This window comes from Gopherus flavomarginatus, chromosome 3, assembly GCF_025201925.1.
Source record: "Gopherus flavomarginatus isolate rGopFla2 chromosome 3, rGopFla2.mat.asm, whole genome shotgun sequence".
NCBI classification, from domain to species: domain Eukaryota; kingdom Metazoa; phylum Chordata; order Testudines; family Testudinidae; genus Gopherus; species Gopherus flavomarginatus.
The window spans coordinates 167,831,142-167,903,230 of NC_066619.1; positions in this window are offsets into that span (position 1 = coordinate 167,831,142).

The following is a 72,089-nucleotide window of genomic DNA, read 5'->3' on the forward strand; positions in this document are numbered from 1 at the left end:
CCTGGCATATGGAAAGTGACTGAAGAAGGGGAAACTTCACTGCAGCACCACTATACTCTTAAGACCTCAAGTTGCTGAAACAGCCCTTTGGGTCTTCGGGGCACAATTTAGAACACTCCTGAAGCTTAGATCCACCTTTCCATCTCTCCTTCTTTGGCCTCACTGAGCAGATCTCAACTGCAAGTGAAGATCTTGTCTAAAATATATATTTTACTGACTTAGGATCTATTAATCTGATCCTGCACCACTGAAATCAATGGGAGTTTTGCCATTGATGTCAATCATAGCAAGAGTAGGGCCTTTAAGAGCTTTGTGGTTTCTTAAGGCTGTGCAATTCATCTTTCATAAAGTTTACCAGTGGAGTTTTATTATTTGCTTATTTGACACACATTACTGCATTAAATTACATCTTAAATGTGACCACATGTAGAAACAAATCCATAGTTATAGATACACCTCAGAAGCAAACACAAAATTTCTGTTACTTTAGGTGAAGCTGTGCTATCACTTTATGCATTGGCATGCTGAATACATGCTATACATAGTATTTTAGTTCAGGATGATTGTTACAAAATATATTCCACTCTGGGCTTGATCCAACATTCATTGAAATCAGTGGGGGGATCTGTCGGGCCCTTTGTGACCCTCAAGGGAACTTTTAAAAAGTATTGTGATTAAAGACCATTTTAAGCCATGCTGGGTTTGGGGAAGATGATCAATATAAATACCTGTCCAACTAAATATGAATGTTGTTTCTTCATTGGTATGGAACCTGCAGAACCCTAAGTCTAGCACAGATTCTGCTATCAGTTACACTGTTGATTGCAGTGGAATCATTCCAGTCTATTTGAGAATCTAAAATATTTGGACTTTTTCACAAAATTTGGACTCTTAGTGTTTCATAGGTACTATACATAACATTTTGTCCCTCTCTGAATTTCTACTTTACCATATGGACTAGGCCTAAAGTCCATATTTTGTCCCATAGTTATTGGAATGCAGCAGCAATAAAAATGATCTCAAGTTTATAGTGGAAAGTCTACAATGAAGGTAAAATCAGCAATTTAAAAAACCCCACACTCACCAAAGCATTCCATAGGCTTTTTGTGTTGTAATGAAGCTTTTCTCTGTCTAAATGATATTGACTGTTGCTTTTATTGAAGAGAAAATAAAATATGTGCTTGTAGCTGCTCAGACAATCATTCATCATTCTCTCATGCAAAAGATAGAACTCCCATGCCAGAATACAAAATCTAGTGGCAGCTATAGTAGCAGAAAATCAATAGTCGGTATTAGAAAACTCTGAAGCTAATCAGAGCCCAATCTCCAGGCATGACGTACTCCTGCAGAAGCATTGCTTTAGGACATAACTCAGTTCTCTGAACACCACAGACTGCAGCTTAATTCAAGCATTTAGGGGGAAACGAGGGTCTTTAAAATATACATTTCGTTCTTTATTGCTTCCCAGTGAAGTTTCAGTGCAGTACTGTAATGAATAATGATAACATACATTCTAAAAAAACAATACTGCCTCAGTCATTATGCCAAAATAGGATGAGAAGCCCTGCTGTGTGAGGCAATGAGACACCATTAGTAAACATCATCTCTTATAAAAGAAGGATGAATATTGTTATTTGTTCAGCACACTGTTAATATCTGTAAAGGTAAATGGCTATTGCCTGGTTACTTTAATTTCTTCAAAATTGCACTGGTATGTTACAACTATCTTTAAATCTGAATGCCAATATCAACAGCATGTATAAACCTACTTTGCAGCATTGCAGATTTTTTATTGCCTTAAATGGCATCAATTGAAAAAACGACAAGATGTAATGAAAATGTATACAAATTGGAAGACCAAATTCAGGGGTGAGTCTCAAGGGAGTCTAAGTTGGTATATCTTATATGCTGGGTGGGCTCGCAGATGGCCTACCATGCCAGTTTAGACTTCTCCAGACTTACTCCCTTAGACTCATACCCTCTTAGCAGTGTTTAGCTCATACACCCTTGTCATAAACCGATAGTTAAGGGTTAATCTCCCTTTTACCTGTAAAGGGTTAAGAAGCTCAGTGTACCTGGCTGACACCTGACCAGAGGACCAATCAGGGGACAAGTTACTTTCAAATCTCGGTGGAGGGAAGTCTTTGTTTGTGCTGTTTGTTTTGTTGGTTGTTCACTTTTGGGGCTAAGAGGGGCCAGACGTGCAACCAGGTCTTTCTCCAATCTTTCTGAAACAGTCACTCATGTTCAAAATAGTAAGTACTAGCTAAAAAAGGCGGATTAGTCTTATGTTCGTTTTCTTAACTTGCAAGTGTGTATTTTGCTGGAAGGAGTTTTACCTCTGTTTGCTGTAACTTTTAATCTCAGGCTAAGGGTGAGGAAGTCCCTCTAGTCTATATGATCTGAATACCCTGTAAACATTTTCCATCTTGATTTTGCAGAGATAATTTTTACTTTTTCGTTCTTTAATTAAAAGCTTTCTTTTTTAAGAACCTGATTGATTTTTTCCCCCTTGTTTAAGACCCAAGGGGATTGGGTCTGAACTCACCAGGGATTGGTGGGGGGAAAGGAGGGAGGGGGAAAGGTTAATTCCTCTCTGTTTTAAGATCCAAGGAGTTTGGATCAGTGTAATCTCTCAGGGTAACCCAGGGAGGGGAAAGTCTGGGAGGGGGAAGGAGGGGGAATGGTTTATTTCTCCTTGTTTTGAGACCCAAGGGGTTTGGGTCCTGGGTCCCTCAGGAAAGGTTTTGGGGGGGACAGAAAGTGTGCCAAACACTATATTTTGGCTGGTGGCAGCGCTATCAGATCTAGGCTAGGAATTAAGCTTAGAAGAGTACATGCAGGTCCCCACTTTTTGGACGCTGAAGTTCAAAGTGGGAAAAATACCCTGACAACCCTCTTGCCGCACCACCTTGCCTTTAGAAACTGTCTCTGTATTTGTCCCAGAATCTCCAAAAATAGAAATTATCAAAGTGCTTTGTTTCACTTTTAGTAAGCAAAAAGAAGAATGCAGTTCTCTGATCAAAAAAGTATTTTTGGCCTTGGCCAGGAAATCCAGAGCTATTTGATTAAGATCTAGGTTTTCTGATGTGTAAAACTCACTGATTGAAGCTTCCTACAGTTAGCAATCCAATTTCCTCATACAATTAGCTTACAGTGGATCCAAAATCCCCCTTTCATTGCTCACAGAGGTTGCAATCTTTGAATTTTCCGATGAGCAATGCCATGTTTCTACAGGATTTTGCCAAAATTAAAGCAATAAATTAATGCAACACCATTAAATTATATTTCATTTTTAACCAACTTTGAATTCTCTCTAAGGAACTTGTCATTTTGTATTTTTACATATTATTAAAAACTTTGTACTCTTATTATAATGGATACACAAAATACTGAAGCCTATCTGAATTTAATAAAACCAGGGAAATGAAAGGTGTATCCAGAAAAATGAAAGCCCTACTTGGAAACAAAAGCTAATTAAGAAATATTTAAACGTTCCCTAGGGAGACACAAAAGTACAGATAGAAGTCACAGTCTGTTTAATATTGGCAAGTATATCTAATATGATGGCAAATTTCATCCAACCTACGCCTGCACAATCCAGCATCTGGCATGCTGATAATTATTAGACTTCATAACATTTCTTGGAAATCTCACAGATATTAGACTACTGACAGAAGCAGGCCTTCTAGAAGTATTAATTTTTTTCTATATAGTATGAAATATCTCATTAATATTTATATGGACTTTTAATTACTGAGATTTGTTTCATTTCAAATGGATTCAAAGTATATAAAAAAAGTTTCTCAAATTTACTTGGAAGATTAACTGTTATGGCATCTGCATGGTTTACTTCTTTAAAGAAACATAAACAAACCTCTTGGGCCTTAGACTTTCTTGAAGGCTCAATTTAGAAATGGTAACTATTTTAGTGTGGAGATAAACACTACCAACCAGAATAGTGAAATAATCGTTCAGTCCAATTTCTAGGTATTTTCTAATATGTTCTGCTCCTGATATTTCCTCAGTCACTGCTCATGATTTCAAAACCTAAGTTAAACAGCTAAATGCTCCTCTGAAACATCTCCTTCCTGGGGACATGCTAAAATGGCCCTATTGGGAGATGCCAATTACAAAAACACATTTCCATATGGGTTGCCAGGTTCATTATCTTCAGCTGGCACTATGAACTAGATGAGCTAATATATTCTTCCATCTCCAGCTTCTATGATTTGTTGAGTAACTGTGCTACCCTACCCCATCACAAGACTTCATAATGTGACTGCTATTATTCACACCACTGCAAGTTACCAAAAAAACACATTTCCCTTTGCCAAAGTGGGATGCAGCTTACAGTTCATCATACAGAACTCATTTCCTAGAGACTGCACGGTGAAGAACAGGTAGGCATGGTTCTTGCCCAGTCCCCCTCCTCAGACAAAAAAGGCTCTAAAACAACAGAGGAATCAACACAGTTTATTGTTCATGAGGGAGAGGGAGAGGATCTTGGATTCTGTGCTTGGGGGTTTGTAGCTTTTGCACTATGTGGAACATTTCTCTGTGGGGACTTCAGCAAAGACTGTGGGTTTGGCCATAGGGGTGGGGTGGGAGATCTCAGGGAGGATGGAGTGGTATTGGATGCATTAATGGAGCTCAAGAACTTGGCTTCTCTTCCTCAGATCAAGAGCTGAGATGGGCAGTGGGGGAAATGTGATGCTACAGTAGTGTCATACAGGTGTTCTGATGCCATTCCAGAGACAAGAGTAAGAAATCCACCTCTCCCGGACTGCTGTGCACCTCCCTAGTGCGTAGCCCCATTTACTCAGGCTCTGCTGACAGCATCTGATCTCTCAGGTGAAATTCTCTCCAGTCTGCGTGGTGAATTTCAATTTCAGTATTCTCCATTATTCTCTGAGAGAACAATTTAACTTTTTATGCAGCCAGGTTTATGTAAAGGATATTGTAAGGCCCCTCTCTTTTTCTGCAGAAAAACAATTTCTTTCTTTCCTTTTAGAGAGACAAGGTAGGTAAGGCAATATCTTTTATTTGGACCAACTTCTGTATGCAAGAGAGACAACACTCAAGCTAACACAGAGCTCTTCTTCAGGTCTGGCTCTTTCTTTCCTTTTGGCATTGAAAGTGATCATAGATTGGAAAAGGCAAAGCATTTTCTAAAGAATTGCACCTCACTCAGATGTTATGGTCCTTTCTCACTTTAATGACACTGGTGTGTATACCTGTAAGTATACATTTGTTTGGGATTTGTTTTTATCTAGTCAAAGGATAAACATCAAAACCTGAAGAGCTTATATCTGTAACTTGTTATATGACTGATTCACTCTTTGTCATACTATGTTTGGAATAGCATGAAAAATGTTTTATTTACATCATATGGTTAGATTTGCAGAAGGCTGAAGAAAAACACAAAAACTATCTCAGCCATTTGAAAATGATGACTTGTAACTGGAGCTGGACAAAAATTTTCGACAAAGATATTTTAGCTGAAAAATGCATATTTAGCAGCACCAGAACATTTTGTGAATTCATGTCAATTTCACCAAATGTTTGATTCAACCTGAAACAAATCCTTTTTTTTTTTTTTGCAGCTGCCATTGAACCAACAAAATCTATTTTTTACGCAGGTCTACTTATAATGCTTACTCATACTATATGACTTTTGTCTCCCTCTAGTGGATAGATCATATGCAAGATCTGAGCTTGCTATTGCTTCTGAGATAAAGGGCCTGATCCTTGTCATGGATTCCAAGGGTAGAAGGTACCATGATGAAGGTACCAGGGACGGGCAAACTTTTTGGCCTGAGGGCCACATCAGGTTTCTGAAATTGTATGGAGGGCCGGTTAGGGAAGGCTGTGCCTCCCCAAACAGCCAGCCTCCACCCCCTATCTAAACCCCCCTGCTTCGTGCCCCCTGATGGGACTCCTGCCCCATCCAACCCCCCATTCCCTGACAGTCCCCCAGGGACCTCTGCCCCATTCACCCCTTCCTGTCCCCTGGCCGCCCCCGGGAGCCCCTGACTGCCCCCCACCGTCCAATACAACCCCTCTTCTCATTACTGACTGCCCCCTTTGGACTCCTGCCCCATCCAACCCCCCTGTTCCCTGCCCTCTGACCGCCCCACCCCTTATCACACCACCAGCCCCTGACCACCACCCTGAACTCCCATGCCCTCTATCAAACCCCTCACTGCTTCCTGTCCCCTTAGCAAGCTGCCTGGAGCACCGGTGCGGTGCTACAGCGGTGCTGCCCAGAGCACCAGGACATGCCAGAGCTCTGCAAGAGCCCCGCTGCTCAGGCGGTGCAACGAGCTGAGGCTGTAGGGGAGGGGAACAGCAGGGGAGGGGCTGGGAGCCAGCCTTCTGGGATAGGAGGTCAGGGGCTGGGCAGGAGGGTCCCGTGGGCTGGATGTGGCCTGCGGGCCATAGTTTGCCCACCTCTGATCTAGTCTGACCTCCTGTACAACGGAGGCCATAGAATTTTCCCAGAATAATTCCTACAGTTTATATATTGGGAAAAAATCCAATTTTGATTTAAAATTTGCTAGTGATGGAGAATCTACAACTAACCTTGTAAATTGTTCCAATGTTATCAACCCTTAATGTTAACAATGAATAACTTAATTTCATTCTGAATTAGTCTAGCTTCAACTTCTGGCCCTTGGATTGTGATATACCTTTTTCTGCTAGAATAAAGAGCCCATTATTTGTTTCCCATGTAGGTATTTATAGATTCCAATCAAGACACCCCTTAACCTTCACTTTGTTAAGAAAAATAAATTGGGCTACTTGAGTCTATCACTATAAGGGTTTTTCTAATCCTTTGATTATTTTCATGGTTCTTCTCTGAAACGTGTCCAATTTATCAACATCCTTCTTGAATTGTGAACATCTGAAGTGGATCGTGTATTCCAGCAGCAGATACACCAGTGCCCTATACAGTAGTCAAAAAAGTCTCTGTTCCTACCAAATTTCCCCTGTTTATGCATCCAAAGATCAGCTTGGCCATGGTATCGCACTGGGACTTATGTTCGGCTGATTATCTAATCACCAGCTCCAAATCTTTTTCAGAGAACTGCTTCTCAGGATAAAGTCCCCCATTCATTCAGCATGGCCTGTATTCCTTGTTCTTAGATTCACATTTAGCTGCATTAAAACACATTGTTTATTTGTGTCCATTTTACCAAACAATCGGGATCACTTTGTATCAGTGACCTGTCCTCTTCCTTATTTACTACTCCCCCAACTTTTGTGTCATCTCCAAATGTTTTCATGAGGATTTTATGTTTTCAGCCATGTCTATAGTTTAGAGATGAGAACCAATCCTTGTGGGACCCCGCTAGAAAGACATCTGCTCAGTGCTGATTCCCCATTTCCAATTGCATTTGGAGTCCTATGAATAAGCCAGCTTTTAATCCATTTAATGTGTGGCATGTTAATTTTCTATTGATCTAGTTTTTAATCAAAATATTATATAATATAAAGTAAAACGACGTACAGAAGTGTAAGTATGTTACATCAACGCTATTACCTTTATCAACCAAATTTGTAATCTCATCAAAAAGATATCAAGATAGTTTGACAGAATCTATTTTCCATTAATCCATGTTGAATATCATTAATTATATTACTCCCTTTAATTGTTAATTAAGTCCCATCTCAACCACCCCATTATGTATCAATGTCACACTGACAGACCAATAATCATTTCGGTCATCCTCTTTACACTTTTAAAATATTGGCACAACATTAGGTTACTTCTGTCTTCTGAAACTTCCCTTATGTTCCAAGCCTTATTAAAAATCAACATTAGCAGTCTGAATTCATCAGCCAGCTCTTTTAAAACTTTTGGATGCAAGTTATCTGGACCTTCTAACTTTAAAATGCCTAACTATAATAGCGCTGTTTAACATCCTCCCAAGATATTAATGAAAATAGAGTGTTGTCATCATCATATATAATGACTATATCATCTGTTTTTCCCCATATACAGAGCAGAAATATTTATTAACACTTCTGCCTTTTCTGTAATACTATTGATAATTCTCCCATTTCCATGTAGTAATGGATCAATACAGTTTTTCCTAATATACTTTAAAAAATTCCTTCTTATTGGCCTTAACTTTGCTGACCATAGATTTCTGCTTATGCCCCTTTGCTTCCCTTACCAATTTTCTACAATTCCTAGTTTCTGATTTATGTTCATTACATCAACTTACCCTTTTATTCATTACATTTTTTTAAATATTTATAGCTGTCATCACTTCCCCTCTAAACTAGATTGCTTGCTTGTTTGTTTATTTGTTTTAACCGGTACTGCCTTCTGTCTCGATTGTGACTTTTGGGGCTTCTAGTAAAGTGTTGTTAAACAATTACCAGTTATCATTGTCATTTTTCACATCATGCGCATCATCTGATTTTCTTCTCATTCTCATTTTTCAGGGTATTTTCTAGTGCTATTTTTTTATTTTATAGAATGTACATAGGTTCCATTTCCCTGAACAAAGGTGACCACAAACTGCACGGGCAACCTGAAAAACCTCAGCTATGGTATCACTGTCCCGTTACTCACAAGCATAATGTTCTTCAGACTTCTGTCTCTTAGACTCTCACTCAAATCTAACTGCCAATACACACTGTTCCTTGTTCCTGCTTCAGCCCTTCAATGTTCTGTTCAAGTCTAAGCTGCTCACCTATGACTCTACGCTCTGGAAAGGTGTCCTGCTCATTAACCTTCTTTTTGTGTAACACCAAATAACATCAGAAAAGATGTAAATGTACATACAGACGGGGTTTGCCCCCCTCACAATACCCTTAATGACTTTCTGGGTGCAAGTCAGAGTTTCGTTCTGGGGACTTGTACATCAATGATCCATACTGTGCATGATGTTATCAGCTGTTGTCATAACAGGAGAAAGCAGTGCCATGCATGCCTCCAACCTTCTTCACACTGGTCTTTTAGTCACACCAGAGGGAGCAGGCTGGACTGTCACAGTCTATCTGCACACCAGACTGCTCAAACTCCTCCTGGAGCAATGCAGCTCTGCAGAGCTCTCTTTTGTAGGCAGTGACAATGATGGACAAACAGCATGGTGACCAGTTTCACAGGAGATGAAGCAGAGGCCCACCCAGATTAAGTGATTTACCTAAGGTCAGAAAATGTATTAACAAGAGAGGCAGAAATAGAACTGAGGTTTCTGCACAGCCCCTCTTGCACACTCTCGTGCAAATCACGGCTTACCCCCTGGTATTTTCCTGATATGTTGTTGTCCAATATCGCAAAGTGAGTGAATGATGAAGCCAGGGACAGAATCCAGTCTGCTACTCTAACTTCTAGATGCCTCTGCCCCTTATAGAGAAGATTACTTAAACCAAATTCTCTTGCTGAATATTTACCAGATTGTAACAATGTTTTGCTTTGCAGGACTGGCGCTGGTGCAAAAGAATAGTTAGAGATGTAGAGAATTAAGAGTTAACAGCAGAGCAGAAAAGCAGGGGAAGCCTATAGAAATAATTCATAGCAACAAAGGGGGAAAGGGATAGAATAGATCACACAAAATGGTAATTGTGTGTGTATGTACTTGTGTGTCTGAAAACACTTCAACTACTATGAGCATGAATCTGTTAGGGTGACTCCATTAAACATTATTAATTTTCTTTTAATTAAAAAAAACATGTTTATAAAATATCTTGTACCATTTTAGTTTTTCCACTTGTTTTGGGGAATAGTTTCCATTCTTCATTATTGTTCCATGTTATCCATCCCATGTAATGTTATTGCACTGTTTCCGATTCTTGTGATTTTTCTACTGTCTCATGTTGTTTTTGATGCTTTTATTAAAGCCCCAACTCCATGAATCATATGACTGTGTGACTTTCAGCTTTGAAGTTTAAAGTACATTTCTAGCCCTTGTGGCTATGGAAAACAGCATGGCAATGTGAATCACGATGGCTTGCAACTAAAAGGAATCCCACACAGTTAACACTTTGAATAGCTCATTATTTTTTTAAGCCAATCTTATTATTTTCAGGAGGGAGAGGGACAATACATGATTTTTTGAGTGCTTTGGCTTGACGATACTATTACTGTGCTGTTTCTATGTTTTTATTTGGTTACTTTCCGCCTCTGCTTTTGTTAATCAATTAATTAATTAATCATGGCTGAAATGGAGACCACAACACCTAGCTCAAGAAACTAGGCCTGATGTTGGCGGAGGAATCCCCCCACTACCTGTGCAGTGGCTCATGAATCATCCCATGAAGGCTGTTTCAGCTGAGTGACACACGTTACTTTACAGGTTCTCTTGATAGAGCCAAACTGCAAATTTGGGGTGAGGAACAGTGGTTTAATCCTGCTGATTGGGTGGAATTAAACTCACTTGGGTGGACTGGTATAGTGTGACTGAGAAAAATATAGTAATAACAGGTAAGAAAGAGCTGTTATTGACTTTGGTTTTACTTTGTTTATCACTCATAAGGGAGACCAAAGTCTGTTGTGAGGTAACATAACTCCCTTTTTCCTTGAGATCTATTTTGCCTTTTTATGTCTTAGGCCCATCAAGAAAAGTGAACAATTTCACCTGAGTCAAACTTAATGAAAAGTAAGATCGTGAAAAGAAAAGTTAATGGCCACAACCATTACAACGAGTTTATTTGTTGTCACGGGCCTTACAGTGCCTGTACCACCAGCAAAGCAGAAATTCAGGAGCTGAGAGGCATGCACTACATGTAACTTTTAAGCAGGAAACCTGGCTTCAAATCTCATACTCAGTCTCTCATTCCTTGAAGCAGCTAGGAACTGAGAGCTCTGGTGTGATTCAACAGTGTTGTCAGGTTCTTAGAGCTGGATGGCCCTCACAGTAATACCAACAGACTGTTGTAACAGCAAGCATGACCACATCCCAGATGGGTCAGACCCATCTAGTCATATCTCTATAGGGATAAAGACAAGAGAGATGCTGAGTGGGTCAGTAACTGCTCCCATCACCACACATACACTACCTTTTCCTGCTTAATGGAGAATCAGGTCACCATTCTGTCCCACTCCTGCAAGGTTACAGCAGAGAAGAAGGTCTCTGTACCTTCCTCCGTCCCCACTAAGCTTCAGTGAGACATGTCAGAATTTAGTCCTACATTTACAAACTTTACTGGCTGAATATTAAATGTAAAATTTCCCTTTGACTACCAAGTGACTTCAGAATTCCATTGAACAACATGGCTATACCTACTGCAATTGTCAATTGGACATCTGTGACCAGGATAACTCTACTATTAGAGTGTGTCATTCTGAGCTACAGGCAAGTGGAACTCTCTGTTCTCAAACTGTAACCTTTCATCTTTGTTTGCAGAACTGAGGTAGGTGTTAAAATGATTAAACAATAATAGAACAACAAGTCCAAAACTAATGAGGATGAACTGTGTTCTTTATTCTCAACCCAGTACATTTAAAAAAAAGAATAATAATGAATAACATTCTGGAATCCTTTGAGTTTCTTGATAAGTATTTAATCTTTCTTTTATCAAATGTGACAATACGTTTCCTTGTATCTTTAAAAAAACACATTCAGAATGATAGCTGTCATGTTTCAATTGTGCTCCAAGTATGCCATCACATTCTTAAACCTGTAACAAGAAAACAGTTTCTTTCTCTGCCTGTTTTGAAGTATTTGGAAATAGCTCCTGTAGTAATACAGTCATAGGCTTCTCTTGTTCCAGCCATCAGCTTTTGTTAATGGGCTGCATATAGATAAAACTCCATGGGGCTTGATTTTTCAGAGCTGCTGAGCACCTGCATCCGATCCTTCGAGGTGCATGTTTGAAGGGCATTTGTGTTATCTGGAGAATGAATTTTAAACAGATGCCTCTGCACGGTAACATGCCCTTAGTGGCAATGAAGATAAGCATGATTTTTGCAATGGTTGGACACCACAGATATCTTAGTCCCCAAAGCATTTAGCATCTTCTGAGAAACCTGTAGATGAATCCTGCAGGTGATGCAGAACTGTCCCGTAGGCAAAGCATAGGACTGGGACTCAGGAGCCCTGGTTTCAATAACTGGCTCTACCACTGACCTGCTAGATCACCTTGAGCAAGTCACTTAACCTTTCTGTGCTTCTGCTTCCTCTTCCACCCTTTGTATTTCAGACTGGAAGCTTTGGGGAGGGATTGTCTTTTGCTCTGCATTGTACAGTACAACGAAGGCCCCATCTTAGTTGTGGCTCTAGATGCTACTACAAATAAATAAGTATCCTGTTGGCTAATGAAGATATCAACCATAAGAATATAATAAATGTTTTGCCTTCCCTCAAACCATTACTGTCAGGATCCTGCTATTGAACCCAGGTCCTTAGGCAGCATCCTTGTATGCTGCACTACAACAGTACACTAAACTGCTACCCCTGACCAACAGCCTTATTGCTGAGGGCCTTCAGAGCCACAGCAACCAGGCCCCTGATTGGACGGATAGAAAGCATTCTCATTGGGTAGCTGGACTATATAAAGATTCCAACAGGAAGAGAAAGCTGTCTGAGCAACAGACTGTTGTTTGATGTCTGGATCATTTTGCCAGATCATGCCTTGTTGTTCTGCTCCTCACACAATCTTTGCTTCCCCAACCCACTGAACCAACCCTTACATTGGATCTTCCAACTATTGGCCTCTGTGGGAACTCCAGCCATTGCCCTGGATTACCTCTGATACTGATTAGAAGTGGGTGAGATTCTATCTTTTATTGAATCAACTTCTGTTGGCAAGAGAGATAAGCTTTAGAGCTACACGGAGCCCTTCAGAAGAAAAATGATAGGGGAAACAGATTGAAGATTTTTTTTCAGTCCTATATTTTTGTGAACAGTGGTCATCAGCAAAACGTCAGCATTTTCCCCGCAGTCAACGCACAGAAAAAGCTTCTGTGAAATAGGAAATAAACATGTGTAGATTGACTGGTAGAAGACTGGTCTTTATCTTCTGGCCCTAGTCATGTTATTCCCCCATCACATTGCACTCAGTCAGTATCCACTTCTTTTTCATCTTCTGAATGAAACGTAGTGAGGGAAGGCCGATCACAAAACCAGAGAGAGGCTGCTGAAATCTAACCATAAGCCTGTAAGTGCGGTGTGATCCTGGAAGAAGCTAGACAGAAAGCTTTTGGATCTGGGGCTAGCTAAAGTGGTTTGAGGCAGTAAGCTAAGAAACTACTCCTTTTGCCTTTGGTTTCTCCTTCATTCTGAGAATCTGGACATTGTACATTCCTCATGAGTAAGCAAGATTGCATCGCAGAAAATACCAAACTCCGTCATCAATTTCTGCTTCCCACGCTACTTCCCACTCTACTCCCACTACTTCCCATATCCCCAGGGCCCTGAACTTTGACTAGATGCTTGGGTCAAAAACCGGCAACATCATGAAGATTTCTTGGATTGATAGTCCAGGAAACATAGATCCTGATTCAGCAAGCTGTGTAACTTCATGTATAAAGTTAAACACATAAATAGAATGTCAATGACACATTCACATGCTTAAAGTTATGCATGTGGTTAAATACCTTATTGAGTTGGGCCTTTAGCTCTAGGAATATTAAACCAGTGCCCTTCCCAAATGCTAGAAATGCATTTATAATACTTTAAAAAATCTTTACAAATTAAGACACTACTAATGTGTAGATGAGCCCTAATAAAGCAAAGTGCTTCTTTGTAGAAAGAATATGAAAACCTTTTAATGAAGATTACTGAACACAGATGCTTTAGGAGTAAAGCACAAGGAGAGAGAAAAGCAGAGAGAAACTCCACAGATAGACATTGAAAATATAAGCATCTATTTTCCATGATGAATTATAACTTGGAATGCAACCCAAGGAATGAGCACAGAGGATTGTATGCAGTTTCTTAATGACAGTAGCTGTTAATGAATCAGGGAGTCAAATACTATACTGTGCGATAGTCTTGTTATAATTGAAAGATTCACAGTATGAATGTTTGATTATATTTGTGAAATCATTTACACATGAAACAGTGCTATTACATTTAAGATGCTTTAACAGCATCGTTTCTATTGTTGTTTTCATCATCTATTTCACTTGCAATAAATCAGCTTGAAGCAATTCATTTTCTACACATTCAGAGATAGACAACAGATCCTGAACCCAGCAGGTGACACATTAAATTCAGAGTCATGTCAGTCACTTTTAAAGCATATGGCAAACACCTACAGCAGATCACTCCAGCAAGGGGAGCGGGAGGGGCAATTTCTACATCAATTTCTATGTCAAAGTGAAATGGAATTTTCTTTACCTTTACTTAGATGAGGACCATTTATGAATTTTCCATGCTGTGTCATGAAACACAAATAACACAGCATCCAGTACCTGTATATAAGTCACAGAGGTTAGATATGGAAAAGAGCTAGGTAGAATTGTTGATCTCAATCTCTTTCTCTCTCGGATAGTGCCATATATATACCCCAGCTAAATGACATGCTAGATTTTACAGATTATTTTTAATCATAATCAAAAGGCCATAAAACATTACTTCATATTAGGTCTCTCCAGTATCTAAGTAGAATGAGGAGACTAAACTTCCTTAAAGTGTTTGAACTCACATCTGAGAAAATGCAGCCAGACTGGAGCCACTCTAGAGCCCTCTTCTCTTGTATCTTGTAACACTTCTTGCTAAATAGAAGTGACACCTCCAGCAGAGTTCCTCAAGGCCAAATTTATTCTTGTTCCTTTGTAGGGATAATTTGTTTTGTTTCTTGACCCTAATTAAGTTTTGTTTATTTTGGTAGAGAGAACATTCTAAATTGTGGAAACACAAGTGATGCGAAAGAGTACAGTAGAATTTAGTACTGGAGTGGATGAGAGAATATTTTTAACACTGCTGAATAATATTAAGCAGCTAATAAATTGCACGTATGTGCTCTGTTCCTACATGGTGGGTGAGTGGGATCCTGTTTGTTATATTGTTATCTCATTCACTGTCCTTGACATAATGTCCCTCAACCCCTCACATCAAATCAACGTATGATATAAGGTGGCCATTCTATATTGTTTCATAGGGTTTTTAAATGCTTTTTATTATTTAAATAGCCTAGAAAGAAGGCATGTGCTTGATGCAGAAATTACTGTGTGAGTGTATATAGCCTGTGTTATGCCATATAAATTCAGACCAGATGACCACAATATTCCTTTCAGGTCTTAAATGCTATGATTCTATGGACTTCTTTGGAGGAGGGGTGGTGGTTATTTTTGGGACTATCCCTTATTTATGACTTAACACTGCTTTTGTTTGAGGGTTTTTTTTGTGGTATTCTGTTCTTAGTTTTAGTATGTTCATTTTAATGTGTAGTTTGTAATATTTTTGTTCTTAACTTTGAACATTAAGTAAATGAAGAAACAGTTTTCAAGTCATTTTTGAAGGAATTCTTTACATAACAAGAGAATTTTCACTGAGAAATGTTGTTGCTGGGCATTTCTAGGGCAGATTTCCTATATATATTTTTCAGTGTTTAGATAAACTGACTGGTGTGTTAATTCTTACATTAAGTGTTATCTAGGAGAAATGACTGAATAATTAGAATATAATATTAACACATCAAAGGTATCTTTTTGCATTAATGAAAGGCAGCAGGTTTGCAATTAATTTCAGAAGAAATAAGAAGGCAGTTAATTATATTTACATATATACAAATAGTTTTTTAAAGAAATGTAAATATTGGTATATTGCAATGTGCGTATTTGATTTATTGAAAGTGTTCAATTTTTTTCATATAGCCAATGTCACTTTGTGGTATGCAGTTGCATTGTTTGGATTTTATATTTGAATTGTCCAAAGTGTTTAGTGTTACGAGGTAACTCTGCACCTTAGCCTACGAGGAATGGTCCAAAATATATCTGCATCAATTACATATGTTTACTCTAGGTTTCAGTTGTCTAAGCTGATTAGCATTAAAGAGAACTTTGTACCCTAGAGGTCTGCAAAACTCTCTACAAGTTTTCTTTAGATCTATTGCATATGTTCACTCTATAAACTGAACTATTTAGTGCTAAAGAGAAACTTTTTACTAATCAGTATTATTGGATTTTGAAAGACTATCAGATAAGTACTCTTCAAATTGTTTGGTGCAAATTGTATTTCTCGTTGATCAGTTTGTTATATTTGTACCACTGCTATTCACATTTTAACCATGTGATACAATGTCCTTTTTAAAATTGGAATTATATTGTTTGTAGTGATTTGTTTGTTCTTTATCAAGGTGTTTTGGCATGCAAAACAGACATGGACACATGGCAAATGTGATTTTGTAATTGACATTCACAATGGAATTTCTTGGTACGTTTTCCTACCATAAGGCCTTCAATATTTCCATTAAAATATGTTATATATCTTGTTGAACATTTAAACTGAAGATCACTTGCACAGAATATGACCATGATTCTCCCCTGAGTTATTTCTTTGCATTCCCACCAACAGATATTAGAGATTAAGATAGTATGGCTGCCCAGCTCAGCCTCACTCCAGTATAGTATAAGGACATTCTCCAGTGGCATAGAGCTGGTGTAGCATTTCTTATATCTCCTGAGTTTTGGTGTTGGGGGTATAGCCAAAGGAAAAATGGTATAGCTGCCTTGTGGCAATCTGCAGCTGCTCTGTTAGTCCTGTGGGATTGTTGGCAGCTGGGGAAGCCTTCAGGCTGTCTAATTTATATAGGAGATTAGCCTGGCAGACAGAATTTAGGATTAGGGGAGTGCCATCTTTCCACACACACCCCCACCACCAAAGTATACTTTTTGGTCAGATCAGATGAATATTTGTGGTAGTGTATCATTCCTATGATGTTTTTCTAATATTTTCCACTAAAGCCCAGATCACTTAAGTGGAATATCTGTATTACTGTGAATTAGGTGTGTAAGTGTTGGTAAATAATAAGAGAGGCTGCATGGTTGAATTAGAATAACGCCTGATTCCTGTGAGATTATCTAATTGTGGGACTAGATTTGTTTTTGTTTTTCTGCTTGTAATGTCTGCTTTAAAAATGTTGTTAAATAGCATTAAGATACAGTTGTTCTTTCAAGACAAGTGTGGTATATACCTGGATCTTATTCCGTTGTGTTGTTCTACAGTATTACAATCGGATTGTTCTTTGCCTACATTAAAATCTAAAACACGCTGTCATTTTAAAGTTTTTACTTATTAGAAGTGTAACCTATGTCAAGCCTTAGATACATAGTAAATTTCCCATGCTGACAATCATGGAGCCAGATTGTCACCTACCAAGATAATAGGTGCAGAAGGGGGCAAGTTGGGAAAGAAAACTCAGTTTCCTCTCACAAAGATCATGCTATCCCAGGGGAGAAGGGTTGAAGTTTCACCCCCTATGGAACAGGCTTCAAGGTCCACACATAGACACAGTGAAAAGTTCCCATCACTGCAGGGCAGCCGTAAAAAAAGATAACACAGCTAAGGGTATATACTTTCCTGCTTGATTGCCACAGAACACATAAAGTGGGGGGGGATTTTATGAGTCACCCAAAATCCGCACAAGAGGAGTAAGATGCATGCACAGGGGAATATCTAACTGCAAATCTAAGGGGTCCAGTTTGGTGTCTAAACTCAGTCTTTTTAATTTATGTTGATATGGCTATTACAATCCAGGGTGCAATCCAGACTAGTGAGGGGTTGTGTTACACTTGCCATGCAACCCTGGGCACCTCACAATGCCTTGTTGCTGTAGTTCCCAACCTGGGCTCCTCACAAACAGCCACTTAGCATTAGGCTGACCAGATAGCAAGTGTCAAAAATCAGGACAAGAGGTGGGGGAAATAGGCACCGATGTGAGAAAAAGACCCAAAAATTGGGACTGTCCCTATAAAATTGGGACATCTGGTCACCCTACTGAGCATACAGGTCACACCCTGAGTGTTTGTGTATCGCCATAGCACTGATCCAGTGACTCTGACCCTAGCAGCCTGTTAGCAAACACCAGCCACACTCTGGCTTCCAGCAGCCTTGGTTACTACCTGCAGGGTGACCCCACCGTACTCCAAGTCCTGGATTTTCAAAAATGTGTTTTGCACTGTGCAAATCTCTCCTGAATCATCCAGATATATTACGTATGTTGCCCATCTAAAGAGATCAGCCTTAAATGAAGCTATCCAACCAATTCACAACACTGGATTAGTTTTAATTAAAGAATAAAACAAGTTGATTTAACTACAAAGAGAGAGTTTTTAAATAAGTACAAGTATAAGGCATTAACATCAGAAATGGTTACAAGAGAAATAAAGATAAAATGCTTTCTAAACATAACCAACTTGACTTGATTCAACATGAAGTTCTTACCCAGGGTTTCTCAAACAGAGGTCTCGCTTGTGTAGGGAAAGTCCCTGGCGGGTCGGGCCAGTGTGTTTACCTGCCCCATCTGCAGGTCCGGCCGATCGCGGCTCCCACTGATGTCAGACTGACAGGACTATAATTATGTGGGTCATCCCTTTTACCCTTTTTAAATATTGGCACTACGTTAAGTTTCTTCTAGTCTTCTGAAACTTCCCTTATGTTCCAAGACTTATTAAAAATCAACACTAGCAGTCTAGTGAGCTCCTCTGTCAGCTGTTTAAAACTCTTGGATACAAGTTATCTGGACCTTCTGTTTTTACAATGCCAAACTATGGTAGCTCCTGTTTAACATCCTTCCAATGTATTAGTGGATAGAAAGAGTGCAACTGTCATCATGTGATATGACGATATCATCTGTTTTTCCTCAAATACAGGGAAAAATATTTATTTAACACTTCTGCCTTTTCTGCATAATTGATAATTCTACCATTCCCCTCTAGTAATGGACCAATACCATTTTAGGATTCTTTCTTTTCCTAACATACTTTAAAAACTCCTTTTTATCCTTACCTCTGCTATCCATAGATTTGTCCTTGTGTCCCATTACTTCCCTTATCAATTTTCAGCAGTATCTATCTTCTGATTTATATTCATTACTTTCCCTTTCCCCTTTCTTCCATTTTTTATATATTATTTTTATAGCTTTCTTCACTTCCCCTCTAAACCAGGCTGGTGTTTTAAGCAGAACAAGTTTCTTCCTAAACCATTTCAGTACAATTCACCAAATCCATCTTCCAATTAGTGATCTGCATGGTATGCTTTTTATTTATTATCTAATCATACAATCAGTGTGAATATTTAGGATCTATAGGTTCTCGCTCTTTGATGATCAATATTCAGTGTATACAGTATTTTCATATTTACATGTCTTGTTGTATTCTTGTGTTAGCTTTTGTGAGGACCTGAAATATGGGTTTACCTTTGATAGGAAATGACCTACTTGTAAAAGGTCTCCAAATCATATCTTTGTACAGGAGTTTCAGGCGTACTGATCGTTGATATAACCCTGATCCTTTTGAAAACAATGGCAGAGTTTGGTCAACTCTCGCTAATTCTGAAAATCTTTTTGTACATATTTGTTTCTAAACAATGAATTATGTGATGTTATGTAATCTCAAGTGAATTTGATTTATAGTCATACAAATTTAATCAATTGTGAGAATTTTTCTTTTGTCATTTTTTGTGTGTTCTGTGCTGTTTTTTCGATGTTTTGGTGATGCAACCAATAGTTTATCTCTCCAGTATCATATGCTGCTAATCTAGCTGGTATAGCATTAATGAGAGGAAGTAAAGCAATAATGTTCTAAAATATAAATGCAGGAATTGCTTCTGTAAAGAATTTTTTTTTCTAGCAGAGCCATTAACATATTGGAGAAGACTTGTAATCATTGCCTTTACATATATGTTGCGTGCCGTGGGTTTTCAACGTGGGGGCCATGAACAGATTTGCAGAGGCTGAAATCACTCTGGCCTTTCTCGATTGTTAAATAGAAAGGGGTTTCTAGTTAGACAGAGATGAGAGCTCATGGGAGGACCCAGTGTGGAAAAGGTTGAGAACTATTATCCTGTACTATGTACAAAGTAGTTTGTGATTTCGCAATAAACTTTTATGTGCAGCCATGGCTGCTACAACATATTTCTACTCTTGTGAGATGGTTGTAAAACTATTTGTTTCTTTAATCTATTGAGATCATCTGTTTTGTTTACTCTGTGTGTGTGTTTCCTTTCGGAATGACATCATTTGTACTGTTTCCTTTTGTTGTTTGCTTTTGCAGCCTTTTTCATGGGGTCTTTATATTTGTCTTTGGCTACACAACAAAGAAAGAGACATGTACAATTCTATCCGTTGCATGTTGTCTCAGTCTGTTCTATACCATAAACCTTCTGTCTTTCCTCAGATCATTTAACCCATTTTTCTTCCTAGGCAGTTCTTTACCTTATAAAGTCCATATTGCATAAGTACATATAGTGTAAACATGTGTATTATGGAGTGGTCATAGCTACTGCATAGGTAGGGCTTTAACTGATCTCCATTGCAAGCCTGATTTTGCCCCATTCTTACACACCTTTAAATACCCTCCTCTCTGAAATTCACAAAGAAAATTTGGCAACAAAACTGGTAAGTCAGGTAGTGAGGCAGAATTTTTCTCCCAAATTTGAATCAAATTGTACAAAGAGATCCTGAATTAAAAACTGCTAAAAACAGGTCTTCAGCAGAGTTGCAAAAAATCTAACTTTGTTTCTGCCATTTTAGGTATATTTTAGAAAATATTAGTTCAGTAATTAATCAGAATTACTTGCTGCATAGTTACACACCGAAGCATAGACAAAGGAAAGATTAGCATCAGAATATCCCTAATTACCGTAGTTGTGTCAAATTCAAATCCTCTAACTAGCTCAGGTGGCAAATTGGAAATGAACATGGTATATTGCAAACAAATGGGGAATCAATCAACAGAATGTGGAGCAGTTATTTTGAAAAAAAGTGATGAATGAGAAGAACCCAAAGGAGGGACTAAAATATGCTGAACTGGAACAGAATAGATTGCATAGAGGAGAAAGAGAATGCAGAGGTGCTTAAGAAAATTAAAAAGGAGAAAGCATTTGGGCCAGATGAAGTACCACTGCATATGTTGAAGTTACTGGGAAAGGAAGGTATCAAGTATCTTATAAGTTTGCTCAGTGATAGTCTTAAGAAACAGAAAATGACAGAGGAATGGTGCAAAAGCTTTGTAGTGCCTATTTTTAAACACAAAGGAGATGTTACACTGTGTGCTGATTATTGCCAAATTAAATTGACTTCACATGCTATGAAAGTATTGGAGAAGATTATTGAAGAGCATCTGCCTTGCATAGTTGAAATTTTGAAGGGTCAGTATAGATTCATGCCAAGAAGAAGCACAATTGATGCCACATTTGTGCTACAAATCCTCATGGAGAAGTTCAGAGAAAAGAAACATCAAGTGGGTATTTGTGGACTTGGAGAAAACATATATTTTTATACCAAAAGAATTGGTTTGATGGAGTTTGCGATGGAGAGGTGTGCCAAAAGAACATACCCATCTTATCCAGGATATGTATGATGCAGTGACTACCATAGTCAAAACTAAATAGGGTTACAGAAGAGAATTTTCAGTAGAAAATGTCTTGCAATGGGGGTGGGGTGGGGGGAGGGGTGTCAGCATTGATCTTCTCTTTGTTTACAGTTGTCATAAATGTGGTAAGTGAGAATATATGAAAGGAGATGCCTTTGAACATGCTATTTACTGATGAATTAGTGATATATGTGCAGAAGATTGAGAGACCCTGTAAGTCAAATTAGAATCACAGCCACACAGTGTTCAGCAAGCAGGACTTAGTGAATGTTGGTAAGACTGAGGCTACAAAAGCTGGGAGAGGAACTCAGCATAAAGATTATCATATGCAGAAATCTTAGAAGAATGAAAGACTTTTAAAAAAAAAACTAGGACCAATAGATGTTGACAGTGGTGCCCTCCTGGTACTCTTCTTGTGCCCTAGCATCATACCAGTGCTGCTTGGTGCAAATGGTGGTAGCTGAATCCAGGTTTTTGTGACAAAAAGATGCTAATAAAGTTAAAACGTTGAGTGTATAAAACTGTAATTTAATCCACCTAATGTATGGCCAGAGTCTTGGCCAGCCACAAGAAAATAAATCAGTACCTCTACGCGATGGAAATGAAGATGTTGAGATGGTGAAATACGATAGCAAATGAAATGGGGTTGTGAGGGGCTTAATGTGATTTACTTCAAATGAAGACAAATAAAGGGAGGCTAGGCTACGTTGGCCTGGGCATATCGAGCAGAAAACTGAGAGCTATAACAATAGGAGGGCTCTTGCAAGGATAGAGGATGGAAGATGACCAAAGACTCAGATATGTGGATTGAATATAAGTAAACCTTAGAGAGGCCAATCTGCATGACAGCCTGGAATATGATAATGAGTTTTGGGAGAAGACTATAAAAGTTGCTGACCTTGAATTGGGCAGTGGCAAGAAAGAAAAGGATCTCAGGTGACAAATGTCAACATTAAAAAAGAAAAAAAGATAACTAGGAAAAAATCTACACAGTATAAGCATATGATGTTTATTGATAAATAGGAGTGATACAGCTATGAGATCAGATTGGTAATATTGCCTCTGGGAAATCATGTATAACCAGAGATCTATTTTTAAATTAATGTAAGAAATCAAAATTTCAAGTGGAAATAATGCTAAACATCCATATTACTTATTTGTAAGATCTTTGGGACAGGGACTGACTTTTTGTTCTGTGTGGTACACATTCTAGCACAATGGGCTTCTGGTCCATGACAGGGGCTAGTAGGCACTACTGCAATACAAATAATTTATAATAATGATAAATATTGTCCTTCCCAGGGAAGGAGATGTGTATCATTTCCCTCTTACTCTGCAGGGATTTTGCTGGAAAGTTACTATAGTCAACATTAGGCTATTTTAACTTTCTGCTGGGTCACCTGCAGGTTGGAAATCTCCTTTCAAAGGGATCTCCTGAGTAATTACCAGCTGATGGTGAGGGACGTATGGAGTCCTGATCACCAATCTGGTCTGTGGGGTTTGTGGTCCAGCCCCATGCACTGTTCTTTGAACTGTCAGGCTCCCAATGAGATAATTCGGGAAATACTTTCCTTCCCAGTTAACCACTCCAATGGATTTTCCCCACGGGAGAGTGCAGGCAGGACCATTATTAATACTTTGCGCTTCGATAGTACCGTCCATGTGAGGATCTCTAAGTGCTTTACAAACAGTAGTGATTTGAGCTTATAGTTTTTAAAGCTCAATTCGTCCTGTAAGGTAGATATTAATATTTTCACTTCACAAAGAGGTCATAGGCCAGATTTGAAAGTGTGGCATGTCTAAATGATTGTGCAATTCCAAAATTAAATAATGACATGAATTCATGTAAATGCAAATTAGCTATATCTGCATGCACATGACATCTAAAGAATGTATTTGGCCACGTCCACTTTATCGGCATGCACACATCAGATATTTATACACATTAATCACATACAGTTATTTGTGGTCTCTGACTTTGCAAATCTGACTCGGTGACTTTCCGAAAGTCAATGTGTCAGTATCAGAACCAAGAACAGAACTCAGAACTCATGTGCTAGACTTTCATCTTACACAATGATTGCGTATGTGTGTGAGAGAGAGCGAGAGAAAGCATACATAGGTACACTGCAACAGTTGTTAATCAGTATAATGGCTGACTTTACAAGTCAAGTTGATAATATTTTAGGCTTGGTGAATAAGGATCTGATTACAGCATTTTTATGTAGGCACAGTGGGCTAAATACTGATCCACATACACAACCTGCTGTGCACAGTGGACAGTTAGTTGATGGGAGATGCAGAATCATCCCTTCAGAATGAAGGTCAGAGAACTGGAAGAGTCCCTCAGCTTCCCCTTCTTAAGTGTCAGGGTCACAATAGCAGACACAGCCTCTTAGGGATGTTAGGCTTAGTCATATTCCCTCTGGCTTCTCTTACCCAAGACGTCACCTTCTGTGTGCCTAATGAGGAGATGCAGCACTGTGCCTGTAGCACACAAGAGGAGCAAAGTCCCCTTATGTGGTTCTCTACTTCCTGCCCCCTTTTGCATGGTGGAATGGTGCTGTTTTGGCTGCATGCGAGGTCTCCAATTGTGCATTGAAAAGGATTTTCCCCTAAATTGTAGGCGATCTGAAAAACATCATACAGACAAGATACAGCATATTTCTTTCAATGCATTTTTGAACGGGAGCATTTTGGGTTGTACGTTAAGGAGAAGTCTTTGAGTTTATATTCTGCTGAATAATTGCTGGTTAATTGAAGACGGATAGTTTAACTGATTCCTTAGATAATTTAAAGAACAGAAAATAGTCCCCCTTTCATAGCTTTGTTAAGAGCAATTAATTGTATGCTTCTAAGTTTATGGAGTTTTCAGAGCTCTCCAAAACTATGAATAATTGATATTTAAAATTAAGACTATTTTTCAGATAAAATTGTTTTGACCAGAAATTTCCATAATCTAGAAAGAAAAACATTTCTTTGGTTACAAGTATTTCCTAAATGCATTCATGCTTAACAGAATCTATTTTAGGAGATTAACCCCGGAATATATAACCTTGCCCAGTCTTCCATAATTCTGTGATACATGATACATCAGAAATTATTCCTATGATTAGATTAATTTTACTACTTTATAAAAGCGAATTATGATTACTGTGCACATTCAAAATAATATTTTGCTTTTACATGGTGACTTACATCTGATTATCTAACTAGACTTTAAACACATTAATTAAATCTCATCATTTGAAATAGGAAAATATTAATAAACCCAATTTAAAGATGGATAAACTGGGGCACAGAAAGGTTTAAAGATTTGCCCCATGATCAATAGCAAGATTAGTGTCAGTGAGGAATTGCCAGCACTCCAGCTATACAATTAGGTGCTTCTTGGGAATACAGTGAAACCATTTAGGCTGAAACTGTCTTCTTTTTTAAAGCCACAACTTCCCTATGGTAAAAAAAATCTTGTCCTGTTGAAATCAGAATTTTGACATTGAGTTCAATGAGATTAGGACTTTGCCCTGTAAGAGACCTCTCACAGTTTTCACATTGCAATGCATTTAAACAACTGGAGACCTTCATTCTGCTTCACTATTAAATAGTGTCTTCATATATGGAAATTCATGTTTGATTATTAAATTGTATATGCATTATATTACTGTGCAGTGGTGGTATTTAAAGACTTAAAATTGCTTTGATAATGAACTAACATCTCTGGTTAGCTTTATCAGTATTTGCAGATGTTTTCTGCAGTGAGTTCAGGGAGGTACAATAAATACAGCAGAGACTGAGGTAACTCTCTCTTTTAGTAATCCCAGTCTTTATTCAGTAATTCCACTCTAGTATTTGTATTAATTATACACTGCAGACCATATTCTGCCCTTGATTACACACCATACAACCCACATTAAGATTAGTGTGGATTATGGGTGGGGTCCTAGGCAGGCTAGAGTTGAGTCCTATGTGTTGAATTTGTTTCCAATGTAAACATTAACTTCAATGGAGTTTTGCCAGTCACAAATTAGATCTGATCTGAGCCATGTTCTGCTCTCTTATACAGTTGTAAATATGAAGTAACTTCATTGACTTCAGTGGATTAGTCTGCTGTAATTGAAGGCTGAATGTGGTCTCATGAATAGAGATTTAATCACATATTGAGTTTGTTTTAAAATAAACATTTGTCCAGTGGAATATTACTTTGGTATGTTTGTGAACTCTGTGATAAAGAATCATATACAGTAGACTTCCTCCTTCTTCATAGTAAAGTATCAAGTTGTAGGCTGATAGCAGCCTTAACTCAAAATCTTTAGGCTTTTATGGGCTTAGTCTAGACGTGTAACTTTATTGTATCTTTGAGTATGGGAGAGGAAACACATGGCTATACAAAGCAAGTCTGTACCACTGTGCTAATAACTTTATATGTACAGAGAAAGAGAGGGAGAGAATGTAAAAAATCTGACAATCTCACAAGACTCATAGACTCATAGACTCTAGGACTGGAGGGACCTTGAGAGGTCATCGAGTCCAGTCCCCTGCCCTCATGGCAGGACCAAATACTGTCTAGACCATCCCTAAAAGACATTTATCTAACCTACTCTTAGGTTAGATTTAGATTTAGTAGATTTAGGTTTAGATTTAGCTTTCAGAGGCTTATTTTTTTTCTCAAATGTTATTTATTTAGTTATTCCTTTAATGGAAAAGAGAACAGAACAGCAAAGCGAGAGAATGGGTCCATTTTAATCCAGTCAATCCTAATTATTTTAATTTATGTTTCAGCAGTGGAGGTTTCAATTGCTTTTTTAGACATACAGCAGATACATTGTAGGGGTCTCAGAACTATTTCTGAAATTTGCAAAATTTTGGCACAATGAGAAAAAGAAAATAAGAAGAAAAAAGTAATTAAGTACCAATCATGGTGGTGAACACTGAAATGAACACCATGGATTTATTACTATTCCATCCTCCTACTAAATTTTGTCAGTTAGATTCAGAAGGTCATATGAAGACTCAAAGCGCATTGACAGGGGTAATTGTACTGAGCGCAATCCAATTATGCTTAAATGCTTTCTGTAATGTTGCCATTCTTTATGGAAGCCTCTGTTTCACAAGCTTCATTTAGAAAACAGAGCATATGCCACTTTACGTTATTCACTTCCTCTCATTGTACGAATTCTGAAATGAAGTCCAGTGCCATATTTTCCCATAGTGTTTAGCTGTCTTGATGGAAGACCTTCATAGGCCAAGGTCAAAAGCCATAAATGACAAGAATCAACTTAGACAAGGCTGAATATGGCCAACCAATTATTTTTAAATATATTTATATGGGAGCTACCCATATAAATATATTTTACCTTCTGCAAAAATAACAAAAAAGTCCATTATGTTCCCATCAAAATTAAAAAAAAAAACCTGGAAAACATACTCCAGTGTTCTATAGTTTGACATTGCTATAGACTAAGGGCCTGATCTCACAAATACTCTCTTGCATGAGTAGTCCTTGCCATGCCAATAGCCCCACTGGTTTCAACTGGCATGAAGAAGGACCACTTGCATGTGGTCGTATTTGCAAGATGAGTCCCTGAGGCCTGCTCTACACTACGCGTTTAAACCGATTTTAGCAGCGTTAAACCAATTTAATGGCGCACCCGTCCACACTATGAGGCCATTTATATCGATATAAAGGGCTCTTTAAATCGGTTTCTGTACTCCTCCCCAATGAGAGGAGTAGCCCTAAAATCGGTATTACCATATCAGATTAGGGTTAGTGTGGCCGCAAATCGACAGTATTGGCCTCCGGGCGGTATCCCACAGTGTACCACTGTGACCGCTCTGGACAGCAATCTGAACTCAGATGCAGTGGCCAGGTAAACAGGAAAAGCCCCGCGAACTTTTGAATTACATTTCCTGTTTGCCCAGCGTGGAGCTCTGATCAGCATGGGTGGCGATGCAGTCCCAAATCCAAAAAGAGCTCCAGAATGGACCGTACGTGAGATATTGGATCTGATCGCTGTATGGGGAGACAAATCTGTTCTATCAGAGCTCCGTTACAGGAGATGAAATGCCAAAGCGTTTGAAAAAAATCTCCAGGCTACACAGCGCTGCTTGACAAGTGTAACGGAAAGCCAAAGAATCAAATGGATGCTTATGGAGGGAGGGAGGGGGTTGTCATAAACAGAGTGTTAAGGGTTAATGTCTCTTATACCTGTAAAGGGTTACAAGCAGGAAACTGGACACCTGACCAGAAGACCAATCAGAAGACAAGATACTTTTAAATTCTGGTGGAGGGAAGTTTGGGTGTGAGTTCTTTGTTCTTCTCTCGGAGGGTCTGAGAGAGACCAGACATTACTACAGGCTCTCTAAGTTTCTTTTCAAATAGAAGGTAAAAACCAGGCGGTTTAGGCTTTTTTAATTGTTTTACTCTATTTGCAATTGTGGATCTGGCTGGTTAACTTTTATATGTGTAGTTGCTGGGAATATTTTGATTTGTATTGGTACTGGGGGGAAAGTTTCTCTCTGGTATCTGTAAGCTATAGGACCCTGTATATTTACATCTTGAAGTTACAGAGATAATTCTTTACTTTTTCTTTCTTTTATTAAAAGATTTCTTTTTAGAGAACCTGATTGATTTTTTTCTTGTTTCCCTTGTTTTATCCCAGGGATTGGGATAACTCACCAGGACTGGTGGGGGAGACAGGAGGAGGGAGAGGTAGAATCTCTCTCTGTTTTCCTTGAATCTGTTTGCCTCTTTGTGAGAGGGAAGGGAGATGCTTCTCTGTATGGTGATTTAAGAGGTTGGATCGGTATCTCTCAGAATAGCCCAGGGAGGGAAATTCTGGGAGGGGGAGAGGTGGGGGAATGGCTTATTTCTCCTTGTTTTAAGAACCCAAGGGATCTGGGTTCTTGGGGTCCCCAGGGAAGGTTTTTGGGGGACCAGAGGGTATCAGGCCCTAGAAAATTCCTGATTGGTGGCAGCATATCAGACCTAAGCTGGTAATTAAGCTTAGGGAAATTCATGCTAGTATCTCATTCCTGGACTCTAAGGTTCAGATTTGAGAAAGAATGCTATGACAGGGGTACTGAGGACTCCAGCTATCCCACAGTCCACAGCAGTCTCCGAAAAGTATTTGCATTCTTGGCTGAGCTCCCAGTGCCTGTAGGTTTAAACACATTGTCCGGTGTGGTTTAGGGTATAGCTCGTCAATTTACTCCCTCCCCCCACCGCATGAAAGAAAAGGGAAAGAAATCGTTTCTTGACTTTTTTCAATGTCACCCTATGTCTACTGAATGCTGGTGGTTGACACGATGCTGCAGCAGTGAAGAGCAGTATCCCCTCTTCTCCCCTCCTCAGTGGCAGACGGTACAATATGACTGCTATCCGTCGTCACCCTCAGCCCGTGAGTGTTCCTGGCTGGCCTCAGGTGAGGCTGGCTGGAGGCGCCTGGGTAAAAATAGGAATGATTCCTGGTCATTCCCAGTAAATGGTACAGAATGGCTGGTAACCGTCCTTATCATAGCAACTGGGGGCTGAGCTCTGTCAGCCCCCTCCCTTTCCTGTGTAAAGAAAAGATTCTATACTGCCTGGACTATCATAGCAGCAGGATGCTGGGCTCCTCTCCCCCACACCGCTTAATGTTCTGCCTGGACTGTCATAGCAGAGGGAGGCTGCCTACCCCTCATTTTATCTCACTAACAAGTCACTGTTTCTTATTCCTGCATTCTTTATAATTTCATGACACAAATGGGGGGGACACTGCGACGGTAGCCCAGGAAGGTTGGGGAAGGAGGGAAGCAACGGGTGGGGTTGTTGCAGGGGCAACCCCCGTGAATGGCATGCAGCTCATCATTTCTGCGGGATCTGACATGGAGCAGCTGTGCTCTCTGATACACTGCTTCTCCAATACACTTGCCCCATATTCTAGGCAGGACTGACTCTATTTTTAGATACCATAAAGAAGGGATTGACTCGGGGAGTCAGTCCCAGTTTTGCCTTTGTGCCCCCGGCCGATCTCAGCCAGGGGCACCCATGATAGCAGCAGACAATACAGAAGGACAGATAACCGTCATCTTATTGCCAATTTACAATGGCAGCAGACAGTACAGAACGACTGATAACCGTCTCTGCTATTATGCAAAAGCAAACGAATGCTGCTGTGTAGCACTGCAGTAACGCCTCTGTCAGCGGCATCCAGTACACATACGGTGACAGTAAAAAAAAAGCTGAATGGGCTCCATGGTTGCCGTGCTATGGCGTCTCCAAGGGCAATCCAGGGAAAAAGGGCGCGAAATGATTGTCTGCCGTTGTTTTCCCGGAGGAAGGAATGAGTGACGACATTTACCCAGAATCACCTGCGACACTGTTTTTGCACCATCATGCATTGGGATCTCAACCCAGAATTCCAAGGGGCAGGGGAGACTGTGGGAACTATGGGATAGCTACGGAATAGCTACCCACAGTGCAACGCTCCAGAAATCGACGCTAGCCTCAGACCATGGACGCACACCACTGAATTAATGTGCTTAGTATGGCCGCGTGCACTCGACTTTATACAATCTGTTTTACAAAACCAGTTTATGTAAAATCGGACTAATCCCGTAGTGTAGACGTACCCTAATACTGTACTCCTTTTACTAAGGTCTTAAAAATGTAAACTATGTTAACAACAGAATAGATACAAAGAGAGAGAGACTTTTTTTTTCAAATAGTGTTGGAAAATATTTATTCCATTCCAAGATCAGAATATTCTTTCTTTCAAAGAATGTATTCTTGAAATATCAGGAACTCTAGTGTAGTTTAAGCAAAGAACTCAGTGCTTATAAGAGGCATTATTATGGCACTTACCTCTTTCTTTGCTGCTATTTGCAATAATTTCTTGCTGTGTGTTGTCGCTGTTCAGGGCAACTGCATCTGCATGCACACCCTGTGGTCCCTTGAGGACACGCATCTAAAGGTTTCCAGCTCCCAACCATCAGCTCTCTTGGGCGGTGACCTGCATCTATTTCCCTCCTGACTGGAGTTTTCCCAGGTTGAATAGTTCCCTGCCAACACTGTGATATCCTCATCAAACTAGACTGCCTAACAGGCCAGCGTCTGCCCTTTGCTTACTCTCTGAAGGCTATGAAGAGAGCAATTGCCCACAGTTACATGTTACCAGACAACTCTATTTGAGCAATCACATTTATTTTTAAGGTGAAAACATTACAGAGAAAACATATTCAAAACAATAGAAGAATGTGCATGCATGCTAAAAATCTTACCAGAGGTCACCCCAACTCCAAGCTACATTTCTGGTACTTGTCAGTCCTTCAAAACTCACAACTAGGTTTCCCCTGTGGTTATAATTTCAGAACTGTCTCACAGTCAGAACCTGAACCAAGGCTGGGCAGAGTAGCCATTTCTTTATACAGCTCAGGCCTTTGACCTTGGCCTTCGGGAATAGGTAATCAACAGACAAAGACTCTCTCCTTAGAGCATAGCTTTAAATGTGAGGTTTTTGCATAACTGAAGTTGAATTTGCATTAGGAAATTCACCCAGGATATCCATTTAATACTTATTATCCCAAAAGTCCATTCTTATGTGGCACATTTTAAATATAGTCCTTTGAACCCCCAGGCATCACATCACATTTTCCCACAAGAGAGGTTATGTACAATCCTGGCCTACAATATATATAACTTTGCATTTAATAAAGTGTATATTTAAGATATTTAAACTTAATTCAGTAAGATCTCCCAAGAAGATACAGGAAATTGCCATATCTATGACCGATGTCATGTACTTTCACTTGCTCACATTGCTGTGCTGGTCAAACACCCTGTTTTAGCATTAGCTCAGATAACTTGTAAATTGACTTTCAGTGGGACTTCGGCTCCAAAATGTCTACACTATTTTTGAAACTGGGACTTAAGATCTAAGTAGGCACTTTTGAAAATTTTAGCCAATCTCTTTTCTGTTCATCCTTCCTGATACCAAAGTCACAGTGCTCTGCTTATTCATACAGGGCTCTTATGAAGGCTTCCACCCTTTTTTCTTGGCATATGCTCCCTTTCATAAAAGCATGCCCATTCATGTATAACATAGTTTTCTAGAATGCTCATCAGACATTTTCAGAATGATTTCAATTATTGCTTTTTCCATTAAAGTAAATGATTTCTAAATATTTTCAGTTCCGTTCCTCATTGAATAAATGCATGCATTGACTTGCACATCTCTGCTCTATGCCTTAAGGCATTGGGCATTGTGCCTTGGGTCCTGGTGAAGCACTGCTTTTGTTCAAGTCATTCCCTGGGATTATCTGACTGTGGCAATTTCTTTTCCTTTTCCTTTTGGTGGTTCATAGTGGGCCAACATTCAACATCCTGTCACATGACTACAAAACAAAAACATAGTCATTTTCTTTTACAATTGAACAAGGAACTCTGTCAGAATAAGGAAAATCATATTATCCCTAAGGGTTGTCTGCCTCTACATTACTGTGAAGCATCGGCCCAGAGCCTTTCCTAGTCTCCTCCTGCCTGGAGGTTATAAGGGGCTGGTTTTGTTTGGTTAAAACCTGTTTAACATATGCTCTTAGCAATAAATACTTTAAGGGGAAAGCAATCTCGGTAAAAAAGCATTTGAACCATGTAGGCCAAACTCTGCTGGATAAAAGCCTTTAAAATTGTATAGATGAATATTCCCAAAAGGAAATGGCTAAAATACATTTTATTACATACCAAGGAAGTAAATTGTTATGTTCTTGCAACTCTGCCACAGTTTTTTCTTGCTATGCAATCTCTGTGATGCAAGCCTTCTAGGCAGAGCCTGGATTAGGAGATTTACTAGCACAGGGGGGAGCTCAGGGAGGTAACATTCCTCATCTCCATGGAGAACAGGCAAGTGTGCCTGCTATTACAGCCTTCAGGGGGTACAGCCAGAGGTGAGAGTAAACCGGTCTGGTTCGGTATGACATACCAGCAAGAGCCAGTACGCCGTGCGGGACTGGCCCAGTTTCCCCAGGCTGGCAATTTAAAGGGCTTGGGGCTCTCTGCAGCAGCCGGCGCTCCAGGCCCTTTAAAGCACACCTGAGCCCCGCTGCTGGAGCCACAGGGTAGCAGCAGCAGGGCTCCAGTGGTGATTTAAAGGGCCAAGGGCTCTGGCCACTACGGGGAAACCTGGACCCTTTAAAGAGCGCCTGAGCCCCGCTGTCGGAGCCCCGGGGTAGCGGCAGCAGGGCAACGGTGGTGATTTAAAGGGCCTGGAGCTCTGCTGTGGTAGTGGTGGCTGGAACCTCAGGCCCTTTAAATCACCCCTGAGCCCCAGGGGTTCTACCGCCTCTGCAGCTGGTAGCTCCAGGGGTGATTTAAAGGGCCTGGGTATTTAAAGGCCCCGCCTCTTCCAGTTGAGGGCACGCCTCTTGCTCAGGGCTCCGCTGTACCGGTAAGTCCTTTAAGTTACTTTCACCCCTGGGTACAGCAGACCCAGGTGCCAGTCTTACTCTGCTGCCTGTTGTGGAAGGATATAAGTCCATGATCCTGCATTCTTTAGGGCATTATGCAACCTTCAAGGATGCAAGGAGGGAGCAGTGAATACAGGGAGTGAAACTGTGGTTGCCTCTTCCTTAGACCATGCAAGATAGGAGAAAGTTCCTTGTGCCTTCCCTTGCATGCACCTGTATAAGGGCCAAACAGAATCTGCCCCTGAATTAGTAGAATGGGGAACTGGCAAAGGAGTTTCTATATGTATTCTGTATGCCTTGCAGCAAGTTAAATTTTGCATTTCTACCACCACCAGGAGAAGTAGACAATTGTCATTTATTTTCAGCCTGATGATCTGTAAAACTCATTTTAACATAGCCACTGATTCAAGAAATACTGTTGCTGTTAACAGGAAGAACAAGGGGACTGACTCTCACCCAGACACGCTTTTTATATCCTCCCTCAAACTCCAAGACTTGTAGTGATTATATTACTTATTCTCAATTTCTAAGTAGGAGAAAACATTTACAAAGGAGGACAAGGATTTTCAAAGCAAAGCTTTAAAAAAGGGAACATATTTAAGGATGCTGGTTTCTCAGACAAAAGTATCAGTTGAAGCTTGTAGGCAAGTTCCAGTAATCAATAGTAATGAGGCTCTGGAAAGAACAAAAATATTAGCTAATGAGATCTGTATCTCATTTCCTCTTACATTACTTGGCACCCTGCAGACCAAATTATTCAATATATTGTACAAAACAAAATGTAAAGTTGACAACAATGCATCTACAATAATTATAAGAGACCTCTCCCATTCACTCTCCTCCTCTAGTCTTAGAGCAGAGATAAACATTTAAGGGGATATGTGGTCTGCTCCAGGATAGACAGAATACAGTTCAGTTTTATGTAACACATTTTCCTACCCGAGTCTCATAGTGCTTTAATTAAAAAATTAAACAGATGGGGTGAATATATGGACAAACATGGCAATTTGTATTTTGCCTAGCAGGGCTCAGTGAACGTTTCTCTCCAAAGGCAGGTGAAATTCCCCTTGTTTTGGCATTTCAATGTAAACCTATATCCTTCCAAGATTCACTCAAAATCTTGGGCTGACCCTGACCCCTTCCATCCACCATCACAGCCCCACAAAATAGCTGCTGAACTCACACAGAGTTCCTAGAAAGGCGCAATGATCAGAAATCGAAAGACATCATAGCGTCATAGCTAAAGACAACATAATACAGATTTAGAATTAGTCACAAAAATAATTCAGCTAATGATTTTTTGCCATAAACTGAAAAAGGGCTAAATTTGCCGAATAAAGGAGTCATTATGAATTATTGACCCCTCTCTGTCTCAGAGACTGAGGTATTCCCTTAGTCCTTTTTATTTTTTTTTCCACTGGATATTTACCTTCCATCTCCGTTTGATGTCACATCCAAAATATGGCATCTCCAGTAGCCTTGAGTGCTGTACTCCATTGTTTGTGTCAGCCTACGTTCTGATGTGAAGCATGAGCTAGAACAGAGACAAAAAAGGGAACCTGCCAATATATCACCCAAGGATATTCAATTTAGAAAGAAGTTCATAGTCCTACATTTTCATGTAAAATTAGCAGACATTTTAAAAGCAGCTTCAAAAAAGCTGATGATGGCTGTGTCTGCAGAATGTGCAACAAACTGCACAGTGTAAAACAAAGAAGGCTTTAGTGCATTGTTTTTTCGGACATTTAAGAATACTGAAAATTTACAACCATCACTTTTCAACCACATCACTTGTGAGTAATCACTTCAGTGCAAATCGGATAGCAGAGCATAGTGCCTGGAATGTCTGACTGCTATGGAACACATGCTGATATGAAATAACAACAGTAATATACAAAATTATTGCCAAACTCCAGGCCCCAGGAACCAACTGGGATAAAAATCCTAGACTGAACAGGAAAACATTCCATGATCCTTGCGCATTTACCATACACTGAAAAATTCACATAATTCCATTCAATGACTTGTATAACAGTGCCAAACTCAGTACTTTCATTTCACAGTGAATGCGCACACTTCGGTCTGCATAAATTCACAGGGATCAACATTCACTATGAGTTTCAGGTTCAAATGAACCACAAAATTTAGAGCCTGATTTACTATTGAATTACTCCAGTTCTACGTCTGTGTAACTGCACTGAAATCAGTGGTTAAATAGGATCTTAAGGCAAAATGTAATCAAAATTGGTGAATTTTGAGTTGTTGGACCTAGGGGTTACAGTGGACGAGAAGCTGGATATGAGTCAACAGTGTGCACTTGTTGTCAAGAAGGCTAACGGCATTTTGGGCTGTATAAGTAGGGGCATTGCCAGCAGATGGAGGAACACGATTATTCCCCTCTATTCAACATTGGCAAGGCCTCATCTGGAGTACTGTGTCCAGTTTTGGGTCCCGCACTACAAGAAGGATGTGGAAAAATTGGAAAGAGTCCAGAGGAGGGCAACAAAAATGATTAGGGGGCTGGACCACAGGACTTATGAGGAGAGGCTGAGGAACTGGGATTGTTTAGTCTGCAGAAGAGAAGAATGAGGGGGGATTTGATAGCTGCTTTCAACTATCTGAAGAGGGGTTCCGAAGAGGATGGAACTAGACTTTTTCTCAGTGGTGCCAGATGACAGAACAAGAAGTAATGATCTCAAGTCGCAGTGGGGGAAGCGTGGGTTGGATATTAGGGAAAACTTTTTCACTAGGAGGCAGTAGTGTAGCCGGGGTGGGGGAGCAGGGGGAGCAGCTAGTCCTCCTGAGCACATTCCCCAAAAGTTGTGCCTTTTTGATTCACTAAAAAAAAAATGCACCACCCACTGTGGCGCGGTCTTCGACGGTGGGTCCTTCAGTGCCACCGAAGACACTCAGAGCTAGTGAAAGGCCTGCCGACGAAGACCCGGAGCACTGCCCCATCAGTAAAAGTGCTACCAGGTGAGTAAAAGCACCGCAATGGGTGGTGCCTTTTTAAATCACTCACAAAAAAAAAAGGTGCCACCCGCTGCAGCGCTTTTACTCACCTGGCAGCGCTTTTACTGATGAGGTGGCGCTCCAGGTCTTCGGTGGCGGGCACTTCACTAGCTCTGGGTGTCTTCGACGGCACTGAAAGACCAGCCACCGAAATGCCACCGAAGTCCCGCAGAGTGAGTAAAGGTCCTGCTGCCGAGGTGCTGCCAAATACCCAGGTGAGTAGAAGTGCTGCAGCGGGTGGCGCCTTCTTTTCTGATCACTTCCCCTGTTCCCTCCACCTGGCTACGCCACTGCTTGGAGTGTAGTGAAGCCCTGGAATGGGTTACCTAGGAAGGTGGTGGAATCTCCTTCCTTAGAGGTTTTTAAGGTCAGGCTTGACAAAGCCTTGGTTGCAATGATTTAGTTAGGAATTGGTCCTGCTTTGAGCAAGGGGTTGGACTAGATGACCTCCTGAGGTCCCTTCCAACCTGATATTCTATGATTTTATGAAACCATGCTAACTGGAAAATATTTAATTTGATTTGGATGCAAAACCATAAGCTAGGTCAGATTCATTCAAAATTGAGCTAAATTTGCTCAAAAGTTTCACAATCTTAGCAAGTCTTTCCTTGAACCTGCTGGGAGTTTTCAGTTGTATCAAAAGCTGAAACAGGAGCATTTGTTGCAATCATTTCAGGCAGCTGTGCTGATTTGGGGCAATGAATATGCATCTGAATGTAGATTTAGATCAAACAAAGAAAGCTAAAGAGAGCAGTGCAGATCATATCTATGTTACAAATACTGATTTATACACTCCCTTTAAAGTATAGTACATTTGTTTCTTATTCCACACTGTTAACACGTGATTGCTTTAGTCTGGCACTGAAGAATGACCTCAGTGTATCTTCTCATCTACTGGAGATATAATGTCATCTACATTACAGCACTTTCAAAGCCAGTCAGCATCTGATGGACAATTATAATAGCATTCTGAGAACTCTGTTGCAAAGGTCGGTTAGGCTGCAGTCAAAATACCAAACAGTATGAATCTGCTGTATCCAAAGCTGGGTCATGAATTCGGGGTGATATACACTATCTTTCCATAAGCTGTTACAGTCACTCTCACAAAGAGTTACTGTAAGTAGATGAATAACAGTACCCCTGAGGGAGCAAAGATTAAAACTAATGGAAACCTATTAATTAAAGCAATTATCAAAGAAGCATCACTGTCTCAGCACTATTTGAAGTATCTGTTTATTACAAAATTCTAATGACCAAAAGGCATGTACTTTTAAAGCTGGGAATAGGAAGAGATTAGAGGACCACTGCATGGAAATACTGCTGCCTCATCTAACACAATTGAGAGATTTGCCAGTTTACTTTCTTAGCACTAATAAGCAGTGTAGCTATCTCTGGCTGTCACTCATAGTCTAATTTATTCTGGAACATACTACTATATTTTTATATGGTAAAGAAATACAACCCACTTTCCCCAACCCCCTCCCCTATTTAACTGCAAGGCAGAATTTGATTTACATTGGAAATGGAAAAATACTCCATTATTAATATAAATCACGGGAAATTCTAGAACTGTGTCTAAATTTCCAAAAATAAGCAGTGATTCTGGGGCCTGATTTTTCAGAAGGTCTGCACATCCACTCTTTGGAAACACATCCCCTTTAAAATGTCTCAGTTTGGACACCTAAAAATCACTGGTGACTTTTGAAAATGTAAACCCCATTGACTATATAAAGCAATATGTACTGATATCCAGTGTAGTGCATAGTAATCAATATTTGCAGCAAACTCTGCTGCTTTGGAAGTGGTCCTTTCCAGAGCAGAGGCTATAACTTGTCAGCTTGTGTTTGTGGATTTGTGATGTGGACAAATGCCTACCATGGCCTAGACTGAGACAACCAAACTCGTTTCCCTTTTGCACTAAATCAGATACAAACCCAGAGCATCCTGTGAGGTAAACCACTAATGTGACCCATTTTACTGACTAAATCTCTCTTTACTGTCTGTGCTTAGGTTTTATCTGTTGGCACTCATAGTTTTGTAACATACTATTAGTGTCCAAAGTCTCTCTACTACACTTCTATCAACAAGTGTTACATTTTACCAGCAACAAAACAATAATTTCAAGATATGGGAATAAAATACTCTATCAAATTGTAATCATTCCGATGAAATAGTGTATTGTAGTCCAGACCAGCAGGGTCCATTTCTGAAACACCGGTAGAAAACGCATCTTTAAAATGAAAAACTGCATTCCATCTGCACAGTATCTATCTTGAAAAGCAGTTTATATTGACCATAAAATATTTTCACTACAGTCATTCATTTTCTAATCTGTTTATAGCCTGAATTTTCTGATCCTTAGATATTTTATATCTCAGCCCCACAATACACATTTCTAGATCTTGGAACTTGGCTGACATTACAACAGCTTTCATATCTGTATTAATCAATGAAGTATTTTAAAAACCATTTAATACAGCAAATATTTGTTTTTCTTCAAGACTCCCTTCAGCAATTTCCTACTGAGATAATTGCAGAGGTGCTGCTTCAATAATAATAATTAATAATAAATGGTAATTAATAATAGTTTAAAATAAAATTGGGCCAACTTGCTAAGTTCAGATCTGGTTTTGAATGTTCCCAATATTTGGGAGTGGTTAGATATTGGAGTGTTTAGCTCAAAACTTTTTCTAATAATCATGTGCTGTTTTGCCCTTAAACGATATAGTACTGAACGTTTTACCTCAGGATCTCAAAGTGCTTGACTGAGGTGGCAAGCATTATAATCTTCAGTCAACAGAGGAGTAAACTTAGGGACAATGAGGCTAGGGCCTATATTTTCAGATGTGTTCATTTTATTCATTTTGGGTACTTCAATAAGTGGAATTTTTTTTCAGCTGAACCTTTATTCACCAAAAATGCTGATTCACACTGACCAGAACATTCAGTGAATATGTGTAGATTTCACTGATTTTTTTTCAGTTTAAAAAAAAGTAAAAAAAAAAAATTCCACATTTGAAATGTTCTATTTTGGTATTATCAGAATGAAACTATTTGGTTTAAAATGACTATTTTGAAATATCCTTCAATTTAATAAAAAAAATTAAAACTCCTCAAAATCAAAATTGGAATGTTTCATTTCTCAGTTCACTGACAATTTTTTGTTTTGGGTTGGCCCAAAATGATTTTTTGTCCAACTTTTTGGAACTGCCAGTGAACTCAGAAATTAGTTATTTGCACAGGTGGGAGCAGGGGAACTGTGGTGATATTGGTGAAAGGAAATAGAAATATAGTGTCAATGAGAGCACACCTGATGAAGTATGAGTGGTTTCTACAAAGAAGAGGACGGAGGTTGAGGCAGGCCCCTGTTACAAGGGTGTATAGGGTTATACAGGGATCCCCAGGGTCAGATATTTGCAAATATTCAAAATATGGCATGTGATGTCTCTACACACTGGTTGTCATAATCATTGTGAAATGTGTATATGGATAATATTTAAAGAATTATGTATCTGTACTGAAAATTATGTTCTTAAGGTCTTGGAGTTAAGGCAGGTCACCAAGAGATGACAAGCCTCAGAGATGTTCCTTTTGGCGGGAGGTAACAGACACAAATCTCCTTATCTGGCCATTTGTGTATTACATACCTTACACTGTACGCCTGTTTGCATACTAAGTCAGGTGCCAATTAAGAAAGAAAGGAAAGAAAGGAAATCTACAGTAAGGAACAAACAGTGGGCTTGTCCTGGTAATGAATAAAGACAAAGAATTGTTCTGGTGTCCCTTGAAGTACAAAGGGAAATATTGAATCCTTCACGGAGGAGGCAAACTGACAGCATCATACATGTGATGAGATATCCTAAAGAAATGTCTTCAGAAGAGTTTACAATCTGCTGATCCCCTGGTTGAGCAGGAAAGCTATTGTTTATGAAGGAGCAGAGTTTAGCACCAATTGGTATGCTCAAGAGCAAAGCAAGTAAGGCCATGGCTACATTTACAGTTCTGCAGCACTGGTAGTTATAGCTGTGTTCGTACAGCTGTGTAGGGCCAGCGCTGCAGTGTGGCCACACTGACAGCTACCAGCGCTGCAGTGTGGCCACATTTGCAGCACTTGCAGTGCTGTTGGGAGTGGTGCATTGTGGGCAGCTATCCCACAGAGCACCTCGTCCCATTTTGGCGTTGTGGCTTGTGGGAAGGGGAAGGAAGTGTGCCGGTCTTTCCGCTTCCTGTTCCAACGCCCCGTGGTGCTTTGCTACACATTCCGAGCAGTTTGGCGGCATTGTGAGTCTGCAGCGCGATTTCTGAGATTTCTGTTACAAATGGAGCCTGAGCTGCTGAGGACCTTGCTGATGAATGTTGCCAGCACATCACGCATGGCAGTGGAGCTATTCTTTCAGCTGCAAAGTGACAGTGAGGAGTCAGACGATGATATTGAATCTCCTGACGCTCAAGACACTCAATTGCTTGTGGCGGTAACAGACATGCTCAGCACCGTGGAACGGCGCCTTTGGGCTCGGGAAACCAGCACTGAGTGGTGGGATCACATCGTCCTGCAAGCCTGGGATGACGAGCAGTGGCTGCAGAACTTTCAGATGAGAAAAGCCACTTTCATGGGACTGTGTGCTGAGCTCACCCCTACCCTGCGGCTCAGGGACACGAGATTGAGAGCTGCCCTGCCAGTGGAGAAGCGGGCGGCTATTGCAATCTGGAAGCTGGCAACTCCAGACAGCTACCGATCGGTGACGAACCAGTTTGGAGTGGGAAAGTCCACCGTTGGAATGGTGCTGATGCGAGTTTGCACAACCATTAATCGCACCCTGCTAAGAAGAATTGTGACTCTGGGGAACGTGCAGGACATTGTGGATGGCTTTGCACAAATGGGTTTCCCTAACTGTGGAGGGGCAATAGATGGGACGCATATTCCTATTCTGTCACCACCCCACCTGGCATCAGAGTACGTTAATCGCAAGGGGTATTTCTCCGTGGTTCTCCAAGCGCTTGTGGATCACTGTGGGCGTTTCACTGACATTTACTCAGGATGGCCTGGAAAGGTGCATGATGCACGCATCTTTCAGAACAGTGCCCTGTTCAGGAAGATGAGGGCCGGGACTTTTTTCCCAGACCGCAAGATCACAGTAGGGGACGTCGAAATGCCCACTGTGATCCTTGGAGACCCCGCTTACCCCTTAATGCCTTGGCTCATGAAACCGTGTACAGGGAAGCTTGACAGGAGCAAGGACCGGTTCAACTACAGGCTGAGCCGGTACAGAATGACTGTGGAGTGTGCTTTTGGCCGTTTGAAAGCCCGCTGGAGGTGTCTTTATGGGAAGCTAGATTTGGGGGAAAGCAGCATTTCCGCTGTTATATCCGCGTGCTGTACCCTCCATAATATTTGTGAAGGGAAGGGTGAAAGATTCAGTGAGGAATGGACCTCCGAGGTTCGACGCCTAGAGGCTGAATTTGCACAGCCAGAGAGCAGGGCTACTAGAGAGGCCCAGGAAAGGGCTTCAAGGATTAGAGATGCCTTAAGGGAGCAATTTGATGCTGAGAGCCAACAGTAATGTTTGGTGCCTTTGCGGTGCTCCTTTCTACCTTGGGGTACAATATTTACCACTTTCTGCAATAATAAAAAGTATTGTAAAAGCCATAAGATCCTTTATTCAAAGTACAGTACATAAAAGGCCAGGGCGGTTAAGGTGGTGGACTGTACATTCAGAGGTTTGAATATGTCCTGTTTGGATTGCTGTTCAATGTCTGCTGCACTTCAGGATTACTATGCTGCAGAGTAATGGGGGTGGAGTGCACAGGGTAAGGATTGTAGTTATCAGGGCTGGTAGGTGATCGTACAGGTGTTGGGGGCAGCTGTGGGTAATAAGAAACTGGCTGCTGGAGAAAGGTATTTTGTGCAAATACTAGGGAACAAGAAAGAGAGCTTTGGGAGGGTTGTGGGTTACCACGGTACAGATCTGCCTGCATGGCTATGAGAGACTCGAAAGAGTCAGTTTGGCGAGCCAGGAGGCTTATCATGTGCTTTGAAGTTTTTTTGGTAGCCAATTCCTTTCTCCTGCTTTGTGTTTGCCTCCACTCATACATTTTCTCTCTCCATTCCTGCGTCTTCCTACTTTCTCTGTTGTAGTGATTCAAAACTGCTTTGATCAATTCTTCTTTTGATTTTTGCGGATTTTTTCTCAAGTTCTGCAAGCGACTTGAGGCCAGTGATCTGGCTGCATTAGTCAAGGTCACTAAAAAAAACATAGATAGAAACATGTAATACACAGAGGCTACATTGTTTATTATCACACAGTGAAGGAGTTTGTAGACTTTTTGTAGCATCATTCCCACATACCTAACATAACACAGAGAGGCCAGGGAAGTGAAGGCATAGCGAGCAATGGGGTGAGTGTTTCTGCCCCGACTTCACCTGGGAGGGGGAACTGACTGATGGTTCACTGGGGTTTATCTGCACTGGGTAGAGGAGGTAGCTGGTGGCCTGCACAGGGGACAGTAGGGAACATGAAGCTGGTGAGCGGCTGGCGGGGGGGGGCGGTCCGCGGAACTGCCAGCCTGCTGGGGGGTGGGGATGCACCGCAGTGCTGGCTACTTGCTGGAAGGAGGGGGGAGACCGGAACGCACCGCGGTGCTGGCTACCTGCTGCAAGGGGGGTGGGGAGACCGGAACGCACCGCGGTGCTGGCTACCTGCTGCAAGGGGGGTGGGGAGACCGGAACGCACCGCGGTTCTGGCTACCTGCTGGAAGTGGGGGGGGAGACCGGAACGCACTGTGGTGCTGGCTACCTGCTGCAAGGGGGGTGGGGAGACCGGAACGCACCGCAGTGCTGGCTACCTGCTGCAAGGGGGGTGGGGAGACCGGAACGCACCGCAGTGCTGGCTACCTGCTGCAAGGGGGTGGGGAGACCAGAACACACCGCGGTGCTGGCTGCCTGCTGGAAGGGGGGGAGGGGAGACCGGAATGCACCGCGGTGCTGGCTACCTGCTGCAAGGGCGGTGGGGAGACCGGAACGCACCACGGTGCTGGCTACCTGCTGCAAGGGGGGTGGGGAGACCGGAACGCACCGCGGTGCTCGCGACCTGCTGGCGGTGGGGGGGGACCACGAACCTGGCGCCCTGCACTGAAGTATCCCTAAATTCTCAACAGCGTTTCCTACTGCCAGATATATCACTGCTGCGTGTTACCTGGGAAGAGAGGGAGGGTCTTCTACAGCAATGTGGATTCCGCCCTGGCCCCTATGCAGCTTGCCTGTGTGCAGCCATGGTCCTCCCACCCCTCGCTGCACAGTGGATCGGACGAGTTTGCCTGACTGGGACAAGGACCACGGTGGCTCTCCCTATAAACTTGCGAAAGCACATTGCCCATGCTCTGGCTGCAACTTTTCAAGAGATTACCGAGGCCGATTACAGAGACGTGATAGAGCAAATCAATGGGCTATTCCACGTTTAGGCACACATGCAGGCAGCCATAACCCCAACCGTCCTCTCCCAAAACATAAAATCTGCTTACCCTGAGCACACTCCTCTTCTTCTTCTTCACTAGCAACTTCCCACTGCTGCGACTGGCTAGCCTCCTCCTGTCTTGAGAAGAGCTCCTGGCTGCATGCCTCCTGGGACTCTGGGGTGTCTCCCTCCACCCCAGTAGCCTCACTCTCGGCTTCCTCTACACCCTCCCCCACTTCTCCCTGCTCTGAACTCTCCATCGTGCTCCTAGGATTGGCAGTGGGGTCACACCCAAGTATGGCATCCAGCTCCTTGTAAAAATGGCAGGTTGTGGGGGCAGCTCCTGAGCGGCGATTTCCCTCATGGGCTTTGCAGTAAGCACTGTGCAGCTCCTTAATTTTTACCCTGCACTGCAACGCGTCCCGTTCATGGCCCCTTATCAGCAAGGACTGTGATATCTGCCCATAGGTATCATAATTTCTCTGGTTGGAGCGCAGCTGTGCTTGCACAGCTTCCTCACCCCAAACACTGATGAGGTCCTGCAGCTCAGAACTGTTCCATGCTGGGGCTCATCTGGGGCATGGAGGCCTGGTCGCTGATTGATTGATTGATTGATTGCACTCCACACCTGGCTGAGCAAACAGGAAGGGGATTTTTAAAATTCCCAGGGCATTTAAAGGTGGGATCAGCTGAGCCCAGGGCAGTGGAGTGTGCAGGATTACCAGAGAGGTTTAAAAGGTATGCTGGGATACCTCCTTATACCTCGGAGGTCAATAAAAGCGCTGATGGGGTCCACACTTGCTGACCAGCGCTGGATCACCAGCGCTGGAATCGCTACACCCGAGGCTCGACCGGGTGTACAGCCAGCGCTGCAGCCAGGGAGTTGCAGCGCTGGCCGTGCTTTGCAAGTGTGGCCACATCCTAAGTTGCAGCGCTGTAACCCCCTCACCAGCGCTGCAACTCTCTAGTGTAGCCATGGCCTAAGTGGAGTTTACCCATTTTTCTTGTGGAGAATATAGAGTTTAGGTTAGGTTAGCTGACCCACTTATTTTTTCACCACTGCAAGCACTCTTTTTGACATTGCATAATACCTCCCCCGTAACAGTGATTTAAATAGAAAAGCTTGCAGTATAAGGTACTGCTCAGCAGGAGTAACAATGTCAGAATTGGGCCCTAAGGGTCACCTCTACAAAGGGATTTAGGTGTTGCAACTTCAAACTTATAGGTTGCTAACCACCAAGTGGAATTTACAAACCCTGAGTTAGGTACCTAGATCTCCTCTGTGATGCATGGGGAGAGACAGGCACCTAAGAGTGGGATCCACAAAGACTTGCATGCTGGGTGGGGAGCCACCTAAATTAATCAATAGCGGACACCGAGGAGAGGGATGTACCCTAAACCCTCCTCTTCTCAGGGATTTAGGGGCCTAAATCTGGGCTGGAGGGAGGGATCCACTGTGAGCCCCAGTTGGCAATCCTGTTCCTAGAGTCAGATGCATAAGCCATTTCTTGCAAATATGGTGGGGGCTCACACTGAACTCCATGCAAAACAGCAGCAGTGGTAGCAGCAGGACGAAGAGGAAGACTTTGCCTCATGAATTTTATCGCAGTGGTTCAGGTAATCACACAAGATGTTCAAATTCCTCTTCTGCCTAATGAGGAGAAGGGGTTGAACTTGTGTTTCCCATCCATCAGGTGACCTTCCTAACAACTGGACTATGGTGTATTGTGTTGTGAGTCTCTTTGTCTCGCCTGAAGAAGCTGTTCCACTGAGTATAAATCATTAAATATGCATTGGACCAGAGAGAGGAGGACTCTATAATCCACTCCAATTCTCAGGGTTCCAGGCTCCCTGTCGGGGAGCCAGGCACTGAGTCCCAGTCAAGGTCTGGGTTTCCAGGCAACCTGTCATGGAGCTGGGAGCCTGGCAGTCCTGAGAGCCCCAGCTCAAACTGGATCTTCCTGGACTGCCAGGCTCCCCACTCTGTGGCAGTGACCCTGGACGCCCTCAGAGCCATGACTTGTGTTGGGGTTCAAAGGGCCTCCAGGCTGCTGGCTCCAGAGCTGGGAATGCAAGGTAATGCTCCCTACAGTGAGTACCAATCTCAGCAGACCATTAGAGAGCAGGGCACAAACCCCAAATTGGCTGTGACTTCCAGACTTAGATTACACCAACTAATTATCAAGTGTAAATTCCTCAGGAACAGCCTAACCATGACACTTCTCCTTCCGCTCCTTCCACCAGTCATTGTGTGGAGGTAGATGTGCTTTGAAAATACTGACCAGATCAGGCCCCACAGGCAAGACTTATCTTCTTCTGACTTAAGTATCTGGTTAGGGTGACCAGGTGTCCGGTTTTGGACTGGAACACCCAGTCAAAAAGGGATCCTGGCCGCTCTGGTCAGCACCGTGAACAGGTCATTGAATGTCTGGTTGGCGCCACCACACCAGGGCTGGCAGGCTCCCTGCTAGCACCGCACCGTGGTCAGCATGTCTGGGTACTAACCTTAGGGGCTGCTGGGGGGTGTGTGTCTGTGTGTTGCCCCACCCTCAGGCACAGCTCCCATTGGTTGGGTCAGGGGAGGGGAGGAACTAGCGTGACTCGTGAGCTTTCAGCAGGCAGCTGTTGAAGGGTCACCTGGTGCACGCCTCTCCCTCTGCTCTTCGGTTCTCTTCTTCTAACGCTCCTCATGTGGCTGGGCTTGAGCTGTGGGTCTGTCTGTTGCCTCATTGCCGGCACCCAGGAGTTCCAAGTATGTGTATCCCTGTCTCCAAGTGCTGGGATTGGGGCTGCACTCCCATGCCCCTCACTGCATCCCTCCCCATCCCAACCTCGCCTCCTGGATTCCCATTCCCCTTATTGCATCCCTGCTTGTCTCATCCTGCCCTGCTCCCCACACCTACCCATCCCAGCCCTGTACCCCTTACAGCACTCTCCCATCCATCCTCTCCATCCCCACATCCCTCACTCCCCATAGCCCTGCACTCCATTCATCTCCATACACTGCTGCACTCCCATTATGTCCCTATGTAACCACGCCCACCCACATCCTCATGCACCTGTAGCCTTCTGCCTCCTCCTGCATCCCCATCCACCTTCCATACCCCTGCACATTCCCTACTCTCTCCTTCACTGCCCCCTCTCACTCCCACCTTGCTCTCGTCCCTCCCCATCCTCTCTCCTCCATCCCCCCTTCTTTTCCCCTCCAGCCCACCCTCCTCCCTTCCCAGCTGGATGATTTAGGCAGCCCTGGAAAAGTATGTGAAGTGTCTCTGTGTAGGCAAGTGTGCATGCATGCATTGTATGTATGTAAGAGACTGTATCTCTTTGTGTAGGGAGGTGTGTGTATTGCTGCATGTGTGTATACCTGTGTGAATAAAATGAGCAGCCTAACTCTTCAACTTTTATTCCTTTTGTTGGCTTGTGCATGCAAAAACTGATGACCTAAAATATGTGTGTATTCATTTCATAGCAAGTTTTTAAAAGAGAAGGGAACTCTAAAAGAAATGTATCATTTCTTAAAAAATGAATGTTGTTGACTAGTAAATACCGAAGAGCCAATGTATCATCCTTTTCTCCCCACCTTTGTCTAGCTACATTATAAAATCTCTGTTGCAGACTCTCTCTTTTTATGTGTGCCAGGTACCTATCACCCTGAAGCCCTGATCTTAGTTGCATAGGCACTGACTCTGTGGGTGCTCTGGCGCTGGAGCACCCACAGAAAAAAATTAGCAAGTGCTCCACACCCACCGGCAGCCAAGCTCCCCCCTCCTTCTTCCCCTCCCCCACGCTGCATCCCTGTGCCTCCCTCTCCCTCCCAGCACTTACCACCCCACCCCACCCCACCCCCACCGCCTAACAGCTGTTTGGCAGCACTTAGGAATGTCTGGGAGGGAGGGGGAGGAGCGGGGACACGGCGCGGGGCAGGGGCGGGGAAGAGGGAGGAGGCACACTCAGGGGAGGAGGTGGGGACTTGGGGGAAGGGGTGAAATGGGGGCAGGGTGAGGGCGGTGCAGGTGCAGGGCCAGCGGTGGGGTGGGGTCAAGCACCCACCTGGAAGGGTGGAAGTCGGCACCTATACTTAGTTGGGGTCTCTAGGCACTAAACAACAATTGTAATATTAAATAATGTGGAAATTTATGTATTAGTAGCATGCTACATGTGTACACAGGAATACACCTGTGTATTTACATGTAGGTATGGGAGTCAGTTTCGACAGGTTTATTTATATAGGTATCTGGACAGGTGTGCATTTCTGTGGTTGTACTCTATGGCTTTGTGTTTGGGCTTCAAGAATGGGACTTTAATTGACCCATTGCGGCTCTAATAATGTGTGGTCCTAATTCCACACATAAAATTACAATAACTTTAGTAAATAAAAAACATGGAGCTGGTTACGAAAAATGGGAAGAGGGGAGAGAAAGAATCATGAAAGCCTTTGTGAAATTTCATCTTTTTTTAAATTAACCTTTTTTATTATTTTGCTGCCAGCTCTAGCGTCCTGTAACAAATACAACTTGAACTTAGCATAATACATCTGTCAAAACAATAAATATGCCTGTTTGGGCCTTGCAGTGAAAATGAGCACTGAGAGAGGGTGGGGGAAAGCAAGTGATGGAGGGAGGGGGGATGGAGTGAGTGGGGGGCAGGGCCTCAGGAAGGGGCAGAGCATGGGCGGGACAAGGGTGTTTGGTTTTCTGGAATTAGAAAGTTGGCAACCCTATATCTGGTTAGGGCATCAGCATTAAGGTGCGTACACCGAGGCACTGTGTGCATACTTAGAGGCAGAAACTTGGGGGCTTTGGTGGCTTTTACAGCAAAACAATTCTGTGCCAAGAGATTTTTCAGTGTTTTTAGAGTTAGGCAGCGGTATAGCAGGGATTTTGAGCTTAAATTTTGGACTTAACTGCCAAACTCCTTCTTCAGGTGCCTAACTCCTTTGGTGGATCTGGGCTCTTTTCCATGAAACTTGAAGACACAAAAGCAAGAACATTTCTACTCAAGGCAAATTGTACATAACTAGTATATTCCTGTTACAAAACCATTGTAAATGTCACACCAATTAGACTGCAACCAAAGGAAGAGACAGCTTTATGTCTGAGAATTTGGAAACTGCATTAATTTCATATCAGTGTTTTGTCCTGTTATCTGTGTGAACTACCTAATACTTTAGAATTTGCAAATATGCTAAATTGACCATGAGACCTGGAACAACCACAGCAGTTTGAATAATTAAATTAGGCTGTGTCCAGTGGATTATTTATTGAAATATATGTCAGTATAGCCATTATGAGCTTCTCTAATATGTTTCCACTAACAAGTCTCATTCTCTTGACATTATGAATGTATTCAGCATGTGGTATAATGTAGGAAGTGTGCTTTACCTGAATATAATTTCACTTAGTTTTCATTAAATGTCAATTTCAATATCTTTATATTGAATTAATAGAAAACTATGGTAACCTTCCAATGGTCAAAAAAATACCTCTGAATACTTCATTGGATTACAAAATGTCAAATCCTGGTAAAGTTATACTTCTATTATTCTCTCTAGTGACTTCTTCTATTGGTGCAATTAGAGATTATTTCTCACCATTTTCCTAAAGCAAAGACAGAGAAGAAAGGGATTGGTCTTCAGCTAGAGTAAATCATTGTAACTCCATTGATATCACTCGAACTACAGCAATTTACAACAGCTGTGGATCTAGTCCACTATCTATACACAACTGTAAGCTACATTGCCCCTGCAGGTGCAACGTGTGTGCGTGTAGGGATGGGGGAGGGATAATTAGGAATTACAGAAAGAATGCTATTCTCTGCAATCGAGGGGAGCACTGGGAGAACTGCCTCCAAGTATCCCCAGAGCTGCAAACAGGTTCAAAGGGCACAACAAGGGGAAGAAAGGAGGCAGATTCAGAGCCCTGTACCCACTCCACACTGGCCCCTAATTCTGCAACCTGCACACTTCCTTTGTGAATTGGGGAGGGATTTGGTCTCAGTGAAATTTTTTCTTCAGATAGTCTTTTACATTTGTTTTCCTAATAGCTGTCAGATATTATTGTGGTACTTGCTTTCTTCTCATTTACTCCCAGGGTCTTTTCTTGGCTAGTATATTTGCAGTGTATGTGTGTGATTATTTAGGGCATAGTTCCTTTGGCTATTTTATTAACCATTTCCACTAGCTACTTTACAGTGTTTAGTTTTTAATAACAGAATTTCAGTAAAGATAATCAAGATGGCAAACACAACACCCTTGAAATCGTGCAGTGCCTAGACTAGTTGCTATTATTATTTTTTTTTTGAAGGTTTATGGTTCCACTGAAAGCCTCAACACTTTTCAGTTTGGCTTGAAAGGCAAGGTTCAAGGGAGTCTTTAACACTTGGATCATCAACTCAGCAGCCTCTAATGCCTCCCTGATGTCAATGCATACTTAGGGTGCCCTTAATCTGACTCTAAAGAGTTATTTCCAGAGAGCACTTTTCAGATTAAACTTCCTTAAAGTGGATGTCTCCTGCCTAAGGGCATTTAATTAATTGTTTACCTACTCAAAGCTGTTAGCCCATATAATAAAAAGGGGCGGAGGGAGACCAAGAAAAATGTTGTCCTTTAATGTTTGCTTAAATTTTAAAAATACTCCAATTGTATCTCTTATTGGGCTCAGTCCTGCAAAGTGCTGAATATTCTGGCTCCACTGAATTAATTGGGACTACACAAATGCTTAGAGGTAGGTATGGACTTTTAATCAAACTAAACCATGTTGCAATAAGAGAGAAGATCCTGTCATGGATCAATAACTGGTTAAAAAATAGGAAACAAAGGGTAGGAATAAATTATCAGTTTTCACAGTGGGGAGAGGTAAATAGCTGGGTCCCCAAGGATCTGTCCTGGAATGAGTGCTGTTCAACATATTCGTAAATGACATGGAAAAGAAAGTCAACAGTATGGTGGCAAAAATTGAAGATGATACAAAATTACTCAAAATAGTTAAGTTCAAAGCTGACTGCAAAGAACTACAAAGGGATCTCACTAAACTGGGTGACAGGACAACAAAATGGCAGATGAAATTCATTGTTGATAAATGCAAAGTAATGCACATTAGAAAAATAATCCCAACTATTGATACAAAATGATAGTGTCTAAATAAGCTATTACCGCTCAAGAAAGAGATCTTGGAGTCATAGTGCACAGTTCTCTGAAAACGCCTGTGGTCAAAATAGCTCACAATGTTAGGAACCATTAGGAAAGGGATAAATTATAAGACATAAAATATCATACCACTATATTTATCCCTGGTACCTTGAATACTGCATGTAGTTCTGGTCACCCCATCTCAAAAAAGATATATTAGAATTGGAAAAGGTATGGAGAAGAACAACAGAAATGCTTAGTAGTATGGAACAGCTTCCATATGAGGAGAGATTACAAAGAGTAGGACTGTTCATTTTAGAAAAAAAGATGAATAAGGAGGGAGTATGATAGAGGTCTATCAACTCATAAATAGTGTGGAGAATGTGAATAGGGAAGTGTTATTTATCCTTTCAGGTAACACAAGAACCAGGGGTCACCCAGTGAAATTTATAGGCAGAAGGCTTAAAACAAACTTCCTACTTAATCTGAGGAACCCATTGTCATGGGATATTATGAAGGCCAAAAGTATAACTGGATTCAAAAAAGAATTAGATATGTTCATGGAGGATAGGTCCATCAACGGCTATTGGCCAAGATGATCAGGGATGTGACCCAATGCTCCAGGTGTCCCTAAATCTCTGACTGCCAGAGAGTGGCACTGGATAACAGGGGATGGATCACTCAAAAATGCACTCTTCTGTTCATTCCCTCCTAAGAATCTAGTCATTCTTAGAAGACAGTATACTGGGCTAGATGGACCATTGGTCTGACCCAGTATGACCATGCTTAAGGGCTTTGCTGGACTGGGGCCGATGTGCTCACCATCTTGCAAGACCAAGTCTAATTGACTGTGTGCTGGCTGTCACCCCACATTCCATACAGTCAAAGTTAATAGGAGGTCTGCCCATGAGGAACTTGCAGGATCTAGCCCTTAGTTTGCATCTTACCAGGCTTGTGTGACATAGAGTATATTGTTTTGATTATTTTGAGTTTCTGCAACATATGCAACAATGAGGAATGAGTTTATAGGGGATTTTTCCCCAAAAAATAAAAAACTTATGTGCTTGCAGGTATATACGTTATATGCCAAATTTTAGCCTAAAGCTAATTTTTATATCTCTGTTATAAGCCTCTGAAAACAGAGGTCTCTAATGGAACTGCTGACACATCCTTAACTATAGCATTGCTACTGGGTGCCACTCTAATACGGTACATATTTCTTTGTGAAAGAACCGAAAGCTGCAATCATAAAGCTTGGCTTTATGATATCAAAATTCTCAGTGTCTGTACCTCCAGGGAGAAAAACAATTAGAGAAAGACAATCTACCTAAATAGGCTGGAAAACTGCACTGCTGTATCTATGCTTCATTACCCTGCCTCCTTCTCATCTCACGTTTTCCACAAATAGCGTGATTATGTTTACCTGACATCTTCACGCTTCCCCGCTGAGATAGCTGAGGATGCTTTGAAGCTGAGATAGACAATGCTTCCTGTGAGTAGCCACTTATATTTTCATTCGAAGGGTCTAATTCTCAAACCATTTCAGAGAGTAGTTTCAATCTTCAGCATGTTACCTAATATGGGTCCCGGGCAGAACATGTAGAATGAGTAAAGGGCACTTTTGAAAAATAACCATATACAATAACAGGAAGAATTAACCTAACTGGCACATTATGCTGCTATAGCCTTGATTTCTCTCAGACTGAGATGCTAGGGAATATTCCTGAATTAACATCTATCTGTAGGGACTGTTCAAACTTGGCTATTTTTTTTTTGAACGGCATTAGAGATAACTTATAGAGAAAAATTGGTGCCTCTGTTGAGAAGCCCTCTGCCACCAAACACTGTCTGGGTACTAGCCCCTAACTGTTGCACTAGGATAAAGTGCCCTTTCGTATGTGAAACTCTTAATATGAAATTTAAAAAAAGCCTTTTGGAATAATCTCTGAAGTGAAAGTTACCAAGAAATTTTTAGTGGCTCTTTTGAAGAACTGAATCATAAACCTACATCAGCATAAAGGCTCAAGAAATGTTCAGCTTGCCCTGATAAGAAATAGATATTTTATTTTTCAGACTTCCCAGGTACTGAAGGAGATCTCTGCATATTCTGTTTCAATTGCTAGACTATGAATCTGAATAACTAAACTACAGATAATTGGACACGACTCCTCAAATTAGAAACCAATATTACATGTGAGAATTAATGACATTTCATTATGTATTACTGTCTACATTAATAAACTATGACTATATTAGACTTAGTAGCTGCGTACAAGTCTCCTTTTCTTGTAACCCTTGGGATGTCTCTAAATCTAGTTCTAATCTAATGCTGTATGAGCTGCAGAATGACTAAACTTAAATTCATTTGAACATTTGTTTGAGGCAATAATAGCTGCAACACATTACCATATGGTAAGTCCAAACGATATCATGAATTATCTCTACCTGTATATTTACATCTGAACACATACACTTTATAGAATAGGCTGGAAATCAGCCTTAAGTGCAGCAGCTGGCAGAACAGCCCATTATTACATTGGCATAACCACCTACTATTATATGTGCTTTCTTAACAATTGGAAGAATATGTCTCCTAGAGGAAGAATTCAGCAGTTTTCCTTTACAACTTTTTCTCTTACACTGATCATGAACTGACCCCACTCTTCTGGTGAAAGAAGCTTCTTCTGGACTTAAAGCTCTCCGATAACTAGAATTCAAGCTTTGTTCCACAGCTGATTAAAAAAAAAACATTAAATAGAGAACATAGATTTAATAGGGACCCCTGCAATTTTGCTCTCTGATTTGCACCTTCTGGCTTCACTTGCTTATTATAATTGAACAAACTCCATTTGTGCAATGACTAGAAAGCTTCCCGCACTTACCCACAATGCACACTATTTGTTAAAACTAACCTGCTGTGAATTTCCAGTGAAAAGTGATGTTGTGGTCACATCTCTACATTAGTGGAGAGCACAGCACTGATAGAGCCAGTTCAGAGTGATTAACCAGTTTGAAGAAAGAATTCTCTTTTTGACTATGCCTATGGATGCTTGATGCCTCATCTCAAAGCTAAAATGTCTTGAAGAGTAACTAACTAACAGCTACAGGTAATATTACTATCTACACACAGGCACTGGGTTGACACAGACAGAGCAGTTAAAGAGTGTGAATGATTCATCTTCAGATGACACACCACTCTTTGAAAAGCACACAAACGTGTTTTACACATATCTCAGAGTAAAGAAGGCAAGAGCCAACACCAATATGAAAAACAAGGAGTCCTTGTGGCACCTTAGAGACTAACAAATTTATTTGGGCATAAACTTTCGTGGGCCAGTATGTTGATCTACTTTTAAACCTATATTATACTATTTAGTATTTGTTTTATGATAGCACCTAGAGGTCCGGACCAGGTGCTAGACATCAATAATGAAAAGGTGGTTCCTGTCCCAGGGAGCTTACAATCTAAGTATGTAAGGCACGAGACTATAGGAGGATACAACAAACAGATGAGCAGATCGCAAGGTAACCATGAGACAGATATACTTAGTATTGAAATCAATGGTCACTAGAGCTGTTTGAATAATTTATTTTTCAGTTCTATGATAATTCCAAAAAACTGGAGAAAAATTGTTTTGTGTTGACTCAAAAATTATTTTAAAAAAATTGGTGAATCGAAAAGTAAAAAAGTAATTTTATTTCAAGTTGAACAAGAGATTTTGTTTAACCAAAACCATGTTTTGATTTTGAACATTTTGAAATCTTTTTAAAAATGAAGTTGAAGGAAATTTTTAAGAAAAAGTCATTTCAAAATTTAAATAATTTAAATGTTTTAGTTTCAAAAGTACAAGAATGAAATGTTTCAACCTTTCTGGATATTTTCCCCCAACTTCAATAGTTCAGTAAAACTGGAATGAGTTTGACAAATGTTTTGGTGTCACTGAGTCTGCATTTTTCACCAAAAAAAGTTTTGGACAAAACATTTTGTGCAGCTGTAATTGTCATAATCCTCAATAGGCTAGGAGTTCTATGTGTGGGGAAAGGAAGTGGAAGGAATGGGAGTAAAGTGTATTTTATGGTAATAGAATAATTAATGTTGCCACATAATTTGAACCCATTCACTAATGGAGTGCACAGGGTCCTAACTTTATCTAATCTAAGCTCAGAACCTTCCAACATTTCAGGTGAGCAGTTTCACTCAGAAAAGTAGTTCCATTGAACATAATGTGACTACTCGTGTGTAAAGCACTTATGTGTTATTAAAATTAGGGCCCTACACTATAAACTCCTCAGGACAAGGACTATGGCCCAGAACTTAACTGTACCTAATTTTTTTTGTGGTTCCCCTATTCTGGGGCTAGTTCTACATCTTCATAGTCATCAAGGATGCTCTAAACTGCACCAATTGGCTACGGCTCCAATCAGTCATTATTCCAGTTGAAAATCCCTGAACTGTAGTGTTTCTCTGGCCTCACTCCTGTCCTTGTGGCCACATCCTTTACATCAGGCCAAGAGTGGGTGGTGCAAGAGCCAGCTATTCCACCTAGACATTCTCTTAGAATGATGGCAACAACTGGCCAGTTTAGCCAGTTTTCCCCCTCGGATCAGTGAAAGTCAGCCTAAGTAGGATTTGGCCGTATGTCTTTATTCTATTCTAATGAAATTCCACCACATGCTATGAGATCACATCTCCTGCAGTGAAATATAACAGCAACAGAGTTAATGAAATTACCTCTCTAAATCCCCCATTTAGTCAGGTCACAAGTGAATAATTGACAAGATGCTCAGTCACATGTGGACAACAAAGAATATTGTATGTAAGTAAGGCTAAATCCTTAGCTGGAGTAAATCAGTGGTGCATCCCTTGACTTTCATGGAGCTGTGCTCGTTTGCACCATCTGAGGATCTGGCCTGTAAAGTGAAAGACCCAGAAGGTCATTTCCCACAGAGTGTGTTGTGTCCTAAAACAGAGATTGTTTGGCTCCAACTTAATGTAGGGAAGGATTCCAGATTTTATATCACTGTTAAAAATCAAGAGACAAAAAGTGTAACCCATTGATTCAGGTTTCTTAGAGATTAAATTAAATTTTTTTTCCCCACATTTAATACATTGATTCAGATTTTTAGCTGGTGTCAATCAACATAGCTCCATTGACTTGAGTGGAGCTGCACTTATTTCCAGCAGCTGAGGATCCAGACAATTTGCCTATGAAAAAATAGCTGAATAAATAAAAAGCATAGATCTTAGCCCATTCAGATAGATATTATTTAAATAATTCATAAAAGCTAGGGGAATAGAAATAAATACAAAGCAAAACTGTTCCCTTTTAAAATGCTTGTTAGAACACAACTGTCTTTTGCTTTTTAAGGCCAGCCTCACTCATATTTTCTTGCTACACACTCTTCAAGAACTTATAAAAATGCACGATTCTTTAAGGTCTAACTTATTTATGAGGTGGAGCTGGCATAGTCCCATACATCTAAACATTGCATGCATCTGCTAGAGCTGACTCAAATGTGGTGATGTAGCAAATAAACTGCAGTTCATTTATTAAGTCAGAGACTAGTTCTGTTTTGTTAAACATTCAGCTTCTGTAATAATGGCTTACTTTTAAGTTGCTCAGCTCTCTTTAGCACTTTAGTAAAAATGTAGGTACATTTCAGGTTGGATCACACATGTTGGCCTTGCACCTGAAATATGTGGAATTCACTGGAGGTCTAGTAAACAATGTGCTTATCAAATGCAAAGTGGTTAGTGTTTCCTGAATAGTAAAATGGAGGGAGGTCTGAGGCCAGGAAATAGAGTAACCAAGCTAAATTCTTTCCCTTCTACAGAGAGAAATTGTTCAGCAAAATAGAAAGTGCTAATCTGTACTATGCTGCCATATATAGTAGGTGAGACAGAATCCATCTGCTAGGAAAATGAAGTATTTATTTTACAAGCAAAAGGAAGTGGTGACAACATTTTGTGAATTTCACTTAAAACATTTATATTTTGTTTTGGACAATTTTTAGGATAGCTGAAAGTTTGCTTTTCCATGAAATATAGCTACATACCTATTTGCACGTTGGAAATCTGTATGAATTCACATTTATGTGTTTTCACTGCAGAACTTAAAAACAAGTCCATTTTCATTCCAAGATCTCATTTTGAGCAAATAAACGGCTGAATCTGGCAAATAAACAAGAAGAAAGGAAAATGCCCATACTTGTAAAGACATAATTTAAAAAAAAAAACCTTTAAATTCCAAATACTTCATATTTCATTGTGAATGTTTAACACACTTCTAATTGCACTACAGGTTTCAGTGATGGCTTCTCAATTGCATGGGCTTGACTTCTGTTGGAGCCAAGGGCAGAGTTTCAGTGTATTACGGATAAGCCTACAAGAGGATATCCAATCAGATATAACATTTGGCCCCAGAACTATATGTGGCATCCATATCCATCAAATGAGTCTTGTGTGCTAGGAGTTTGACTAGTAATCTTCTTGCTCAGTCTGGTCTCAGGATGAGTGAATTCTGATTACATGAGATTGCACTAAACAGATGAACAAGAGTAGCTGTGATCCTGTCCCATCCTTTCAAGCAGTCAGAAAAGTTGAGATGAGAGAGAAACTCTTTCTCTCCACAAGAAGGGGAGAATAGATATTGTTTGATAGTGAAGGACACAGATTACTAGAAATTAAGCACAAGTCAAGGTCCTGGTGTTTCTTTGTTTTCTTGTGCCATAATGCCTTCAATTCTCACATGGCTACTTTTTTTTTAAACAAATAAAAGCGCTACAATAGAGTTCTGTGCAACCAAAGGCCCAAGTTCAAAGGTAATGTGTGAGGTGGGGTAACTTTGACTCCCGTTACAGGTGCATTCCTTTACTCTCAGTTATAGTCCCTTTGTCCTTATATTCAGTCTAGCAATGTATAAAGAATTCTAAGTTGGTGTTACATAGAAACCAAGGCACACAAAGAGAACATAAGGATATGATATACGTTAAAGTGTGGGGATTAGTTGAATTGATGCCGTCTCCTATCTCCCTGCCATGTTATCTGCAGAGGTAGGGCTCTGGATCAGTTCTCTGTTTGGGATCAATCTGGCTACTGTAAAATTAAAATAAAGGATCTTAAGGCCATTGAGCCAGCACTGCTGAGTGTGATAAAAGTGCCTTCCAATCACTTTCTTCCTGTCTCCTCCCCCTCCCCCCCCCCATTTTCTGATGTGTATAGCCACATCAGATACAGAGGCAACTTACAGGAAAAAAACAAACAAACACACACACCTCACTGTCACAGCTTCCACATAAGATGCTTCTGAACTTGGTGTATTTCTTTTCTTGTTCTGAGGATGCTTCAGTGGCTTTGAGAAATTGCTACCAAATGTATTGCTTACAGTTAAGATTAATTAATTACTGTAAAGACATAAGATATCTTGTTCCAATAGCTCACTTTCATTCCTCCAAAACTCACTGCTGGGCATCTCTTTCTTTGACTGCCTCTGAACTGCTCCGTCGTGTGATGACACAAGAGCAGCTGGGAAAGAGAACAGAGCATCCTAGTTTTGCTAGCACTGGTGGTGCTTGGAAGAATGAAATAATATTTCTTTTTTAAATGGTGTAACATCCACTGAAAGAAAGATATTTTTACTAGCAGAGGGCAGATATATTTTAATGTGCATAGTATTATACAGGTATTGTTACTGTCCTATGAAATAACAGAGACCCTGAAGTACAGCTAAGCTCTGAACACATGAACACAAACACACAGACACACACAGCTACAGTGTTAACTTCACTAAGTTACACTTTTCCCTTGGCTCCTCAAAGTGGTATTATCACTTTATTAAAATAGAACTCCCTATTGGAATGCTCAGCTTTAGGAGACTGGTAATGAGCAATGCGACCTTTCACCACTAGCAGTGAGACTCTTACAAGTGCAGCACAGAACTTGTAGCCCAGAGGGAGTGGGACAAAGTGGATATAAGCCGCCTTTGTACCTTTCTAATTCTGGTTCGCTCCAGAGGACGAAGTGGCCCCAGTATAATTTAGACAGCTCTGAGGCCCTGTCTAATTTGTGGTGGCCTCTCCTCTTCCAAATGCTCCCTCATTCCTATGAACGTGTTGATAGACACTGAGCTGGTGTAGCTCCATTGATTTCACACTAGCCCATTTTAAAAATAATTGAGAGTTATAGCATCTAGTAGTTTCGTGACTTATGTGCTGGTGGTCTCAGTCAAGTTCCTAGAAGACAGAACTGAATTTTACCAAAGTCCCTGTAAGACTGGAACCAATTGCTACAGAACCATCTTTACAATATATGGCAGCCCAGGAAAGAACAGGCCCTCAAGTGTGCAATAGGGGAGAATCTGGCCTTGATTTACCCTTTCTATGGTTCCACTAGAGTAGAGGAAGATCTGGTATTTCTTATGAAAGTACCACATTGTGTACAAGGTATGGTACTATACCAGTGATACTTGCCTCAGAGTTTTCTTTCACCAAACAGAGCTTACATCCTTTAATTATTAAAAAAGTTTTTACAGGGCAGTGTCAACTTTATGGTTCTATAATAAGCTTTTCTTCTTAGCATATAAAGATACAACCATATAGAAGAAGCATTTGTAAGAAAAATGACCATCAGTGGTGTTTTCCTTAGAAATATGTGTGGTTTAGAATACAGCATCACATAGCACTTGAAGGTTAGCAGAGTTCAGTATAAAGATGATAAACACACTTCTGTTTCAATAGGACTTTGTCCTTAGAGAGGTAATTTCAAACTTGATTCCAAGTTCCCTGGCTTTTATTTACCTCATCCCACTCTCAGTAGTATCCTGATCAATAGACGCATGTTTAACTTATTTCAGCCTTTTCTGCTCTCTTTCGCTATGTTCTATAATAACGTACTGTGGTTTGTTCCTCTGTGATTACTAGAGATGTAAGGTAAAAATATTTTACTCTCCACATACACACACACACACAGATTCTCAGAGTTTATTAAGAGCTCCTGGTTGTATTCTGTTCCTCAGGCAGCTGGAATGGAAGACATATAATTCAAAAAGGGTGACATTTGGGGTGAAATTCACCCCTGTGCAGAGGGTGATCCCAAGACCTAAGAGCTTATGGGGGATGAGAATGGTCCATCAGCCTTGGGCTGGTTGTCCACACAGGGTGAATTTCACCATTTGTTTCAACAAAGCTGGACATATTCTCCTGAGTCTCTATTGTGAGCTCTTTGGGGGCAGCAACTGTCTTCTTGTTAAAGCAGCAAAGAGTCCTGTGGCGCCTTATAGACTAACAGACATATAAGAGCATGAGCTTTCATGGGTGCATGCATCTGACGAAGTGGATATGCTCTTATATGTCTGTTAGTCTATAAGGTCTCTTATAAGCTCATGCTCTTATATGTTTGTTAGTCTATAAGGTGCCATGGGACTCTTTGCTGCTTTTACAGATCCAGACGAACACAGCTACCCCTCTGATACTTGCCTTTTTGTTCTGTGTTTGTATAGCACCTAGCATAATGGAGTCTTGATCCATGACTGAGTCTCCTACATGCTATTGCAATTCAAATAAGTAATAAATATATTACTCTCTGGCCTACATGAAGAGTGGCCTTTTTTGGTCTCAGAAGAAAAGGCCATACATTCCACATTTCTTGTCAGATAATAAAGTACTATAATGATGGGCAGTAAGGGTTGAGTTGTGGAAAATATGAGGGCCCATAATGAAGTTTGTAGATTTGCCCATGCTGAACCAGTCACACACATGGGCCATATTGTTGTGACAGAGACAGAGTCAGATTTGCATCTCTCATTATAATGAGTGCATGTTTCCTGTTTAAATTTACTACATTCATATTTATTCTAAGTGTGTCATCTTGCTCTTGTCCATGTGTGTTTTTGTGAACAGGTTGTCAAAATGCTTTATTTTGTTTTTAAAATATTGGAAGTGGAATAAGAGATTTTCACAAGCATTGTTTCATCCTCAGGTTAGGGAACATGAAGGTTCATTAGTGGACTAAATCACAATTTGAGATGTGGCAGTGGCAGCAAATGGTATGGCATTTTTGACATTGGGATGCAATACCACTAAACTGCTGTGCAATCTCTTTTTCTCAAACTCTCTCTCTCAAATGAGAGCATAAAATGTCAATTCCAGGTCAGACCAATGGTCTGTCTAGCCCACTATTCTGTTTTTCAACAGTCACTGCCAGATGCTTCAAAGGGAATGAACAGAACAGAGAAATTATCAAGTGATCCATCCCCCTGTCATCTCATCTCAGCATTAGACACCCAGAGCATGGGTGTGTGTCCCTTACTACCTTGGCTAATAGTCATTGATGGACCTATCTTCTATGAACTTATCTTATTCTTTTTTTAACATAGTTATGCTTTTGGCCTTCACAACATCCCAGGCAACAAGTTTCACAGATTGACTCTGCATTGTGTGAAGAAGTCCTTCCTTTTTGTTTTAAACCTGCTTCCTTTTAATTTCATCAGGTGACCCCTAGTTCTTGTGTTATGTGAAGGGGTAACTAACACTTCCTTATGCACTTTCTCCATACCATTCACAATTCTATAGACCTCTAACATATCCCCATACTTAGTGATTTCTTTCCTAAGATCTCAGTCTTTTTAATCTTTCCTCAAAAGGAAGCTGTTTGTATCTTATATGGATTATATATGTATATAGATGTGTTTATTTCCATAGATACACACACACGTATATTCAGTTATCACAAATAACATGATCCAGAATGATTAATCCAAATTATTTTCACAAGGTAAAATACACAGAACAAGAAAGGATGTTTTATTCTCCTTAGGCCAACAGCACATCTTGCCCTGGTCTCTGAAAATTCCCTGCCATGTCTTCATTCCCATTGCTGGCTTATCTGTTTTTCAAAACTGGGTTTTAAAAATAATCTGGAAGCATTGTGACAGCCAGGTTAGGTCAGCAACTGCCACAGCTACTGAGGGAGAGAATGGAGCAGGCACATTTATGACAGCTTGACATTTCAGATAATGGAGGTCACTCATTCAAGTTGTTGTCCCCCTGAGATGAGTGGAATTCTGCAGGTGAATGTGGGAGAGAACTGGCACCATTAAATTGTCAATTTGCTGGAAGTAAAGCATGTGGTTCTGGATTGGAACAGGAGAAAAATTCTTCTGATTACTGAAGCCAAAATTCTGCTTGCCTTCCTCATGTGAACAGGCTCAGTGGCACAAGTGACACTACTTGTGAGTGTAAGGGAAGCAGGATTTCACTCTATAAGATGAAGTTCTATATTCTGGCTGAACTGGCATTATGGATATTAGAGTATCATTACTGAAGACTACCATCCTGTCATGGAATACTATAATCAAGAAAACCGCAAACATTAGTGTTAAGAATTAGGATGAAACATGGCCCTGTGGTTAGAGACTAAGATGGAGAGTTTGGCATTCTTGATTATATTCTTAGATGCACCTTGAGCAAGCCCCTAAACCTCTCTGTATCTCAGTTTCCCCATCTGTAAAATGGGAATAACAACATGCAATGTGATAACAAGGGTACAGTAAGTCTTGGTTCATTGATATTTGTAAAGTGCTTTGAGATCTGGGGTCATAAGATGCTGTAGACATGCAAAATAATTATTACTTGTGCAGCTATTTTAATGTAGATGTGAAAAGTTCTGTTTTATGAAGGTAAAAATGTGTTATTTGCTTTTCAAATACACAGGGCGGTCATACAACTGAACTGTTTTTCCTCTGAATTTATGTTTTGTACTTTTTCCCCTCAAAAGCATTTTAATTACAATGTCAAGAACTAGCCAACCTACTGGTATTTAAGCATGAACTGTCATCTCTCTGACATGACTATTTTTGCAGTAACAGAGTGGCAAAGGCAATCAACTAAAATTCAGTTTTCTGCAGAGCTCAGGGTTTGTCTACATTTATAGCGCTGCACCGGTGCAGTTGTGCCATTGTAGTGCTTAGTGAAGACACTACCTATTCCGATGGGAGAGCTTCTCCCATTGGCATAGGAACTCCACCTCTGCAAGATGTTTAAAACAAATACAAGGAAGTTCTTCTGCATGCAGCGCACAGTCAACTTGCATAACTCCTTACCTGAGGAGGTTGTGAAAGCTAGGACTATAACAGTGTTTAAAAGAGAACTGCATAAATTCATGGTAGTTAAGTCCATAAATGGCTATTAGCCAGGATGGGTAAGGAATGGTGTCCCTAGCCTCTGTTTGTCAGAGGATGGAGATGGATGGCAAGAGGGAGATCACTTGATCATTGCCTGTTAGGTTCACTCCCTCTGGGGCACCTGGCATTGGCCACTGTCGGTAGACAGATACTGGGCTAGATGGACCTTTGGTCTGACCTGGTACGGCCGTTCTTATGTTCTTATGTTAGCTATGTCGACAGGAGAAGCCCTGCATACATAGCACTGTGTACATAGTGCTGTGTACATCAGGACTTCAGTCAGGATAACTGCGTCACTCAGAGGTCTCGATTTTCAACCCCTCTGTGCAATGAAGTTTTACCGCCATAAATTTGTAGTGTAGACCAAGGATCAGAAAAATTAACTCCAAATTCACTTTGGCCGCCAGATATCTGACTGGATATCTTTTCTAGAAACAGCCTAATGTGTTAAGTTAGAAAACTGCTCCTCAGGGGCTCCTGATGTAACCCAGGTAGCAATGGCCCAGCTACTTAGCATCCAGGCCCACCCAAATATCCAAATCTGAGCAGGGGTGTAGGGCTGCCATAGCATCCCAGAACATCACTCGGGCACTTGAAATTGAGGATAGAGCTGTGCACTTGCCCATCAGAAGGCTATGCTCTGGTAGCTCAGCCTTGCCATTTTCTGAGCTGCCCCACGTGCATGCTCAGCAGGTGAAGCCATGTGTCTGGAGGCAGTAGGGCTAGGAAAAGGGTGTGGTGTCATGGGAGAAGCTGAGCTAGCACAGTCAGTCATTGCCCGTCCACCTGAAAGTCAGGGCCCACCCATATTTCCACTCCTAGCTACACTACTGCCAGGTAGAACACGTTATAAAGAAGCAGGAAACAAAGTTACATGAAGCATTTGCAGCTTGTGTTAAACTGAATTGGGTAGAAATGGATCTGTGCCTATTGTGAGTCAATTTGAGCAGGTTCACTGGATGGCTCCCTGAAGTTTTGAAAATACCTTTCAGCACATTTTTTAAATTATTTGGAACAGGTCAGCATAGAAACTTGGGCCTTAGAGTGCTTGGCTTTCAAAATGTGGAATAAAAACTCAAATGGAATTACATCTGGAAAGATTAGAAATTCATCCCTTTATATATTCAAAGGCAAAACATTTAAGCAAGTCATTAGATGTTTTAAGCATTGTAAATAATGAGACTACAGGAAAGTGAACCCTTTTATTTAACTTGCCACTTCCCTTGTGCTTGCTTTTGAGAGGGAAAGTAGTCTGGCAGCTAGAGGGGAGTGCATGGGAGCAAAGACTCCTGAGTTCTGTTTCCAGGAGGCTAAAATGCCAGGCCCCTACTCTGCCCATTGAGCAACATTCCTTCTTACGGCAAGGTTTTATGAGCACAAGCAGATGTACCCATTACATATAAGAGGTCTGTCTCAACTAGTTACACCACAACTTTTCCCTTCCTTCCCAAGAGCATGAAGGTAAAATTTCAGGAGCTCTGCACATGCTGACACAGCCTCCATAGCTCTGCCAGGAGAAAGAGGCACTAGGGTTCTTTTATTGCTGAACTACGGTAGAACACTTAAGGGCAGACCGACAAAAAGCACGGTAGCTGACAGTTCTGAAACAGAGATTTTAGTCAGGAAACAAGTAGTGGGACCCATCTAGACAGAGTTCCTCTTCTATGCAATAGAGGAGGATAGCATCACCTCCCGAGGCTCCTGAAAACCCCAAATCTCACACACACTTAGTTGTGGGGTGTTTGTTTTTCAGTAACCTGCCCTGGTTGCCCCTTTCTACTCAGGCAGCCTCTCTATAGGGGTTACTGCATCCCTTTCTGTGTGACATGCTAAGGGAGAGAGGAGAACCAGGATGTTTAGATGATAGAGAAGAGTGGAGGGCTGAGGAGAGACAGCCTGGATGACCTTGGAAACTGGAGTAATTAGAAAATGGGATGAAATTTAATAGTGCAAGGGCATGCATTTAGGAACTAACAACAAGAATTTTTGCTATAAGCAGGGGACATATCAGCTGGGAGTGACAGAGGAGGAGAAAGACCTGGGTGTACTGATTGGTCACAGGATGACTATGAGTTGCCAATATAATGAGGATATGAAAAAGGCTAATGCAGTCCTAGGATGCATCTGGCAATGTAGGGACAGGGAGATAGGGAAGTGCTAGTACCATTATACAAGGAAGTGGTGAGACCTCATCTGGAATACTGTGTGCAGTTTGGGTCTCCTATGTTTAAGAAAGATGAATTCAGACTGGAACAGGTGTAGAGATGGGTTACTAGGATGATCCAAGGAATGAAAAACCAATCTTATGGGAGGAGACTCAAAGAGCTTGGCTTGTTTAGCCTAACCAAAAGAAGGCTGAGGGGAGCTATGATTGATCTCTATAAATACGTCAAAGGGATAAATACTAGGGAGAGTGGGGAGTTATTTAAGTTAAGCACCAATGTGGACACAAGAACAAATGGATATAAACTGGCCATCAACAAGTTTAGGCTTGAAATTTCTAACCATCAGAGGAGTGAAGTTCTGGAACAGCCTTCCAAGGGGAGCGGTGGGGACAAAAAACCTAAGTGGCTTAAAGACTGAGCTTGATAAATGTATAAAAGGGATGGAATGAAGAGACTGCCTACAATGTCATGTAGCTGATCTGCAACTGCTAGCAGCAAATACCTGGTGGTGGGACACTAGTTGAGGAGAGCTCTGAGTTACTACAGAGAATTCTTTCCCAGATGTCTGGGGTGGTGGATCTTGCCCCTTGCTCAGTGTCTAACTGACTGCCATGTTTAAGGTTGGGAAGGAACTTTCCCCCAGGACAGATTGGAGGATTGTTTTTTTGGTTTGCTTATTTGTTTTTACTTTTCTCTATAACATGGGGCCTGGGTTACTTGCAGGTTTAAACTTATGTAAATGGTGGATGCTTTCTAACTTGAAGTCTTTAAATCATGATTGGAGGATTTCAGTAACGCAGCCAGAGATTATGAATCTATTACAAGAGTGGGTGGGTGAGGTTCTGTGGCCTGCACTGTGCAGGAGGTCTGACTAAATGATCATGATGGTCTCTTCTGACCTTAAAGTCTACGAGTCTAATGTAATGCTCATTTGGATGAGTTTCATGCCTACGCAACACATTCTGAGGGTCCTGCTGCAGAATTTACATTGAGCCCACCTGTGACCCTTTCCCAGTCAGACTGAACATTCTGATCCCAGGATTATTCAGGTTCTTGTGGGGCTGGCATACATGGTAGTAAGGGGTCAGTGAATATAGAACACAAACAGGATTTGTCTCTTTGGTAATAAGAACTTTCAGCAAAAATTCAATTATTGTGTTAGGTCAAGATCTGCTTCATTGTTCATTGCACATAAGAGGAAACAGTTTTCAGGAGTCTCAGTTCCAGGTAAGCAAGATGTTTTACAGGAAAAGGCTGAGGATGGCAGGGATAAATCATAGGATGCAGGCAACTATACTTCACTTGTCTTCTGAGGCCCTTCATATATCATATCACTTCACACTGCTGGATTAATGACCAGTATGTCAGGACTTTGTTCTCGGGCTACATTCAGCAAAATCACAAGCTTTTCAACACCATATCTGACCAAGATATTTAGGGTGATCTAGGAAGTGGGGGAAGGAGTGAGGATTAAAATGAATAAAACAACATTTCTATACCAAAACAACAAAGCCCCCATCTGAATATCTGCTATATGTGTGTTAATAATATGTTTTCTCTCTTTCCAACATTAAGCTATTTCTGTGCCTTCTTCAATCTGTTACTAAGATCTGTGTCTTACTCTTAAAGTAAATATTTATTGAAGGGCTTTTTTAATATAAATATTCTTCCAAAAACTGCTTATAGCTGACATACGGTGTTTGTGGATGAATGATGATAAGGAAAAGCAGTTGCTAAATAAAGAAGTTGTTCCTTACGCAAGCAGATAATGAAGATGATACAATTATAGTACACAGCTTTATGCTATTTCTTTGGTGGTGTTCCTGCACAGGATCCATGTGTATTGAGAGGTGAGTCTCAGCTGTAAGACTGAGATCTAGACTCAGATATTCTCAAAGATCTGTATCATTTGGATCCATGTACCTTAGTACCTTAGTTCATGACCCTGCAAATCTGTGTCTCAGCCCATGCATCAGATTCTGTTTCTACTTCGCTATCTTTGCTCTACAATAACATCAACCATATCACTTCCCATTCTTTCTTTCTTTCACTTCCATCTTCTTGCCTTCTTCCCTGGTCTCCCATATGTATGGAATAAATTCCTAATCCCCATATACCAACCCCTTTCCCTCTTCACATTCAAGTCTACCAATAAAATCTCACTTTTTCTACTATCAGTCAAATGCTGTTCTACTCCAACACTTTATACCAAGAGAAGAAGATTGGATATCCTAATATGTTCCTCATGTTAATACATTCCTTTGAGTCCTCCGCTGCTTCTTGTCTTATCTCTGTCTGTCTTTCTGGCCTTAGTATTACAATCAGATCTGTGTTGAGGGATCCATACATGATTTCAGTGGGATTCCACATAAGTGTAAGGGTCTGTCCACACAGACCTGATTGCAGGATCAGAATTTTTGATGTTAAGATTCTTGGATGTAAGAATCAATAGGAGACCCCCGGCTGATATCAACCAACTGATGACTACAGTAATTTATGTGGCTGGGAGTTTGATTATGCCTAGGAGTTTATCTTTTCCATTTCACTGTAGCAGTGTCTCTTGATTTGAAAAATTTTGCTGCTAAGAAGAAAGAGCACCAGGAGTTTTGAACCTGATATCTTGGTGGTTTACTTTGAAAAAAGAGGGAGTCCTTTACACATGCTCAGACACATGGAAGAGGTTAATGGGTATTGTGTGTGTGTGTGTGTGTGTGTGTGTGTGTGTGTGTGTGTGTGTGTGTGTGTGTGTGTGATAGTCTCCTTCTTGCATTTGAACTTGCAGATTGTATCAGTATAAAAAACTAGGCTGCGGATACCAATAGCTTATTTCTGCATTTAAAAAAAAAGCCTCTTGCACTCTTTTTTTTTCTTTTATATTTTCCCTTCTATGTTTGTGTCCTTTAAGTGGAATAATTCTTCTCACAAACGAAAAAAAGAAATGGAAGGTTTACTCAGAAGGGACAAGATCAATTAAACAAGATCTGAGATTATCACACCTTAATCTAGCCACTCTGGATTATTTTGGGTCTAATATTATTGCTGCTGATAGGCTTTTGTACTTCTTAACTACGCTTTCCACTGGAAGGACTCCAAAAACCTTTGATTCTGTTCTCATAACACAATTAAATGTACAGAAATTGTACTTAGTTCTGTTTAAAAGAGTCTGTCAGCTTTTGAGATATTCCATATGCTTAAAGAGAGAGACACTGATAAAATCAGTAAGATCACTCACTGTTAAAAACTTTTTAAGTGCACCTACTGTTTGCTAGGTTTTCTGTTATTTCATCTGCTAATGTAGGAAAATTATTACAAAGACCTTTACTTTGAATTTTACTGTGAAATTACAAAGAGAGAAAGATAAATATTATGTGTGATTTGTTACAGGATTCTTATTAGTTTAAAAATGTTGAAATATCATGTTTTTATTTCGATGGTAGGAAAGCAGATTAGAGTATGACATATGTTGCTCTTGCTCAAAGAAGCCAATATTCTATAAAGTCAGAAGTTTACACAGGCTTGATTCAAAGCCCATTTGAAGTCATTTGGAGTCTTTCCATTGACATCAGTAGACTTTGGATCAGGCTCATGTTGTATATTTTGGATTGTAATTGATTTGTATATTTTGGGGGGAAAGAGAACTTAATTGTTTTTTTTTGGTAAATAAATATTAACTAATTGATTTCTGGAGTCCATAAACTGTGTCTGCAACACACTGATATTGTAGAAACCTATGTGATTAAACTGGAAAATTGGAGGTAAGAGCTGCACTGCAGCTCAAAATGCCAAACGTCTGATGCCAAGCTGTACAAGGTCAAGAGGTGGTAATTAACTTCACTTTGCTGGTGGTAGTACTGGAGGTCACTGGAAATTCCCTTAGTCATAAAAATAAAAATGAATCCAAGCCTGAAGGGAAAGCTAAACTGAATTCTTGTTAAATCTCAAGGTTTCTAGAACTGAAATATTGCAGTCTTATATAGACTGATCAGTGCCTTGGCTCTGTCATTCAGGTGTTTGATATTTAATGTTGGACTTGGTGAAGAAAGTTGACTGATTAGGAGGAACAGCAAAGAATCAGTCAAAGATCTTTTGCATAGAGATTTTTGTCCAATTTTCACTGTGCTGTACTGTCTCTAATCTATAGTGAAGCAAATCATGCAGTTGACTCATTGCTCTTTTCAGTTCAGCAACAATACTAGATTCAGTTTCTCTTTCTATGTAGCCTACTGAGATCTATGGGCTTGATAAAACTTTCTTGACTTGGTCCAGGTTCTCTTTTAGGCATGTTGGAGCCAGAACTGAAGGACACCCTTAGCTACAAATGAAACAACCCAACTTGAATGAATGAAGATGAGAGGAAATAATTTAAAATATAGAATTATAAGTAGAACTGGTGGGAAAACTGTCAGTGGAACCATTTTCCATCAGACAATACAGCTCTGTCACAATAGAAATGCTTAATGAACTTGTGTTGCTTTTGGTTAAATTTTCTTAAAAAAAACAGAAGATTTTTTCAATGTGACTGAAATTTTTTGAATGAAACATTTCAATTTTTCACTTTGGAAATTACTTTTCATTTTGAATGTTTGTAAAAAAATCACATTATATATTTTAATATAATACAAAACTTTAAAAGTCAGAGTTGAAACTTTTCAATTTTATTAAAATGAAACTTTTTGACCTACTGAAATGTAATTTTTTTTTGAGAATTTTCCTTGGCAGAGAATCTTGAAATGTGTGGGCTTTGTACCAATTCAAAATGAAGCCAAGTTTTGAAATCTCTAAATCCTTCATGAAATGGAGTAGTTGTTCTCTGGGCAGCTCTGTTCATAAGAACACAGAACTCGAACTTGTAGCTTCCAATTGATACAGCCACATTTGTACTAAGATTTCATAGTGCCAGATCCACATATGATATGAACTGGCATAACTCCATTGACCAAAATGAGCTATACTTATTTACAACAGTTGAGGATCTGGCCATTATTTTTTAAAATACAGTATCAGTGCTGGGTATAGAGCAGGTTTCTACCAATGCAAGCTGCATAAGTAAAAGATCCGTTATTAATGTTTTGAGATACAGAAGGCCAACAGTCAATATAGATGCCACTCTTAATCAACCTGATAATTCATCAAATTGAGCACAGGCCCAAAATAGCAACAAGCTCTTCATAACAGTCTAGAGGTGCTGAATGGCAAATCATCATTGTAGATACCTGAATCTGAGTTTAGTGCTTAAAAGAAATCTTGCATCTCTAACATGAAGACCCTGAAAGAGAACTTTCCAGCTGTGAAAGTCTGCTATTAAAGTATGCAGTATAAAAAAGGGGACTATAGTACAATAAAGATAAAAATATAACAGTGGGTGCTTAATTTAGACCCCCTGAAATTCCCTGAATAACCCATTTCCTGTCCTCTATCCAGTCTACTAAACAAAGCATGCCCGGTAATTACTGAATTATTCCTTTCAGCGAGGAGAGGGAAACATCAGTTCTAGGCTTATGTTACTTTACATTCACCCCCATTATCATTACTAGCTATACCTAATAGGCTGATAAATGGAGTATTGCTACTGTCAGTGACTAAATAGCACTTAATGTTCCATTTTGAAGATCAGGAAATCAGAAGTAGGTGGAGAGCCATTTGATGGCCATTTGTTCAGTGACACAGACTTATAATCAAGGAAATTTATGATGAAGGTTCAGTTACATCGAAGATTCTATCTGAAAATGTAGCTGTGAAATCATGCAATGTATTCAATAGCTTTAGGCACAATAACCCTTGACCTTATTATCACAGCCTCTAAAAACAGGATTAAAAATAAAGCCTATTTCCCTACCTCTTGTCCCTGTGATATTATCTTGGTGTATTTAACGGAAATGTAAAGGCTGCTAGGTAGAGTGGGTTGACTTTATTGCCGTATGTAATGGAGCAGGTTCTCTAATCTCTGCTGGTATAAATCGGTGAGGCTCTCTTGACTTCAGAGTGGAGCTGCATGAATTTACAGCAGTAGGGAATATGCCCCTGTAATTAGAAATATTTTCAAACACGTCTAAAGGTTGTAATGGAATAAGTACACTTACAACACACCTATGGAGAACTAAAATGGTCAATCTGCAGTTTAGTAGTGCTGAGACATACGTGATAAAAAAATCCTGATATTACCTTGTGTCCACTGCCCTTAAGTATCTTCTGTCTTGGTATAAACCACTCAAGGATTAGCCCAGCCCTTGTGCCACTTATGGTTATAATCACACATAATGCTGCCATCATGAGACACAGTATGTATTGGGTCAGTTTGTTCATATTGTTTCATCAGTGTTGTTTCATGAGGGGAAGAAAACAAAAATAGGAAAAAAAGAAAAACATCAGAGGACATCAGAATGAGAAGAAAAGCATATTCGCTCTTGACTCAACAGAAGGATAGAAGAGGAGTGTAATGAAATGGCCTATAAATCTCCTCTTCCTATATTTCCTGTGACTGCTTACCATCACCTCTGCAACAATCATTGTGTACAGTGCTGCTTTAATTCCACCATTTCTGAAATCCTCAACCATATCTCTTCTTCTGAAATTTTGAGTCCTGTCTTTTTGGACCATCTATCTCCCCAGACTCCGACATGTGCAGAATGCGGATGACTACCTTCTCATGGAGATGGAATCCAGCTGCAAAGCTTAGATCTGTTTTCAATACTCAACACTACAGGATTTCAGATCCAGGGGGTTGATTCCAACTTTTTATAAAGACAGGGAACAGCTGCAAGACTGAGATCTGGATTTAGGTCTGGGTTTTGAAAATCCTCTTATGTAAAGTTATTTGAAACTGGACTTTTGATTCAGGCCTTTCTCTCCTTCACATAAGTAGAAGGAAATTAGACCACATTGTTTCATTAGTATTAAGTAATGTGGCAGGCAGGTAGAGTTTTATAAACAGATCTTTATTAAATATGCTGAATGGCCAGTGTTAGACAGTGACATTCTGTGGTTTAAGAGACAGCAGCTTGGCCTTTGCTTGCTTTTCTGAGCCCTGGTGTCACACTGAATTAGATCTCTTCTTTCTCCAGTCCCATTCATTATAATATACATGTCACCCTATCATCAGACAGCTCAACATTCATTTCACAGTCCAGTTCAAAATCGTCCACTTTTTTACTGACATCATGAATCTTTTCTCTCCTAACGCCTCCCTGCTCCATCCAGTTCTTTAAAATAGCCTTTTCT